Raw genomic sequence first — 68,615 nt, forward strand, 5'->3', positions numbered from 1 at the left:
TGTTGGATCGTCGTCGCTCAACCACGGGGGCAAAACATCTCTTTTGGCTCGCTTCAGGAGCCCCGCCAGTGGGGACTCCAGGTCCCAATTGAGATTCTGTATTTCAATGGGGACAACCACCACAGGCATTATCAAAGACACGAGGGCTCAGATACCTGATGCATTCTTCGGCAAGCGATCCTATAATTTGTCATCACCACATCACAACCAGATGTCACTGGTCTTCCTCTGCTCCTTCCATCACTGCTGGGTGAATTCTGGCATGTCCTGTTAAAACTTGAAAACAGGTGAATTTGGAAAAAAAATTGTATATCACAATTACAAATTGAAACCTACTCACCCATTTCTATTTTACCACTCCCCCTTTGACACATTCACCCAATGTGTCATTACGTATCAAAAGGAACCTGCAAAGCGTCCCCCCTCATCACCACTCTCATTGTAGCCAGGCCCGCGGAACCTCTAGCTACCATCTGGGCCCCGGGACCATCACCCCAAGTCCTTGAAACTTGACTGTCCACCACACACACTCGGCAACACAAACAAAAATCATCGCACTCCTGTCAGTGAGCTTATAGCCCGGCTGACAGCGGACATTTGTACACACAAAAACAGACATCAAGTATCAAAATAAAAACAGTCATAAAATGAATCCTGGCGCCCGCGGATCTTGTCCTGAAAACCACGTCATCAACAATTCATCATAAAAACCAAAAGGGCAAGGGTTAACATATTCTTGTAAATCCAACACAAACTTTCCACGAACGCAATCGACAACCTGCAAGAATGAAAACAAGTTACGCAAGCAACGCGCAATCCGCTCCTTGGCTGGTGGCTGATGCTGCAAAAAAAAATCAAGTCACACAGAAAAACAAAGCAGAGCGTGCTATTGTCGCAAACACGTTCAAGCGTCAAACAATTGGTCACTGTCCACCTAGTCAGTCACCCCGTCGGGTGAGCTCAAAGTCGTCACACGTCAAATCGTCCAAAGTCTTGCTGTTCGATACTAGTTCTGTCTTGTCTGACCATATCACTGAAATGGGCCTTCTCCATCACACCGTTTTGTTGTCGATGGTGCCCCTGATTGATCATTGAGCCATGGTTCCGGTCAGAACTCATCACTTACCAGTTCCAGACCCTCCAGTCTGTACCATCCCTTTAGGTGAGAGGAATTTTATCCTCAATTGCAAATACATCACCCCAACTTCAGACCTCTCTGGCCAATCATACTGCGCACAAACAGTCATAGATGATCACATGCGCACGCACCCATCCACACACTCGCAGACACACACATCCGTCTCTATCACTCAGCTCTCCTCCCACACTAAGCAAAGTTAGTATGTTAGTGTGCAGGCAAACATTGACTCCTAATAGTAACTCTTCACATTTGGACATACATGACCTATTGTAAAAATCTCCAATTCAATTTTCCATAAACTCGCCCATCAGATTCATCGCAAATTGTCATATATGTCTATCTGGGGGGGCCGACTGTGGGACCCGCGTGTCAGGGGAGCCTCCATAACCTCAGATTGCTCCTACAAACTCGATCTCTATTACTTATCCTAATTAAATTCAATAAAGATGGGTCCGACTATTCCCTCTGGATTTTTACGTGATCATTTGTCTCTCCCCCTTTTTCCTGTTGTCTAGCTCAAATATGTTTCTCAGTCTGCTTCTCTTTATTGCCCCTCTTGGCGAGTCTCACTCCCCCCTTTTTTCTCTTCCTAAAAATCCTGCCTGTCACACCATCCAGCATATCTCCCTGCTTCCTTAAATCGACACCTATTTCCACTCCTTTCATCCACTCCCTCACGCGGTCTGCCCCCCTCTGCAAAGCTGCAGCTCCACACAGGGAGCGCCAAGCCCTCTCCCTAGAATGGGCAGTTTTTAATGTAATTCAAGTCATTGCTGTCCAGATCTTCTATCCTCAATCTCCCTTGCTGTCAATCCCTGTTAAAATGCCAAAATGCCCCTCTTCCTCTTGACTGAATCCACTTTAGTCCAAATGTCCTATTCTAAAATGTATCTAACTCAACTTCTACTTCTTAAGCCTGACGAGCCAAAATATCAGATCTCGCTCTTGTTTCTTACCGTTTCAGCCTATTTGTTTTATCCAAATCTGTTCAATCTCTGACTATGATGCTTTTCTCTGTAGCTCTAGGCATTATTCAATTTTTTATCAAATCTCAGTTCTGTCAAACTCGGTGCACAATGAAGCTCCTGTCCACCTTGACCCAAGCTCCACCCAGTTTGGTAACGCCACAGCAAGGAGTGCGATTTGGCCGTCGGACACTTCCAACACCCCTGCGTCCCAGAGGCCACACAGAGTGTCTTCCATGCCTTGGTCCGCCTCTTTCGGCCAACGATATTGAGGCTGTTTGATAGGCTGCGTCTCATCTATTTGGAGATCAATAGGGGCCACCGAATGACAAAACCCGGCATCAAATGGACCCTGGGACCACAGTGTGTTTTCCGCCAATCGGTCTGTTGCAACAACGGCTTGACCATTGAGCCCAATTGTCTGGCCTCGTGTCCTGGGGCAAGAGCCAGCGAAATGTGTGGCACCCCTTTCTCTGTCATTTTGAACCACTGCATTTGTTCATATGTCAATTCAGTTGCCGCTGCGACTCCCTCTTTACCAGTCAAAATGGATGATGAAGTTAAATCCCACATGTGCCCTTCAATTTCTTCAAACAAATCATCACTTTTTCGGTCATAATATAGAGTGCAATGCAACGGATCAACAGGTGGGTGGTATGGCGCCAGTGAGCAGATCCAGGGCTTCCACAGTAGGTAGGTCGAGAACACACTGCCACCAGCAGGGGTCTCTGGCTCCAGCCTGGCCCAGTAGATGGTTGCAGTTTCTGCTTCTGCCGGTAGGGGCGCCATCAGCCACTGACCATGTTGTTGTAGCTGCTGTGAGCACTGGATGCTGACGCCATCTGGAAATTGAATAATCACTCCCTCTGGCCCACACAGAATTCTGGCTTGAACGGCTGACAGCAAGTCCCTTCCCATCAAATTGATCGGAGTGTCTGTGGAATGGATGTATTTGTGCCACAGTCTACACCCTGTCCGGGTGATCACAGTTTCAAGTGGTTTGGTAAAAGGCAGAGTACGTGGTTGTCCCGAGAAGCCGACTAAAGTTGTTGTTTTCTTTGACAGTGAGGATACAGGAAGGGCAGTGTTTAATGATGAATAAGTTGCTCCTGTGTCCACCAGCATCTTCACAGGTTTTCCTTCCACTGTCACATGAAGCATTGGCTCCGCTGGGCCACTGCTTTCCTGGCTCCCCGGGCAGCCCTATTCAAATTGTCCACACCAGAGATCATCATGTTGGTAGTACTGACCTCCGTGCGTTTGTGGCTGTTGCCAGGGCCGTCTACCGGATGGAGCTGTTCCTGCCTGTTGCATCGGCGCCCCGGGTTAGTATGGCGGGCCTCCGGCTGGGCGGGTGGCTCCGCGCGGTCGATACTGTGGGCATTCTTTTGCCCAGTGATCGGTTTCGCCGCAGATGAAACATGCGTTTGTTGAATGGGGCTTGTATGTCGCCCTCCCCGGGTAAGCAGGTGCACTCCCTCCCCGGCCTCTGTATCCGCCCCGGAACTGGCCCCTTCCGCGCCCCACCACCTGAAGAGCCTGTGACATTTGCATTTCCTTTTTCTGTGATTTAGACTGTTTAGCTTCACCATGCATTTTTGCCAACTGTAATTTCAACAACTGTTTAGATAATGCGTCTGTCTCGTTTTCAACTTTAGCTTGTGACTCAGTGAACATTCTGCAGTGATGCAAAAGATGACGTTTAAATCGTTCTTCGGCACAAACCAGAATGTCAGGATCTGACATTAGCTGCTTCTTCACATCTGGCGGAGGTCCACCCACCAGCGCCGTTCGGAAGAGCACCTCTTCCTCGTGCGTGAGAGCCTGATGGCGACCTGTGGCTTCAATCCAACTCTCCACACATGTTACATAATGTTGTGCAGGTGACATTTTCACATCTTAAGGAAACATAGTGGGGGCCAGATCGGTGGGTTGTGGGAAAGTCAATTTAATGTTTTCAAACAGGGGCGCTGCTACTTGTGGCAAGGGCACCTCCCTCCCCAGTCTCGCTGTGCCTGCTGCTTCCTCAATCGCCTGCAATTGCACTAGGGAGCATGCTCCTGCCAACATCTGGCGCATGTCACCGAGTGTACAGCTCTGCCCACTCATCAGAGCCAAAAATTTGTTCAGCCACACCTTGCCTCCTCTGTGAAGTGGGGGCATCTTTTCCATCATCGCGGTCACATCACGGAGCACCATGAGCTCGTAGTGCTGACCGCCCGATGTGGTCACCAGCGGACACATCAATTCATTTTTCTGTACCTCGGCCTGTGTCATCTGTCCCTGACCTATGTCTTGACCTCTCAAACGTTATTACCTGTGTCATGCTTGCTAAAAAATGTGCCTTAGAATATGGTGCTGTGAATTTCCAATCTCCCCGATCAAATTGGATCCCGCTTCTCAGCGCTTCTTTCTCATGCTCCTGTTAGCCTGCAATTGTCCAAATCAAAAATGTTATTTTCTTTCATCTGTCAAAAGGTTCTTTTGAACCTCTAAATCGCTCATGTTGCTAACCTAACCTAACCTTAAAGAAAGGACAAACAGATTACTCCCAATAGCTCCTCATTATTTACGAGTTAGCCCCCCTTTCTTGAACATTCTCTGATCCATGCCGTCTTCCTCCTCACACGCCTGCACCCACACAGGGTGTGCACATAAACGCACACACCGAGCGCGCACACAACCGCACGTACACACACACGCACGCATCCGCACGCACGCACGCACGCACACACAGACAAAGGGATTCGAATCCATCTCTCATGTAGCTTCTTTGCCACTTTCTATCGGTCAATACCACTCACAATTTGCGCTTCCACATCAGCATATACATTCCTTCAATCTCACTGCTTCAAACATTCACTGAGAAACTCACACTGTCCCTGCCCCGCCCGGGCCATAGCACCCCCCGTGCGAGGGGGGCGCGGCATCTATGTTGACCGGTTACAGGCTGGCCATTTCCTGCAACAATCATGATGCCGGCCCACAGCCCGCATGAGCATAGCACAGGCCCACGCGCACAGCCCAGACCCGCGACTACGCGCGAGCGCAGGCATGCTCATCAGTCTCAACCTCTCAAAGGGCAAGCCAACTTTGCTGTTGCGCCCTTCATCATGTTCACATTCGACATCTTTCAATGTCTTCTACACAACATTTGTTGTCTCTTATTCTCATCCTATCAAGCCACCGTTCTAGTAACTTTCTGTCACACGCCTTATTTTCTCTACTGCCACACCTTGCTCATCTTAGTTTCTCTAACCAACTTAAACACACCATTGTCCACTTCTCAATTTCCCTATTATCGCTCAAAAGCCTCCTAAACATTCTCCATGACTGATTTCTTCCATAGAACACACATCTCACTCACACACTCATATACACACCCACTCATGAGGATCCTCTGCACGCACACACACTCTCCCCCCAATTTGGTTCATTTTGGATATTTTAGCGGTCTGATCTCTCACAGGAGGAACTGTTACCACCGGATATTTTTTGAGGAGGCCTCACTTCCCCTCGGGGATCTCTTTATTAACCCCAGCTATTTGAATACGATCGTCACCGCACCCTTGTCCGCCACGACGAAGCACTAGGTCCCTGACCTATCCGTAGTACGCGTAAGTCCCTGACTTTACCGTACACGTTACACACGTAAGTTCCAAACTTATTCACCGTATGTATCTTAACTTCATGCACACCTTATTTGATCTGAACGACAGTCTCCTCTTAAATTTCCTCTTTCAATTTGCAGCATTTCGACTTATAGTAACAGGTATTCTGCTTACCTTATCGGTGATGAGCTCAGGGTTGAGGAGACGTCGTACCAGCTCAACGTTGTGCGCTTATTCCAAACGGTTCGCCGACCGGGAGACAGTGTCCCTGACACTGTCCGGTGTCTTGGCTAAAGACCACGAGTTGTCAATTACCCTTCTCTTGACATCACGTCCGCGGTCACCAAGAAATTGTTAGGTTACGGATTCTAGTTATTGATCTGACTCCAAATTGTGATCAACACTTAACACATAAATTGCTATGTCCTAATCCACACACTGGCGCACCTAACAATTTTGCGAGTTCGTTCTGTCAAAGAGAAGACCAGTAGATCAATTAGACCAAATTTACCAATTATTTATTCCTGACAAAGCGCACTAATACAGGCCTGGGTCCCGGGTCCCTCACACTAAAACTCGTGCGTTTTTGTGACCACCAAAAGACGACACATTCTTCCGGGTTGCCCAGTTTTAAAGAAACACAATATGAATATTAAAGCATGCAAAATATTGTGAGATGATTGGTCGATGGCCATCTCCTCCCCGTCCAGGTGTCGCTGAGGTCAGGCGGTTGGGTTTTCCCCTCGAAGCCCGGTCTCATAGACGTTCTGTTGTTCTCGTTCCTCACCGACCTTGAGGTGGTCTCCTCCGGTACTCCCTATCCGGGCCTATTCCACAACACTTCGAAGAAAACAAGTTCATGCAGTTTGCCTGCACATTCTTCACCCCCTACCAATCCACACGAGCACTCCAATACTAGATATTAATATGATTATAAGTTTAACACAACCTTAAAAAATATGTTTGCAAACTCCCGAAAGCACATTTCCCTTTACTAGTTACATTTAAGAATGAGTAATTAAATTACACATTTGATTACTTTTTGGGAAAGGTAACTCGTAACTTATTATATTTTGTAAGTAATTTGCCCATCACTGTTTACTGATGGTTCTCTCTCTGTCACACACACAAGCACGTACAACCTTAGTCTACAAATATGGCTGTACACTTTCCTTAGGTATAACATGGGGCAGGCGTTTAGTGAGGTAAGTTAGAAAATCTGTATGATTTTCGCTTGTATTGTGTTCTCCATCCATCCGTTTTTGATACTGCTTATCCCCACGGGGGTCACGGGCGTACTGGAGCCTATCCCACCTGTCATTGGGTAGTAGGCGGGGGACACCCTGAACTGGTTGCCAGCCAGTAGCAGGGCACACAGAGATGAACAACCATCCGCACTCGCACTGTGCTCAATCGGCCTACCGACCATGTTATTAGGAAACCCACACGAGCACGGGGAGAACATGCAAACTCCACACAGGGAGGGCCGGATGTGGAATCGAACCCGCACCCTCCGAACTGTGAGGCAGAAGTGCTAACCAGTGCACCACCGTGTATTGTATTCTATTATACCGCACTGGCCCGAATATAAGACAATGTTTTTAGACTGAAAAAGTGGGGGTCGTCTTACATTCGAGGTCTAGACATTATACCCATTCACAACGCAAGATGGCGCCAGATATCTTTAAAGCGAATGCTGAACTTAACTCCCCAGGCCAAAGCGAAACCCTGTCACAAAGAGGAACAGTTAAAATAGCTGTTAGAAAGGTTCCTATTTTGATGTTAAAATGTTGGAAAGTTACGTCACCGCGCCTTAAGTCTCGCGTGAGTTACCTCAGCTTATTGCGATTGTTGGAGCTTCCAACTTCACGGACCTTCTTTTTTTATGGTTGTTGGCATCCACAGTATTGCATTAATACCGCACATTACAGCATACGTCACGAGTTCTACTCGAACATAAAATTTATATAATAAATGAAATTACGTGATTATCTATCGATCGATCGGTCTATCTATATACCCACTGAAGTGAGTAACAATGTACTTTGCATTTGAAAACTAATGGCTCACTGGCCTGTTGTCACCCTGGTTATTGTCACATGATTGACAAGATATCTGCGGGGTTATAAAAGGTATTAAAAGGCAGTAAATTAAATGAGTGAGAAATAAGACCATTAAAATGTAGTACCGTGTTGGCCTGAATATAAGACGACCCTGATTATAAGACGACTCCCTCTTTTTCAAGACTCAAGTTTGAAAAACAGACTTTTTGAACATCAAATTGAATTTTTATACAGAAAATGATTACATCTGAAACAAATGATTATAACAATATATTTGAGAAAAATGCATGGGTTTTTGCCTCATTTAAATCATGCAAAAACTGTCTATCACATCTAAATATCTGAAAATTTAAATATGTAAACTAAAGTGCAATCACATGTAAATGAATGGCTTCTTGTTTTTAAAATGTAAATGAAACCAATCTACTGTGATAAAACAACAAAATTGCAATAACTGCATTAACCATCAAAGTGAAGTATAACTGTAACTGTAGTCTTGAAACAAATCTGAATAAGGAAAAACATTGCAATAAAATAATGCAAACAGCTACCGCTATTGTTAGAGAGCCTGACCCATAACTCGGATGGTTATGCTCTTTTCACCCCCGAGTGTCAGTCAGAACACAGGAGGAAAGACGTGGTTCAGTTTTGATTGCTTTACTGAATTATTGGCAAAAAAGTAACAGGCATTGTGGCTCATAGGGCAGGGGTCTCCAAACTTTTTGCAAGGAGGGCCAGATTTCATAAAGTGAAGGGGCCCGGGGGCCAATACTTTTTTCAGACATTTTTTAACTACAGAAATTTCATGCATACTGTTATGAAACAAATTTCATTGTCCCAATTGTCTTTATTTTTGAAATGACAAAATAACCAAATATAAGCCACTTAGGCAGATGTGAACAACTTTAAAAACACAAATTCTGCCTTTCATTCATATCTGAAGAGTCAGATAACATTGAACAAACTGTATGAAATAATTTAATTTACAAGAGTTTAAAATTACTTTTGCCTCATGAACATTTTAAACAGGATTTATGAGTAATGCAAAGTTGTCTGTTATTATTAAAACTTAAAACAAGTGAATTTTGCGCTTGTCATTTACAATATTTTTCAGAAAGTAATAGTTTGTGTCACATCTACAGGTTCATAACTTCAACAGTATTAACATGGCCACTTTGTAACATTTAATATTAAGTTATTTTTACTTTTGATTTACTTTTGACTCACAGTCCCACGTGATAAATCGCTGTTGTGATGCCAGTTCAGCTTGGAGCTGCTTCACTTTATCAGCGTGGTCACTCCCTGTTAGCTTGTCATATGTTTAATCTGATGGTGTCTCTTTAGGTTGAAATCCTTAAATAAGGCAACATCTTTACGAATTAGACGAGGAAGAAGTATTGTAATTCCCATTACTCTTGAAAGCGACGGCCCTCAATGTCAACTTTCCTCGTTTTCTTTGCAGTCGCCATGGCAGAAATGAGCGGAGAGGGCTGATTCTGCAACCTTTTGGTAAAGGAGGAATTACAGTTTCAAGTTTCATGATTTTTTTTTATTCAGTTTGACAGTGCAGGCGGGCCATGCATAATACATTATAAGACTGAAGCTGTGGGCCGTATGAAATATGACCGGGGGCCGGATTTGGCCCGCGGGCCGGACTTTGGTCATGCCTGTCATAGGGGCATACAGGCAAACTGGCAAAAGGTTATAGGTACATGTTTGGTCGTAAGGATGTGAGAGCAGGTGTGTGTGGTGTACATGGGTGAGTCTTTGGGAGTGTGAATGTGATTCTCGTGTGTGGGATTATTGTATGAAGCGTGTGAAGGGTGTGTGGGGTGTGTGTGTGCGTGCGTGCGTGCGTGTGTGCGTGTGTGCGTGTGTGGTTCTGCAACAGACAGAAATACAGCACGTAAGTCAACGCTCAACTTCTGACGTCACACAACACTAGTAGACGGCACACATTACATAACTAACTACGTGTAACGGTTCCGCTATACTAAATAACCATAAATGAAATACTCTATAATAGAACCAGAATACAAGCGGAGTTTCCTCCGCAGGGTGTCCGGGCTCTCCCTTAGAGATAAGGTGAGAAGCTCGGTCATCCGGGAGAGACTCGGTAGAGCCGCTGCTCCTCCACGTTGAGAGGAGCTAGATGGATGGATGGATGGATGGATGGATGGATGGATGGATGGATGGATGGATGGATGGATGGATGGATGGATGGATGGATGGAATACTCTCGGCAACACATTAAACACAAGTCATCGAGACAACAAAATACATTTGCTGCTGCGTAACGGCTACTCGTACGATGCTAGGCAAACTTAATGGAGCGCGCCGAAGCTATCAATCAAACGGCGCACACACGAAACAAACTGGGATCAGACAAATGGCACAACAGTAGACAGTAGTAACAATGAAATGTATATACTCACATTGTGTCAACGACGCACACGATCGCAACAACATACTCAGTCGATACCAGCAACGTTTATGTCACGACTCGTCCCCGATCATGTCCATATTGTCATAGTTTTGTCTGTGTGCTTGCCCCTCCCCTCCTGTGTGCCCATGATCAGTGTGATCATTCTCACCTGCCTCTCATTACCTGTCTCATTTTTAAGTCCTGTCTGCGTGTCACTCCCCTGTCGGATCATTGTTGTCTGATTGCTGTCATTGTCAATGTCACCCTGTCTTTTTGTTTCACGTCTCTGTTTAGTTTCTGTTGTTGGTTTTGTTAGTAAGTTACGTTAGTCTGCCGAAACTGTTAGTTTCCGTTCGTCAATAAACCCTGGTCCAAGCTGCACTTGGCCGCCCTGCTCCATTTCCATCCGTTCCGTGACAGAATGAGCCGACCATCATAGCGACCAGCGCTTGGACCTTCCACCATCACCTCCCGTCCGCGACGCCCGATCGACGTTCGTCGTGCGAGCAGGTTCCAGCGCCATGGGCTCCGCGGCCGCCATCGGACATTGCTCCAGCGACGCCGGACACGCGGCCGCCATCGGCGTTCCCCCCCGCGCCATCGGCGTTCCCCCCCGCGCCATCGGCTCCGCAGCCGCGATCGGACTTCACTGCCGCGACGCTGGACCCGCGGCCGCCATCAAGTGGGGGTCATCTGGACTGGTGCGCACAAGTGAATGGGTATAATGTCTAGACCCCAAATGTAAGACGACCCCCACTTTTTCTTATTTCAATGCAAAAAGCATCGTCTTATATTCGGGCCAATACGGTATATTATATCTATCTATCTATCTATCTATCTATCTATCTATCTATCTATCTATCTATCTATCTATCTGTGGAATAAGCAAGCACTTAATACAAATGGGTCTTAGAGGTGAATAGCAATTCAAAAATTTAATACCTCAACAGATGGCATTTACCATTTTTTGCATATGTGATAGACAGTTTTTACATGATATGAATGAGGCAAAATAACGTGCTTTTTCTCTCAAATATATTATGATCATTTGTTTCAGATGTAGTCTTATAATCAGGGTCGTCTTATATTCGGGCCAATACGGTACTACTTTTTAATGGTCTTATTTCTCACTCATTTAATTTACTGCCTTTTAATACCTTTTATAACCCCGCCGATATCTTGTCAATCATGTGACGATAACCAGGGTGACAACAGGCCAGTGAGCCATTAGTTTTCAAATGCAAAGTACATTGTTACTCACTTCAGTGGGTTAAAGTCTACAAAAGGTTGTCAATCAACATTTTTTGCAAAAAAATAACGAAGATCATTTGACCGCAATAGGATAATTTTTGTTAATTCAAGTTTAGATATCTAGACTTAATTGATTTTTTTTCATGCTTAACATTAACACAATTATTTCAAACTGCTCCCTAAACATCATCTTTGTGTATCTCTTTTTCATGGCCTTGCTAAACCAAATCTTCAGTTTCAATGACGACTTCTGATGACGTTGCAGAAAGGAAGACAGGAAGTCCAGATAGTGAGTAGAGTCACTGTTTAATGGAAGGAATGGGATGAAAAAGAACAAAGGATGAGCATCTAACTGGAGATAGACAAGATGGTAGACACATCTTTTGTTTTGTTGAAGAAGATGGCCGCCTCTTTATCTGCCTTCAGCAGTAGGGGAGCAGAGCCGGGAGACCCTTCGGTCGAGTTCTGCTGGCCTACTCGACAGCAGCAGCACGCCATGAAAACCCGGCCCAGTGCCTGTGGACTATACATAGAGTGTGATGTTCACACAATTGTGTGTGAATCTGCATAAAAATTCACATATAAGCAATTATTCATATTGTATTCTCGTTGTGTGTATAGATGTTCACACTGATGCGTGTAGACCAGTGGTGGCTGCTGGTCATTTAAATGGGTGGAAGCTCAGCTCCGCTCACACAGATCATCCAATTATCATGCAGAGACCAAGCATTAGGGCCAGCACAATGACCCATAGACCCCCAGAGCACCCGATGAGCCAGCATGTGATATTTTTGGTCATAACCACCCTGAGGCTAGACATCCTCCTGGTCTCAGAGGAGACAAACATTACCCTGTTGTAGCTGACAGAGCCATGAGAGGACAGACTGGACGAGGCCCACAAGAGAAATAGGACCAAGAATGAGGAACTGGTCCTTGACTGCTGCATGCAGAGCTGGGAGGCGAAGTGTATGCCCATCAAGGTTGGCTGCAGAGGCTTTGCAGGCCAATCACTCCACAAAACCTTGGGCATTACCAGGATGGAGAGGAAAAGAGCCATCAATATCATCACAGGGGAAGCAGAGAAAGCCTCCAGGTGGAGTAGCAAATAGCACCTGAACTCCGGCCGGGTCTGAGCAACCATGGCTGGGTCGCCTGGGTGAGGGTGTTTGATGTTGAAAGACCTGAAACACCCGAGAACCCCTGGTTACATCACTATGTGCACAGGAGCATTCCAGAGATGTATTCTCCCAATCACTTTGCTGGCTAAACCAGCGGCGACCAGAAACATACCCCCAGGGATGCCCGAAAGGGGGGAAGGATGACCATACCAACCTGACAGACCTAAGGTTGATGAAAAATGGCAATAATCGACAACAATTAATGTGGCAAAAATCAAATGGCAATAATGACAATCGACAACGAACATGAGGTGCAGATGCGGGAAGGTTTGCAAGAGCAGCTGAGGTATTATGATTCACCGGACCCGGATGAAATGTTTGGAGGGAGAGCCCGCACCACAACACACAGGTCCTCAAACTGGTGAGCTGGAGGAGGAGCCAGGCCCGGAAATACCCCACAGAGCCAGGAAGCTCCAAGAGTTGCAACCAATTCCCCAGAACAGGCCTCCGGAGAGGGTTCGAGTCAAATGGCCACAAATCTGCAAGACGGCAGTCTGGCAGCAGTTCGATGAGAATACAAAACTCCTTCGGTCTGCGAAGGGCGACACGGCTGTAAGGCTGCAAACGATGATGACAGACATTGTCAGTCTAGCTGTGGAAAGGTTCAGAGCAGTGGAAAAGAGGACAGAAAGAGCATCCTTTACCATGAACCAGAGCTGCAAAAATCCACCAGATCTGGCAGGAGCTCAAGTCTCTCAAGACGCTGTTCAAGGAGGCAAGCGAGGAGCAATATTCCCCGCCCCCCTTGGTAGAGCTGCGAACTATCCTGAGAATAAAGCTGCTTACTCTTTGCAGAGCTGAAAGAAAGGACCAGGAAGTGAGGGCGTTCATGGACGACCTGACTATTACCACCAAGTCAGTACCAGCGAGTAGGTGATCCTGCAAGGGCTGGGGGAGCTGTGTGAATAGGCAAAGATGAGGTGCAAGCCCAAAAAATCAAGGTCACTGGTGTTGAAGAGGGGCAAAGTCATGGACAGGTTCCACTTCAGCATCCCAACTGTATCTGAGAAACCAGTGAAGGCAAGGTATTTAACAGCAGAAGGATTCAGCATCGGTTCAGGAAACCTGTCAGGAGCTGGAGAGCTGGTTGAGTGCAGTGGACCGGTCTAGGGTTCCCAGTAAGTTCAAGGCTTTGATCTTCCATCATGCCTACAGTACTTTGACCTCTGCTCGTCGACGTCTCCATCAATCATGGAGGGCTTAGAGAGGAAAGTCAGCAGCTTCCAGGTGGCTGGGTTTGCCTAGGAGCCCTAGCAACATTGCTCTTCATGGACATAACACCAAGCTCCAACTGCCCCTGAGATTACTAGAAGAGGAGTTTAAGGTGACAAGTGATAGAGAAGTAATGATGCACAGCAGTGGTCCCCAAAATACGGCCCGCGGGCTGAATATGGCCCACCTCCACATTTGGTCCGGCCCTCGTAACAATACCAGAGACCATTTAGATTTTTTTTTTCGTACGTGTATTTGTATTTAATGATAAAGTTGGACTTTTGGAAATAAAATATTCCTTAGTTATGAACTTTTTTAATTATTAACCAGAAGCGAGAACTACAGGAAAATGATCTGACACATTTGTAGGTTTAATAAAATGCAAATAAATTAAAGACTTTTTTTTTTAACTTTCGAAAAGTACACATTATACCATTTTGTTTTGTTATGTTTCATTTCATTTCGTTTCGTTTTTGAATAATGTTATTTTGTTTCGTATCAGTTGGTAACATGAATTGGACCGGTGAGCATCGTGCTTTCATTGTGGAAACGTTTATCAAGAACGAATCTGTAACTGCAACACAACAAACGTTCCGTTTGCGCTTCAGACTTGGTAGACATGATCCCCGTACCTGCTCGAAACACGATCTTATTATGGGTTACTAACTTCAGAGCCAGTGGATCAGCATTGAAACGAAAATCAACCAGCCGACCTCGCACTGCCAGAACTCCAGAAAATGTGGCAGTGGTAAGTCCAAAATAACATGATTCGAAAACAAAATGAAAATGAAATGAAACGAAACAAAATGGCATTATATGTAATTTTTTGTTTCTTTGATTTATTTGCATTTTATTAAACCTACAAATGCGTCAGGTCATTTTGCCAGACCCTGTATTTTATACAATAAAAAAAAACGTTTTTGTTTCTTTAATATATTTGCATTTTATTAAACCTACAAATGTGTCAGATCATTTTGCCGGACCCTGTATTTTATACACGCATATAACGTGACATTCTGTTCCACCCTTCTGCGGTCTGTGCCCCTATCTGGCAACCCCCAGAAAAAAATCCTAAACCCACCCCTCTCAAAGAGAGAATGGAATAATAACAAAAAGATTAGGTAAGAGAAAAATTGATTCAGAATGCAGGGCATTCAATCTGCAGTGGACAAATGATTATTTTTTTGTTCAATGCAAAGAAAAGGCTGTCTGTCTCATGTCAAGAGGCGGTGGCGGTATTCAAAGAATACAATCTGTGTCGACACTATGAATCCCGTCCCAAAGACAAGTATGAAAGTATAAAAAGTATATGGAATATTCTAAATAGCGTAATTAGAAATAAATCTAGACATATTACCGTATTTTTTGGACTATAAATCGCGTTTTTTTTATAGTTTAGGTGGAGGGGCGATTTATACTCAAGAGTGACTTATATGTGAAATTATTCACAAATTTTTACTTGATCATTAACACATTACTTACTAGTATAGTTGATCACTTCTCATGTTATTTCACTTTAAACCGCATGAGGGCGCACTATGGCTGAGTTCCATTTATTGACTTCTAGAGTTAGGAGATTTAATGATTTGAAATGGTATCATCTGAAAACGGCCTTCAAAATAAAGCACCCTACCTCAAATCAAAGCACGGCTGAATAATATAAATAACATAGATAATTCTTAACAAATACTGTAAATATCTTTTTAGAACAGCTTTTATTATTATAAAAACATTAATAACAAGGTACAAGTGTACATACTGTAAATATGTTTTTAGAACTTTCTATTACTATAAAGATTTTTCTATAACAAGATATAACACTCTTAAATGTGTATTTAGACTTATTATTATAACATTTTTTTTTTAAAAAAGGTACAAGTGTATGCACTGCAATTGTGTGGGCACTCTCTGCCTTCTGCTGACAAGGAGCCAACATTCGTGCCATAATTCCTCAATTTAAAAGTTTTATTTTGAATCTTATTTTGATTTAATTTGGGGAAAAAAATCCGCGATGTAGTGAAAACGCGATAAACGAACCGCGATGTAGCAAGGGATTACTGTAATTTGAAATGCAACTGACGTCAGCGGCGCGGCGCACATGCAGCGTTGTTTACGTAAAGGACAAAGGATTTGATCACAGGATTTAATGACTTGGAGTAACAGAGATTGTTTGATAAAATTGTTTATAATGATATGGGCCTGTGGAATAATTTGAACTGCAACTGACGACGAGTCCGACGTCAGCGGTGCAGCGCACATGCGTTGTTTACATAAAAGACGAAGATTTTGATCAATGGTGCTGGATTCTGTCCACAATTTAGGGAGCGCGTTATCTGCGCCTCACGGCAAAAGCCATTGCCAATTACCTGTCATCCAATTTACTCACTGCGTGCTCGTTTGATTTCTTCAGATTTAGGAAAATGCTAAGACACTGAAGCAGAAATTAGACTTACACAAGTTGGTTGAGTTCAATCACAATTCTTGTTCAGACAGCTCTGTTTTCAGGAAAGTACAATACAGCGCTGGGCCCTTCAAGAGCGGAAAGTCTCCATTCAGAAAAGGCAACGTCCAAGGTTCTCTGGTTAGCTTATATCAGCTGCACATGCCAGTGTGGGCCGAATTTGATGGGTGATGAGTCTTTGGGGTGGGGCAAGTTCGCCATGGGAGTGGGTGCTGGTTATGGGCGATTCGGTGTGTGTGTGGGGGCTGTTGTCTTCCATCCCGTCTTTCGGCCTTGGCGATCATCTTTGGCCGAGTCCTTGGCTGGCTCCCTCTGGCGCCTGCTGGTTTTATCTCCACGTGACCTTCCTGTGAACATTCTTCTCCAATCTTGGACATACACTGTCGTACCTCATTCTTTCAATTTTGTCATTTTCTATGAAATTATGTTAGCTTTTGGCTGTGACATCATTAATCTATTGCTGTTCTTTTGATACATCATGTCTTTGCTTATTCTTAGTTTAATCATGCTTCCAACCGTATCTTTTCTTTGTTAGGCAAACTATTTCCCTCTGTGCAGAGCGTTCAGTAGTAATCAAAAACTGGCGTCTAGCATTAGTCAAAACATAAGATACAATCAAGTACTGAACGGTCAAGACGACTCTGGCCGTGTCCATGATTCAGAGAAAAAACATCAGGCATGCATTACACAGTTCCTTAAGGGTCATCAAGCTATTTAGGCAATATATCAAAAGTCATTTGTTATTTCAAAGTGCTCACAAATATATATCAGATCATAAAGTTATAAAAACTTTTCTCATCACCACTTATCAAAAATGTCTAGTTGTCTTCTTTATTGATTTGGTGTGTAGGTATAATTATATGCTTAAAATGTTTCTTTTATTCATTTAATATGTGAATATACTTGTCTGCTTATATACTTTATTCAATGAGGTTTGAGCATATCTGTTTTTGTAGCTAGGCAGGACTTTTTGAATTTTGACCCCAGTTCCTGCAATGGATTTAATGATTTGGAGTGACACAGATGGTTTGATAATATTGTTGTTTATATAATAGGAATTTGAGATACACTTTATATATCGTTATATGGGCCTGTAGAATAATTTGAACTACAACTGACAATGAGTCCGACGTCAGCGGCGTGGCGTACACGCAGCATTGATTGCATAAAGGACGATCGATGGATTTAATGATTTGGAGTAACACAGATTGTTTGATAATGTTGTTTATATAATAGTTATTTGATATATAATTTATATATCGTTATATGGGCCTGTGGAATAATTTGAACTGCAACTGACGACGAGTCCGACGTCAGCGGCGCGGCGCACACGCGGCATTGTTTACATAAAAGACGATCGATGGATTTAATGATTTGGAATGACAGATGTTTTGATAAAGGTGTTATTTATGTTATGGTTATATGGACTGTTAATCTTACGTCAGGCCAGTTCTCAACTCTTCGTTTGTGTTTATGTCACGTTAGCATACCGTATCATTAGCCTGTTGTTGCTCGTTCATGTCTGTTCTTGGTGTTGGATTTTGTCGAATGAATTTACCCTTTAATGCGACTTATACTCTGGTGCGACATTTTTTTTTCACTTTGTTGTGCATTTTATGGCTGATGCGACGTATATTCCAGAGCGACTTTTAGTCTGAAGAATACAGTAATTACCCACAGTATTTTATAGATAATGCCAAAACTTTAAATGATAACAATGAAGTAGCTAACAAATTTAATAACTTTTTTGTAAATATTGGACCAAAACTAACTTAGACAATCAAGAATAGATATTAACAAATTAATAGATAGAAATACAAATTCTATGTTTCTGAAGCCTGTTATAGAAAAAGAAATGATAGATATAGTACATTCCTGCAAAAACAAGGCATCCACTAATTTCGAAGATACTGACATGAAAACAGTAAAAATACTCATTCATGGTACAGTGAAACCTCGATTTTCGACCACAATACGTTCCAGAAGGCGGTTCGATACGTGAATCGTTCGAATTCCGAATCTATGTTTCCCATTACAAATGACGGAATAAAATTTAATCCGTTCCAAGACTTAAAAATTGCCTTTTTTAAGCATTTTTTCATTTGCCCATTTTTTCCGATCGCGCAACTGCAGCGCACCGCCGAAGGCGCAACCATAGCGCGCCGCCGACCGCGCAACCGCACCGCGCTGGTCGCATTATTGTGACAGAGCCATCGCTGAAATTTAGAAAATATTTTTAAAGTCCTGATGTACTTTCCAAAACTTAAGTGGAACTCAGTGCACGGAGAGCTTAATTTGGTCCAATCGCGCAACCGCAGCGCACCAGGCGTCTCACTGTCGCATTGCTTTAAGAGTGTCTTTGTGTTTTAGAATGGCTGTACTGCTCCCATTTGCTTTCTTTGGAGGCATGATTAGGGGTTAATACAATCCTCAAAGTAACGAATGTACAATCACAACGAATGGAGTCAGTTGGCATCCGGGCCGCGCGGTCGGGTTTTCTTGGGTCCTCTTGGCTCATCTCGCGAGGTTCAACCTCCGAATCTTTGTTCGACAACCGAAGCAAAAAATCTCTAATTTTTCATTTGAATTCCGATTTGTTCAAGAAACGGGACGTTCCGAGGTCTGACTGTATCTCCAAACCATTAACAGCTTGTCACTGCAAACTGATAAATTTCCCAACAATATGAAAATAGCAAAGGTCATTCCACTGTTCAATACTGGAGACAACACCTCTTCACTAATTACAGGCCCATCTCTATTCTCCCACAATTCTTAAAAATCGTAGAAAAAATTTTCATCAGCAGGCTGGATAATTTTATAGAAGAACATGGTTTACTTACAGACAATCCATATGGATTCCGAGGCAACCGATCTACATCACATGCTCTAATTGAATTAATGGAAGAAACAACTAACTCTATGGATAAAAAGAAATATGCAGTGGGGGTGTTTATCGATTTAAATAAAGCATTTGATACGATAAACCATGATATATTAATACATAAACTAGAACAATATAGTATCAGGAGTACAGCACTACATTGGATAATAAGTTATTTAAAAGACAGGAAGCAATTTGTAAAATTAGAAGATGTACAGTCAAGCTGGTTGGACATTGTTTGTGGTGCGCCACAGGGGTCAGTGTTGGGACCAAAATTGTTTATCATGTAGTACCGTAATTTCCGGTGTATAAGCCGCACCGGTCTATAAGTCGCACCAGCTAAAATTCGGGGATATTTTAGTTTTTTTCTTACATAAGCCGCACCGGACTATAAGCCGCAAGTGCACACAAGTTTTTTACAAATAAAGACAGTACACAGAAAACCTTTTTGAAGTTTGAATAGAATGCTTTAACATGTCTTTCTAAACATTGCTTGTGATGCAGCAGTAGTACCGCAGCAACACGGAAGTGTGCACGCGAGTTATTCACATAGAAATACTGGACACAGAAAGCTTTTTTAAAGTTTTAATAACATACCTTAACATTTCTTTCCAAACACTGCCTGTGATGCGGCAGTAATACCATAGCAACACGGAAGTAACACAGCACTAATAGGGTTTGATTAAATAAAACATACCGGTAAAAGTCACTGAGACGCGGTGGTAACACAGCAGCAACACGGTAGCACAGCACTAACAGGGCTGGTTGAAGTAAAAGTAAATAAAAGAGCTTCATCGTCTTCATCTTCCTCCTGTGCACTGAAACCGTCAAAGTCTTCCTCCTCAATTTCCGATTGGAATAGCGTTAGATATCCTTTGCCACACACTTTCTCAGTATCTCTTTCGTCGTCATTTTTATCCATTTCTTCTAGCATTTTCCATGATGAGGGTCTGTTCATGCTAATCTTATTCTTGCACAAAGCGCTAAATTACATTAAACTAGCGAGCAACACGTATAGCTCCAGAGTAGAGGGGACCACGAAATAAAGAAAAGGGTGCCGCAACACAATGTCATCAACATCGACTGCCTTTAGCTTAAAAGCGGCATCATATGCATTTCTTTTGTCCCCCATGACGGTTTGTGTATAAAAGCTTCCTTTCAGTAATGTCCGTCTTGATCGCGTTCTGCGTGATGCGCGAAATGTTGTAAACACAAACTAGCACGTCTTCTTCGGCGCATTATCTCTTCTTCGCCTGTCTCGCTCTTGCTTCCTGCTAGAGCGCCCCCTGGAGGCCGGAGGCCGTAAAAATCCATAAGTACGCCGCGCCGCTATTTAAGCCTCAGGGTTCAAAGTAACCTTCTGAATAAAATGCATTAAAAGTTCACATTGATTACAACTTGTTTTTGGTGAGCAAAATGTTAGAAGAATTGAATTTAAATGCTGATTGATTGGGTTTTAATACAATGCAGATGGTCCAAACAGCGCCACTGCTTTGTGTAATCTCTGAGTTACATGGCAGAGTAAGAGAAAGGGTTTACAGCACAGGTGTCAAACTCATGGCCCGGGGCCCAGATACGGCCCGCCACATCAATCTATGTGGCCCACGAAGACAAATTGTGCATCAAATTCGTGTGTCATTACTAGAATTGCAAATTGTCTTCACTTTTAACATCTTTTTTTAAAAACATTTGACCAGTTTTTACTCGTCTGATTTGAAAACGAATTATTTGTCAGTTTGTTTTGTAGCTTTTACTGTATATAATAGTGTTGAGAGTAAAAGTGATCAAGTCATCACAAAAATCACGAAAAAAATCGTATATAAGCCGCACCTGACTATAAGCCGCAAGGTTCAAAGTTTTGGAAAAAAGTCGCGGCTTATACACCGGAAATTACGGTACATCAGGGGTCCCCAACCCCCGGTCCGGGGGTTACTTGGCACCGGGCCACCAAGCCGCACAGGAGAAATAAAACAAAACATTAATGTATTTTTTATTAACGATCAATTCCTTCTGGTCAAGACGCTCGTCCCGGTCACATAACATGTTTTCCCAGTCGAGCCAGCAAAGCTAGCAAAAATGAGTACGAATTTATTTTGAAAAATACAAAGCATTTGGCAATTCTCTCCCAATTACATCCGTCGCTGTGTCTCTTGACACAAGACGCTCATCTCGGTCACGTGACATGTCACCTCAGTCGAGCCCGCGAGGCAAGCAAAATGAGCAAGAAAAAGAGAAGTTTGGAAAGATTCTTTGGAAAGGGAAAAAAACCCAATGAGGAGACTGAAGAAGAAGAGGCTACCACATCTAAAAAGGAAAGCTGCATTTAAAAAGAAAAGCTGCATTTAAATGAACATTTCTGGAGCCCTACTTAAAATATGGATTTGTCGCCACAGGTGGCGATAGGCTAGCTAACGAGGCAATAAAGCCGTCAAAACTGCTTCGGCACATGGAGACCAAACATCCTGCATTAAAAGACAAACCTTAACCACTTCAGGTGTCATTGTTTCCGATTACGCCTAGATGGGACCAACTCGTTTCTGAAAAACAAGCTCAGTGCGCCCAATAAACAACATAATGTTGAGTTTTATTTATACGTGGTTTATATTTGTTTTTATGCCACTCGCATCATTTTATTTAATCGTATTTAGATATTTATTATACATGTATTATTTATATTAATTTATTATTTATTTATATAAAGGCCAGTCCGCACAAATATTTTTGACGCGTAACCGGTCCGTGGCGCAAAAAAGGTTGGGGACCACTGATGTACATAAATGACATACAGGACTGTCTCACAAAATTTGAATATTGTGATAAAGTCCTTTATTTTCTGTAATGCAATTAAAAAAACAGGAATGTCATACATTCTGGATTCATTACAAATCAACTGAAATATTGCAAGCCTTTTATTATTTTAATATTGCTGATTATAGCATACAGCTTAAGAAAACTCAAATATCCTATCTCAAAATATTAGAATATTTCCTCAGACCAAGTAAAAAAAAAAGATTTATAACAGCAAAACAAAATCAAACATTTGAAATTGTCCATTAATGCACTCAGTACTTGGTTGGAAATCTTTTTGCATGGATTATTGCATCAATGCGGCGTGGCATGGAGGCAATCAGCCTGTGGCATTGCTGAGGTGTTATGGATGCCCAGGATGCTTCAATAGCGGCCTTTACCTCATTTGCATTGTTGGGTCTGGTGTCTTTCAGCTTCTTCTTCACAATATCCCATAAATTATCTATGGAGTTCAGGTCAGGGGAATTGGCAGGCCAATCGAGGACAGTAATGCCATGGTCACTACACCATTCACTGGTGATTTTGACACTGTGGGCAGGTGCCAGATCATGTTGGAAAATTAAATCATCATCTCCATAGAGCTTTTCAGCAGACGGAAGCATGTAGTGCTCTAAAATCTGCATTTACTCTGGACTTGATGAAACACAGTGGACCGACACCAGGAGTCGACATGGCTCCCCAAACCATCGCTGACTGTGGGAACTTCACACTGTATTTCAAGCAACTTGGATTTTGCTCCTCTCCAGCCTTTCTCCAGACTCTGGCGCCTTGACTTCCAAATGAAATACAAAACTTGCTTTCGTCCTGTTTGTGGACTTCAGCTCGGCGTTCAGCACCATCGCTCCTGACATCCTCCAACAGAAGCTCATCCAGCTCGCGGTGCCTGCCTCCACCTGTCAGTGGATCACCAGCTTCCTGACCAACAGGAGACAGCGTGTGAGGGTGGGGAGCATCACATCTGACACCCTGACCACCAACACTGGAGCCCCTCAGGGGTGCGTCCTCTCCCCACTGCTCTTCTCCCTCGACACCAACGATTTCTCTGCAAGTGACTCTTCTGTGAAGCTCCTGAAGTATGCAGACGACACCACTCTCATCGGACTGATCCAGAACGGTGATGAGACTGCGTACAGACAGGAGGTGGAGCGGCTGGTCCACTGGTGCAGCCAAAACCACCTGGACCTGAACCCGCTCAAGACCGTGGAGATGACAGTGGACTTCAGGCGAGGCCCTTCACCACTTTCACCCCTCACTATCCGCAGCAATACTATTCTCTCATCAGACACCTTCAAGTTCCTGGGAACCACAATCTCTCGGGACCTGAAATGGACCGGCCACATAGACTCTGTCCGGAAGAAGGCCCAGCAGAGGCTGTACTTCCTGAGACAGCTCAAGAAGTTCAACCTGCCGCGGGAGCTGCTGAAGACCTTCTACACTGCCATCATCCAGTCTGTCATCTGCACCTCCATCACTGTCTGGTTTGGATCGGCCTCCAAACAAGACAAGCACAGACTGCAACGGACGATAAGGACTGCAGAAAAGATAATTGGAATCAACCTCCCATCTACCCAAGACTTGTACCTGTCCAGGACCAGGAAACGTGCAAGTAACATCTCAACAGACCCTTCGCACCCAGGTTGCAGCCTTTTTGAACTACTCCCCTCCAGACGCCGTTATAGAGCTCTGTACACTAAAACCAGCAGACACAGAGACAGCTTCTTCCCCCAGGCTGTCGCTCTGATGAACTCACACCACTCTTAGAGTCTCAGAGTCATTACTGTGCAATAACATCCTGCTTTCCACACCTTTTTTGTCTACACTGTTTGTACTATGTGTCCTCTCTGCATCCATTGCAGCCTGGTCATCCTAGAAGAGGGACCCTCCCATCTGTGGTCTTTTCTCAAGGTTTCTCATTTCCCCTAGCTGGAGTTTTGAGCTTTTCCTTGCCCTTGTCATGTAACATGGGGGCAGAGATGGTGCAAATGGTAGAATATGGATTGTTCACAGGAATAAATTGGCAGAGCTGAAATTCCAAATTTGTCCAAAAGATGGCGCCAGACCAAAACGTGAGACCAAAAGAGGAGCCAATAAGCTAAACATGGTAAAATAGAAATAAAAAGAGTAGCACGGTGTCAGAGGGTGAGTCACGCATAGAAGCACAAATGTGATTTTTATTTTTGATTCTTTTGCTTGGCTAAAAATGTATTCTGTAACCGCTTTAAGCAATATTATTTGTCAATTCGATCAAGAGACCCGTCACTATGAGAATAGTGGCGTGACATAAATTGTTTGGAGAAGCACAAATGTGATTTTTATTTTTGATTCTTTTGCTTGGCTAAAAATGTATACTGTAACCGCTTTAAGCAATATTATTTGTCAATTCGATTAAGAGACCCGTCACTATGAGAATAGTGGCGTGACATAAATTGTTTAGAAAAGTAGGTCAAGGGTTTGGATTTTTATTTTAGAGTAAATTGAAGCGTAACTTTAAAAAGTTATTTTTATGTAGGAGAAAGAGAAGAAAAGGGGAAGTGAAAGGTTTTGCCACTAGCTGTGCATTTGGTGGAAAGTACTGCGTGGTCAGGGCGGAAACAGCTGCTGAAGGCCACAGATAACCAAGCGTGGGGAAACTGGCCAGTTCCCTCTATAGGCGTGAGAAAGCTGGCCAGTCCCTCTATAGGCGTGAGAAAGCTGGCCAGTCCCTTCTATAGGCGTGGGAAAACTGGGCAGTCTTACCCTATAGGGAAAGTACAGGAGAAAAGAAAGGGGAGGGGGGGGACCGAGCGGTCTATAAAAGATCCGGCAGAAACAGCTCAGGGCTCTTTCCCCCAAAAGAGCGCTTATACGTGAAGAGGCCCGGAGGAGTTTCAAGATTTTTTTCCAAAAGTCCCGAAGATCTTTGTGTGAGACGCAGGATCACTGGACTGAAATTAACTTGGATTTACTCCCAAAAATTGGACTGGAGATAGGTGAGAGGGATTTTTATATTTTATGTATTTAAGCGAGAGGGGGGAATAGTCATCGGGCCGCCGGTTCCCTCGTGGCCAGCCTGTTTCCCTAATTCGGATTTTAGAAGCAAGATCGAACTGATCACTCGACTTTGCTTCCACCAAAAATAGCACGTAGCTGGTATTTACCTCTTCCCTTTTTTATGAACTGTGTTTTGCAATCGAATTGTTCTGGGATTGAATGATTTTATTAACACGGGTATCAGTGAGTGAAATTGTTCAGTTTCTGGAGTAATTGAGATTTGTAATTCTATTCCATGTTTTTTTCCAATAAATGTGTTTTGTATATTACTTACTTCGTTGTGCGCGGATTTGTACTGAATATGCAACCGAAGGCTCAGGCCCGTTTCCCCTTTTTTGACGGGCCGCGTAAAAAGGAACTTTGAACAAATTAGAGACTTGAATAACTTCCGTAGTTATTTGAGCCACGAGTGAATTGCGATCCGTTCGAAAGTTATTTCGTCTGAATAAATTAAAGGAAGTGTTAAATCAGATTATTGGGTTGTGTAGAATGGAAAGTTATTTAACTATTTGAAAGGCTCAGGCCCGCTTCCCCTTTTTGACGGGCCGCGTAAAAAGTAACTCTGAGCAAGTTAGAGAATTAAAAAACTTTTGTAAATATTTAACGGAAGAGTTGATTTCATTAAAAGTGAATTCGGTTGAGAAATTACTTCCTCTAAATAACATAACGACGACGATTGAAACAAATCAGTGAAGTTGGCGGAGGATAAAAGTATTTCAACTGTCCGTCGGGCGCGGCCCAGTTCCCCTTTTTGTCGGGCCGCGTCAAAAGCTAAATGGGACACGATCAAAAAGTAGACTTGCCTTCCAAATTAATTATTGGGCAAATCTAAATAGAGCACGACATTTTTATTCGGTTTAAGAAAGTTGCTATTCTTTTTGAAGCAATTAAGTGGGGTGAAGAACTCCGAAGGTCAAGTGCTAGATCTACGTATAGGAAGTTAGAATTAATCATATAAAGTGCATTAATTTTCTTCTTAAATGCTATTATTGTCACACTTTTATTAATTCGATTCTTTTTCGAATGAAAAAGTTGGTCGGCTCGCTGCATGAGCGACCAAGTGGAACGGACCCATATCAACATTTACTTCGGCAAAAACTAGTGCTTGGGTGCGCTAAACAAACGAATCCCTGAGGTCTTAACAAAGATATCTAAAAAATATCCGTAACAAAATAAGAACTTCAAACACTAGCGGGGAGCCATCAATACGATGCGGTCACTTCGAAGTCTTGCCTCGAATTGAGTTACTCGGCTCGAGCTTCGGGTGACTTGAGAGGGATTGGCGTCGTACAGAAATTAGATTGATTCCGGTGGAGTTAATTTAACTCGGGTGGTTAGATTACGGACGAATCTCCGAACCCGGCTAAAACAAACCCGTTACCGGGAAGCCGGGGGCACCTTAATACAAGAGGTGCGTTTGACACCCTTTTGGGAGTTTAAGATCAGGGGATGTTTGAGAATATCTTTCGTTCTTCACATGTTCTGAGTGTTGTTGTTAGTCACCTAAATGTTGAACAGAGGCTGTGATTTACCGAAGTCAAATTCCTTGTTTGGCACGCTCAAACATGGCGAATAAAAAACTCTTGAATCTTGAAGCTTGAATCCTGAAAAGCGGACTTTGGACCACTCTGCAACTGTCCAGTACTTCTTTTTCCATAGCCCAAGTCAGACGCTTCAGAAGTGGCTTGACCATGGGAATACGGCTATTGTAGGCCATTTCCCGGACACGTCTGTGAACAGTGGCTTTTGATACCTAGAATCAAGCTTCAGTCCACTCTCTTTGAAGCTCCCCCAAATTCTGGAAGTGACTCTTCTTCTGTACAATAGTGTTAAGGCTGAGGTCATCTCTCTTGGTTGTGCAGCGTTTCCTGCCACATTTCCCCCTTCCAACAGACTTTTCGTGGATGTGCTTTAAAACTGCACTCTGTGAACAGCTTGCTCTTTGAGAAATTTCTTTTTGTGTCTTAACCTCCTGATGGAGGGTGTCAATGATGGTCCCCTGGACAGCAGTCAGATCAGCAGTCTTCCCCGTACTTGTGATTACGTTTACTGAACCAAGCTGAGTGTTTTTCAAGGCTCAGGAAACCCTTGCAGGTCTTTCGAGTTAATTAGACGATTCAAGTGATTAGTTTATTAGTTTTACTTTTTCATGATATTCTAATATTTTGAGATAGGATATTTGAGTTTTCTTAAGCTGTATGCCATAATCAGCAATATTAGAATAATAAAAGGCTTGCAATATTTCAGTTAATAGTAATGAATCCAGAATGTATGACATTTTTGTTTTTTAATTGCATTACAGAAAATAAAGAAGTTTATCACAATATTCTAATTTTCTGACACAGTCCTGTATTGAAAACTTCTCAATTAATCAAATTCATTCTGTTTGCTGATGACACAAGCATCCTCGGTACAAATGAGAATTTGCAGCAACTTTTGAACAATAGTATTAGATTCTTATTTTCAGACAAATGCTAGAAATTCTTTTTGTTGCCTGATGCTGACAGTTTCGACTGCGCATCAACTCGTCGGATGACGGCTCTGAGGAAGACTGGAGTGCGCAGGCGTAACTGTCAGCAGCAAGTAACAACGAAAAATTTCTAGCATTTGTCTGAAAATAAGGATATAATGTCTTCTAAGGATTCAGAAGACATTATGAAACTTATCGAAATAAGCTTTTGAACAATATCACATCAGAATTCATCAAAATAAAATCTTGGTTCAATACAAATAAGTTACCATTAAACTTAAGCAAAACAAAATTCATTATATTCAGTAATAGGAAGATTGACAGCAAAGCAGCAGTGCAGATAGAGGGTGTTCGCATTGAAAGAGTACATGAAATTAAATTTCTTGGTGTGATAATAAACGACAAAATCTGCTGGAGACCTCACATTAATATATCTGTACAAAAATCTCTAAAAGCATTTCAGTCTGTCAAACCTGCTGTTAGAGATTTGCTCACTCCAACTTATTTTGCAAGAACCACACGGGAGACAAGCAAGTCCTTTTTAGACACCTGCAGGTGGAGAGTTCACTCGTTCAAGGAATGAAGTCTGAACCCTCGTTCCTGCGAGGGGATATTTATTAAGAGAAACAGAGTGGGGGTTGAGAGTGGGGGTCAGAGTAGACAAATGGCCGAAGCCCCTGGCTGATCAAAGCACAGCAGGGGGTCCTTCACGATGTTGTGTGAACAAAACAACTTTGATTGCTTCCTCTGCAGCTAGTCAATCAGTTCAAAAGATCTTAGCACTTTGTTCTACTACTTTTGTTAAGACAGGACAAGCGAGTTTAATTATTACAGGTTACATTCCAACATAATCATAGGATCAAACTAACCTGAAAACCCTAACATCTCCCTCCTGATTTATCATATGATTATGCCACCCCAAACAACAAAGACAAGCAAGAAAACATATATACGTATAATGAAGAAAGCAGAATGGTAAAGATAAAAACAACAAACAATGATAGCAACACTATCCAGTGAAGATGAGGCATTACCTCAATACCCCAGATCAAACTTATTGTGTAAGCGAAAAACCTGCTGGCCAGATGTTATTAGCAGGAAAATTCTTACACGGCCCCGTTGCCACAGGCGACCAGAATGCTATCAATAATAAAAAAAATAAAAAGAAAAACACAGAACAGCATCTACGCAATCCACGTCTCATTATCATTATCACATCTGTCACGTCTAAGAAGTTGTATATGTGCTCGCGTTTTCGTCAGCTGATGATGTTGTAGTCTGTAGGTGAGGTCTGTCACACACACTGGCGCACACGCTCGTGTCCAGTTGGCGGGCAGCATCGGATAAACCTTGTGACCACAAAGCCACCAGCCATTCTGTATGAAGTATGTTCCGTTCGATGGTGTAGCCATGTTGGTTGGAGAGCCCTTACACCTTGAAAATGGCTCTCTCATCCTGGCACACAGCGGTGATGTCCAAAGCTCCCATCCAGTTCCCTCCTGGAGAGCAGTCGTCGTCAATGCATTTGTGGGTCCTGCAACCTTGGATGTGTAGTCAGCAAGACTTAGAATGGTCCCTCCTGTCGTGGCTGGCCCAGTTCCTTCTTTTGATGACTTTGATGTAGACCCAGTCTCCTGGATTGATGGGATTGTCGACCTGTGAGGAGGAAAGATCAAGCGGCAGTAAATTTGTCTTTGACACAGTTTGAGCGTCCTGATCATATAATCTGCCAAGGACTGCTCTTCATTTGTTGTTTGCAACTCTCGTAGTCAATTGTCGTGCCCATTTAACTGGCAAATAGGAGTGTTTGCGGGAAGAGTTTGAACACCTCCTAATGATTCCCTTTAACCAAAAACTATTTATGACAGGGGCGTTCCCATTTATTGCCTCCTGGTTTAAAAGAGATTGTCTTACCCATGCCTTCTTTCTCCTCACACGCTCGCACCCACACAGGGTGTGAACACACACACACACACACACACACACACACACACACACACACACACACACACACACACACACACAGAACACACAGACAAATAGATTGTAATCCATCTCTCATGTAGCTTCTTTTGATAGAATCTCCTATTGGTAACTGTATAGCAGACGTTTTATCATATAATCCCATACTCTGCTCTCTCGTTTCTACTTTTTCATGTCGGTGCAGTCGTAGGTGGCCCCTATTGCAGTCATCGACTTGTTAACTGTCGCCGTGTGACTCCTATGCATGATTGTGTGAATGTCAAAAATTGAACGTACCTAACTTTCTGACCATCAGACCTCCACTGTGGTACAAAAAACCTTACTGTTGTATTGAGTAGGTACATTGAGCAACCTAGCTCCCTCCTGACTGCCAAATGTCCTGTTCTAAAATTTATATAACTCGACCTCTACGTCTTAAGCTTGATGAGCCAAAATATCAGATCTTGCTCGTTTCCTACCGTTTTAGCCTATTTGTTTTATCCAAATCCGTTCAATCTCTGATTATAATGCTTTTCTCTGTAGCCCTACGTATTTTTCAAATTTTTATTTATTTATTTATCAAATCTCCTCAGTTCTGTCAAACTCAGTGCACAATGAATCTCCCTTCCACTTTGAACCAAGCTTCACCAAATTTGGTAACGCCGTAGCAAGGAGTGCGATTTGGTTGTCGGACGCGCCAAGTCCATATCTTTTTGCCGCACTTCACCCTCTCAAGTTGGTGTTCTTTTGTTGTTGCTTCAGAGCGACCCCATCCATCACTCTTGAATGAGTCCATTGTTCAAATGAGTCAATTTTCATCATTGTGAGTTCCTCCGCTTTTCACTGTCTTTTCTCGTCCCCGAGGATGTTGTCTGTCCTCCGGAGTGTACTTGCCCCTCTCCAAGCACAACAGTAGTCTTTTCTTGTCCTTCGCCAAAGGTCAAAGGTGCTTCAGAGCCAGGCACCATTTTGTAGTTGTTCACGGCTGCAGGCGAAGTCTCGGATTGGGTTTCAGGGACCCTGACACTGAGAATGACAGGCTGGGACATCAAACTTGTAAGACTATCTCCAAATGTAGCTGCTTCCATCAATTTGCTGGTAACGTTTGTTTACCAAACTTCAAATTCTTCTAATAACAGCGGTCTCGTTTTTATATCGTAAATCTTGCAACTCATCCTATTTTTTTTTTTTTTTTTTTTTTTTTTTTGCTACATTTTATCTATAGTTCCAATTTAATCGGACAGTATGTTGTCTTTCACTATCATTATTGAAAATCAACTCATCGAGGTCTGCGTTCCACATCAAACCCTGATCCGTATGTCTTGACCTCTCACATGTTATTGTCATGCTTGCTCAAAAATGTGACTTCGAGTATGGTGCTGTGAATTCTCAATCTCCCCAATGAAATTGGATCCCACCTCGTAGTTCTTATCGTTCTCATGTTCCTGTTAGCCTGCAATTTTCCAAATCAAAAATGTTTTCTTTTAACTGTCTTTCTTTTGAACCTCTAAATCTCTCGTGTTGCTAACCTATCTACACCAGAACAAAAATTTTTTACCACAGTATAACACCAAATGTATTCGAAAATTCATTGTCATAAAGTGTTGTATTCTTACTATCTTCCAATATCTGTCCTACTCACTCCCTCCTTTTGAGGCTTGGCAACGCCCATGCCTCACACCTTGACAAACTTTTTGGGATAATGCGTTCTGTACTACATATGATTCCATCATCATTTAATTTGACTTTCTTTCCAAAACGCTTCTCAATTTCTCAGTTCACACATCTTCTACATGTGTTACTGGTTCTCCAGTTTTTTTCTAGTTAATTATCAATCCAAAAGCTACGTGTTTCTTTCTAACATTCAACCTGCTCAAAATCACTCTTTCATCAAAGTCGCTCTACTAATTTTCTATAGTAGTCGCCAACGACTTCAACCATTCAACCTTTCATTCAGGCAATCATTCATCAATGCTCATCATATGCATCTCACACAGTCTCCAAAAAGGAGTCATACTATCACATTGGTCCCAATTCATCCAAGCTCACCACACAGCATTCATATATCATTTTCAACTCAGGTTTCCTGGTAGAACAATCCACCAGTCCAAAAAAAACTTAACTAAAACAAACAACTGGCAAATTAATCTGAATTTTTTCTTTGTTTTTAAATTTGAAGAACTCAATCTCTCAGATTTAGCTTGCATTTAGAAGTTTGTATAATTTTATAACACAACCAATCAATTATTCCTATTAAATGTAGCATTGCAAAATCTTAAATTCACAATTTAGCTTCTTCCAATTCCTGAAAGCATGTTCTGTCGTTTTTTTTTTTTTTCCTTCATCGAATTTCTCATGTGAGCTCGACACTTAACATGCACTAGTGTGGATTAGTTTCTGCTCGCAAACAGATTTCTCTCTTTTCCTCTCATTTTTATTTGTCAAAATTGTTTCTGTTCTGCGGTGTAAATTGAATAGACAACAGTCTAGCAAATTTCTTTATATTAAAAGTTTAGCCAATCTTCATCAATTTGGGACTTTAACTTTAACTTTAACACATACGCACACACATGCACAGCTCTCGCGTGCAGAAGGTAGGTCTCAGCAACAATGATTCGTCACAGGCTGGCCATTTCCTGTGGTCGATCATGAGCTGGTCCCTCCCATGCACACGAGGATAGCACATTCTAATTTTATTTATATATCTTCTAGAAGCAAGTTGCATTTCTTTACCACTTGATTTGCATATTTTAATTTAGTGTAACACAAATTGATCTCTAGTCATTTGTAATTTGCCACCTTATTATTATTATTATTATTATTATCATTAAACTCCTCTTGCCCCTCGCTTGAGCCGCGGCTTGAGCTGCGGCCTTGCACTCGCTCACAGGGGCCTTATTGTCTCCTGGTCTGACAAACACTTGTGACCTCATCAGTTTTCATCTTTCTTGCTTTTGTCTCTTGAATTCGTTCTCATCTCTTTGTGAAGATTTCAACCACACTCTAGCACTTCTACTACTTCTTCCACATTTCAAATTTCCTTGTATTCCATACATATTCTTTCACTTCAGCATGTATTGCATACAATTAAGAAATCTACTTGCCATGAACCTCTCATCTCAAAGAAGAGCAGAGCAAGAGATTTACTATTCTTATTTCCCATCTTAATTTTAGTAGTTTAAGGTTTTACGATTTTTTTCAATTTTTTTTTCTTTGAGGATCCTCAATGCAGGTTTAAATTGACCTTTAAACAAATTACTAGCCTGTATTAATGCCGTGGATCAATGCTAGAACTGCTATTTAGTCAATTTATCCTACCAGTCACACACTCAATCACACAAGTTATCCCTGCCTACGCGAAGTCCTCCTTTTTTAAAAAAAAGGAGCTGCTTCATCCAGTGAGGGGACTCTACAACACCGCCCACCTTCCCTGGGAACTAAAGACAACAGTCCTTGTCCCCAGCCCTGCCAACGCGAAGTCCTCCTTTTAAAAAAAAGGAGCTACTTCATCCAGTGAGGGGACTCTACAACACCCCCCACCTTCCCTGGGAACTAAAGACAAAAGTCCTTGTCCCCAGCCCTGCCAACGCGAAGTTGTACTCTTTAGAATAGTGGTCGTCAAATAATGAACCACGGAGGTACTGAGATTTTATAACAGTTTGAGAACCACTGCTCCAAAAGAGACACCTCATCCAGAGGGGGACTCTACAACACCCCCTCCTTCCACAAAATTTACTTTTTCCTGTGCACTTCTACCTTTTTACGCGCTTCACAAACAACAACACAATCACACAACTTCAGGCCTTTAACTTACTTGTCCCCTTGGTTCGTTGCACTGCCGGGTCCCGTCAATCCACCTCTGTCAGACGAAGGCAGACCTAAGATGCTGGCCCAGCGAAGAATTCTCTTCCCAGGACTTTCTTCTCCAGGTCCTCCTAATGGACGCTGGCTTGTCGACAATGCAGCACGTCCTCCTTCGTCAGCCAGATAGCGGGTATGAGGGATCCGGGTCACGGCACCAAAATGTTAGAGATTTGCTCACTCCAACTTATTTTGCAAGAACCACACGGGAGACAAGCAAGTCCTTTTTAGACACCTGCAGGTGGAGAGTTCACTCGTTCAAGGAATGAAGTCTGAACCCTCGTTCCTGCGAGGGGATATTTATTAAGAGAAACAGAGTGGGGGTTGAGAGTGGGGGTCAGAGTAGACAAATGGCCGAAGCCCCTGGCTGATCAAAGCACAGCAGGGGGTCCTTCACGATGTTGTGTGAACAAAACAACTTTGATTGCTTCCTCTGCAGCTAGTCAATCAGTTCAAAAGATCTTAGCACTTTGTTCTACTACTTTTGTTAAGACAGGACAAGCGAGTTTAATTATTACAGGTTACATTCCAACATAATCATAGGATCAAACTAACCTGAAAACCCTAACACCTGCACTTTTTATTAAAGTGACCGGCTTCCCATCAAAGGGTTCGATAAGCCAGGGTGAAGGGACTCGTCCGTCTCTGACCACCCGAGTTAAATTAATTCTAAAAGAATCAATATAATCTCTTTATGACGCCAAGCCCTCTCAAGTCAAACGACGCTCGTGCTGAGTAACTAAAATTTGAGGCACGTCGTCAGAATAACCGCGCCATAATGATGGCTCCCTTCCGTTCTTTGAGGCTTTTGTTATGTTACGGATATTTTTAAATGTCTTTGTTAAGATCTCAGGGATTCGTTGATTTACTAGAGCGCACTCGCCCTAGTTGTGCTGAAGTAACTATTTATATGGGCCTGCTCTACTTTGTTGCCGAAGTAGCGAGCCTACGTGTCATTATTCAATGAAGGATCGAATTAATGGAAGTATGACAATAATAGTATTTGAGAAGAAATTTGATACATTAATCATTAATTCTAAAACTATATATAAACTCCTAACTGTTGAAATGCTTCAACCAACTCGATTGTTTAAACGAATCATATTTCTTTTAAAACAAATATTTAAATGAATTATAATTATCCTTCAAATAATTTTTGAAGGCAATTTAATGTGTCAATTGTCCGAGTTAGACTGAGACGCGGCCCGACAAATACAGGACAGGCCCGCGACCAACGAACAATTAAATGGATTTGAATCCAACACTAATCCGACTCTACTTTAAACACCCTCGTTAATTTTATTTATCACGGTCCGATTTTATACCATAATAATTACCTGTAACTGAATCTAATTGTTAGATCAAAAACAAACCATCGATTGCATATACCATACAAATTACCGCACAACAAATTAAATGAAGAAATGCCACATGTATTGAAAAAGTATGAAATAGAATTACAAATCTTAATTCTTCCAACAACTTTAACAATTTCACCCGTGCAAATAAAATCATTCAGTCACGGAGTCCTTTTGATTATAAAACATAAATCAGTAAAGTAGGAAAAGGTAGCTACCAGTTGTATGCTAATTTTGGTAGAAATAAAGTCGAGTGATCAGTTCGCTTTTATTTCTAAAATTCAAATTTAGGAAATAGGTTGGCCTTGAGAGGACCAGCGCTCGCCCGACGGCTGTCTTCTCCCCGAGGTAACCACGGAAAAAGCTGTTCCCCTCACCTCGTTCCTTATGAAATGTCGTCAAGTCCAATTCTTTGAGTAAATCCAAGTTAATCCAAGCAAGCGATCTTGCGTCTCACACTAAGATTCCTGAGGCTGAAAAAAGTCTTGGAACTCTTGCGGGCTTCTTCACGTATTAATGCTCTTTGGGGGAGCCACCGCAGGCAACCACGGGCTTTTTTATAGGCCTCTCTGACCCCCCCCCCCCCCCCTCCCCCCTTTACTGGCATCTGTACTTTGCATAGCATAGGATTGCACAATCTCAATTGATCTCTGAGGATTGCGCAATCCCCTTTTATCTCTCAACTGTGAACCACTGCTGGTTCAGCGTCTCACCCTATTGCACAATCCGGGTCTTTCCCAGATTAACCTAAGCAAGACTGCTGCCCCTTGGCAGCTGTTTCCGCTTTTTAATTTTTCCCACAAACTATTTTCCACCAAAAATACAGCCAACACCCTGGTGAGCCTCCCCCTTCCTTTTTAAATCCTTCACAACACTTGTCATGAAAATAAAACTTCAATGTTACATGTCAATAAAACATAAAATCATGAATCCTTGCCTATACTGATTGAAACATCTCAAGACATTTGAATTAATCTTTTTTGAATATTTCTTACTGATTAACACATGTCAGAACATTTGAATTAACCTTTTGAATATTACTTACTGATTAACTTATGTCAAAACATTTGAATCAGCCTTTTTGAATATTTCTTACTGATTAACATATGTCAAAACATTTGAATCAACCTTTTGAATATTTCTTACTGATTAACATATGTCAAAACATTTGAATCAACCTTTTGAATATTTCTTAACACGCCACATATTCTAACGGTAGTGGGCACCTTGGTCCAATTATGTGATAATATTGCTTTAAGCTGTTACTAAATATATGTAGCCAAGCAAAGAAATAAAATAAAAAATCCAAACATTTGTCCTCCTATGTGTGACCCAAAACCGACCCCGTGCTATTCTGTTTATCCATATTTTTGCTAGTTCAGCTTGTTTTGCTCGACTGCCCCTTCTGGTCTCATGTAAAGATTTGGCACTATCTCTTGGAAAAATTTGGAATTTCAGCAATGCCAATTTACCCAATAACTCTTTATTCACATTTTGCACCATCTGCTGCTAAAATTTGGAATTTCAGCTATGCCAATTTATTCCTGGGAACAATCCAATACTCACTTTTTGCACCATCTGTATTCCCCATCCACCATGTTACTTGACAAGTCATAGCTAAAATACGACACTATTTAAACAGCAAATCACTCCTCACTCTGTTTTATTCCCTGGTTTCATCGGAATTAATTTATTGCATAGAGGTCTGGGGCAACACATTCCAATGTTCATGAGAGCCATTATTCAGCCTTCAAAAAAGAGCCATGAGATTTATCAATAAAGTCGGTTACATTGAACATACCAATCCATTATTCATAAAGTCAAAAGTAATCAAATTGCAAGGTACCATAGATTTAATGACAACACAATTCATGTATAAAGCCAGGAATAATTCATCGCCAAAACTACATATTTCATGGTTTCAAGGTTTCATGATATAAGAGGAGGTTACAAAATTGCCGGACCACAATCAAAAAACATTGCATAACAATTTACGGAGTGAAGCTATGGTACAGCCTTAGCACGGAAATGAAACAATGCCCAGCCATCAACCAATTTAAAAATAAATACACAGTATCGATGTGGGCCAAATACAGGGAAGAGGGGTAGCATGGGTATTGTAAAACAGTCCTACCTGTGTTATTATATAAATAAGGTATTGATTATAATGTATTGATGATTATATCATTGAATATTATTGATCATTTTGATTATTGCATATTAGTACATATGTTGCTATTGTTCTGATTATTGTGCATATTACATAAGTATAATAATGTGTGTGGCATATAATTATGGTATATTAGTACTGTCACGCACCGGTGTCGTCCAGCCACGCCCCCTTGTCACCGCGATCGCTGTCACCTGTCACGGGCTGATTGGAAGCGCTATATTAGCGCGACCAGCACAACAATTCATGTCAGCTTGTCTCGTGATGTCTGCGCGCACACCAGTCCCTTCCACAGCTGCTCTGCTTAGAGATCACCTGTCTGCCACGTCTAGTCCTCGCCAGTGCGAAGCTCAACCGACAGTTCCTTCACCTGGCTTGCCATCCAGCTAACCACCCCCCGACGAGCGCAGCCTCGCCCGATCGCCGCTTCAGCTCCCCAGCGTTCCCTTCTCCCTCCACAATAAAGACTGCTTCACTTGCATTTGGCTGTACTGTCCGATCCCTCACAAGTACATAGGTATAGAAATATGTATGGTACATGATTATTATATATTATTGCATAAGTATGGTAATGTGTATTGTATATAATTATGGTATATATATCTGTAAATATAAATATGAGAGTAGTCAAATCTAGTATTATATAAATGTGGTATTGATATGGCGAAATGTGTGGTATGATATAAATATGCTAGTATGTTGATAGTTGTGTAAATATGGTAGTTGTAAGATAAATTGTATCTATATGTTATCATGCGTTCCCTAATGAGTACTTATTAATAAGATTATTGCACAGAATGCTTGCTGTTTCGCCTTGCAGACGTCCACCAGTCAACAACAAGTCAAACGATGCTGTCTGGAGCTTCCTGACCTTCTACACCTCTGGGAATCCAAGAAAGTTGTTGATAGCTCAATCCATTTTGTTGATGTCTGCACAAGGCATTCTGTCCTTGCATTCTTTTCTCATGGCGTCTTGTCTGTGACTTCTTGTTTCACATAGCATTTTGTCCTTGCATTACTTTCATTTCTCATGACATCTTGTCTGTGACTTCTTGTTTCACATAGAATCTCGTTTCTTCTCTGAGACAAACCCCACGCCTTCTCCCCACCTATTAGGGGCTAGTCTCACATTGTGGGTAGGGCATTCCAAATAAAAAGAGCGAAGAGTGCAAACAGATTTTTAGTGTAGTCAGATTGCTGTAAATCTGGATGCACTCCTCGCGAGAAAAAACTCAATATTCTGCCTCACTTGTTTTGTTTGCTGATCCTTTTCTTTTATACAGATATTCAGTCAGAGAAAATACCTGACAGTAGTATATTGATTATTGTATATGGATATATAGTGTTATAAATATGGTAGTATATTGATTATTGAATATGGATATGTAGTGTTATAAATATGGTAGTATATTGATGATTGAATATGGATATGTAGTGTTATAAATATGGTAGTATATTGAGTATTGAATATGGATATATAGTGTTATAAATATGGTAATATGACTGAATACAGCTGATGTATGGCAAATTGAATATTGGAAATGTATATACAATATAATAATATATACAGTCAAACCTCAGTTTTCGACCACAATCCGTTCCAGAAGGCGGTTCGAGAAGCGAATCGTTCGAATTCCGAATCTATTTTGGAAAAAAAAAAATTCCGTTCCAAGACAAAAAAAAAACGCCTTTTTTAAGCATTTTTTCATTTGCGCATTTTTGTCCAATCGCGCAACTGCAGCGCACCGCCAAACGCGCAACCGTAGCGCGCCGCCGATCGCACAACTGCACCGCGCTGGTCGCATTATGGTGACAGAGCCGTCGCTGAATTTTTTAAAGTCCTGATGTACTTTCCAAAATTTAAGTGGACCTCAGTGCGAGGGAGCTTCATTTTGTCGCATCGCGCAACTGCAGCGCACTGCCGAACGCGTAACTGCATGCACCGCCGAATGCGCAACTGTAGCGCGCCGCCGACCGCGCAACTCGGGTCCTCTCGGCTCATCTCGCAAGGTTCGACCTCTGAATTTTGTTCGACAACCGAAGCAAAAAAATCTTGAATTTTTCCTTCGATTTCCGATTTGTTCGTGAACCGGGACATTCGAAAAGTTGGAAAAGTTCCTTAACTTCTTCCTACTCCTTTTCGAGCTGTCCTAATTGTTGTTGTTTAAGTTATTTACGACTTACTTGGGACATTTTGTTATTGTCCTGTTTTCTTTTTTCCTTTTACATTTTACTGATATCTTTTCCTGTTTTTAAGCTCGAAATAAAATTGATTCATTCAATTATGAGAGCGCAACATGCTGTTGGGCAAGCTTAGGCTCCCCACAGTCAAAGAGAGTATGTATATATGTGTAGGCCTGTCACGGCAATTACTATATCAACTTATTAGTTGATAAGAAAAATAGGACAAAATAGTTTTTGTCAGAATCCATTAATGGTCATTTGAATGCATTTTTGTTTACTACATACTACATCATCAATATTCACTCCTGATTTTTCCCTCTTCTCTGTCACCGTGTACCTCTGGGAGCCAGCACACAAGCAAGCGCACGTACACACACACGCGCACGCGCACACTCACACACACCACACACAGACACACCCAATGACTCACCCATATACACTACACCAGGGGTCACCAACACGGTGCCCGCGGGCATCAGGTAGCCCGTGAGGACCGCATGAGTCGCCCGCAGGACTGTTCTAAAATTAGCTCAAATAGCGGCGCTTGTCAGCGAGCTGCATCTATTTATTTTACAGTCAAACCTCGGTTTCCGAACGTCCCGGTTCTCGAACAAATCGGAATTCGAGATTGTTTTTTGCTTCGGTTGTTGAACAAAATTCGGAGGTCGAACCTCGCGAGATGAGCCGGGAGGACCCGAGAAAACCCGACCGCGCAGCCCGGATGCCGACTGACTCCGTAGTTATTGTATTTTCGTTACTTTGAGGATTGTATTAACCCCTAATCATGCCTCCAAAGAAACCAAGTGGGAGCAGTAAAGCCATCCTAAAACACAAAGACGCTCTTAAAGCAATGCGACAGGGAGCGCCCCACGCGCTACGGTTGCACGATCAGACCAAATTAAGCTCCCTGCGCACTGAGGTCCACTTAAATTTTGGAAAGTACATCAGGACTTTAAAAATATTTTCTAAATTTCAGCGACGGCTGTGTCACAATAATGCGACCAGCGCGGTGCAGTTGCGCGGTGGGTGGTGCACTGCAGTTGCGCAATCGGACAAAAATGCGCAAATGAAAAAAAATGTTTTTTAAGTCTTGGAACGGACTAACATTTTTTCTATGATTTGTAATGGCAAAAAAAGATTCGTAATCCGAGCGATTCGCTTCTCGAACCGCCTTCTAGAACGAATTGTGGTCGAAAACCGAGGTTTGACTGTATTTTTGCTATTCTTGTTAAAATCACACTTACATGTGAACTGGAAATGACAATAATAACACATAGCGAAAGCTAAATTGAGCAAATTGGCTATTTCAGAAGTGTGTGTGTGTGTCAAACTGGTAGCCCTTTGCCTTAATCAGTGCCCAGGAAGTAGCTCTCGGTTTAAGAAAGGTTGGTGACCCCTGCACTACACACACCTGCTCTCACATCCTTACGACAAAACGTGTGCCTATACCCTTTTGCCAGTTTGCCTGTATGCCCCTATGGGCCACAGTGCCTGTTACTTTTTTGCCAATAATTCAGTAAAGCAATCAAAACTGAACCACGTCTTCCCTCTTGTGTTCTGACCGACACCCGGGGGCGAAAAGAGCATAACCATCCGAGCAAACAGTCCTCAGGCTCCCCAACAATAGCGGTAGCAGTTTGCATTATTTTATTGCAATGTTGCATCTGTTTTGAACATGAGGACGAATGGTCCAGCTTTGTTGACACTCGTAACTGGCTTCTTCTTGAAGTATGGCGCTAAACAAAACTTGATTACGTAGTTGTCATTGCCGCTGTCAAGTGGCATGGTGGTACGAGATGGTGTAAAATTTGGTATTGAATTTGGCCCAGGCACATTGGCTATCCCAAAACATGTAGTTCCAAAATTACACCAGAAGATGGGGTTAAAGCTTGACATAGGGGTGACCTGATGGAAACTAACAAATCTAATACATTGTTAGCAATTGGGAGGACACGACCTGTTCAAACACGTAGCAACACACAATTTTGGAATATGAGTTCGCTATGACATAATTTTAAGATGTAACAGCTTGAGCAATATCAATATATTAGTTAAAGTTAGAAAAACTCATTATTATGGTTAAGTATGATTATGTGTTAAGATTGATCTTTACTAGACAAGATATATGTTATTAATGTTGCAATGTTTTATCCAACCTGTATTTAACATTGGTGTTCCATCCATACCTGAATGTATTAAGTTGAGAGGAGACATCAAGGGCTAATAGTGAAAGAACGAGCAAAACAGGAAACAGCAGCAGAGAACAGTCATGCACAATGCTCTCTGGTTTGATCAAAGTTGCCAAGGCAACCAGTGGTTCCCAGCTGACAGTCAGGTGAAGACTGTGATCCCACGCATGAGCCTGACCCAGAGGTCACCTCATCCGGTCGAGGATGCAGCTGCAGTCTATTTTTTGTACAAACTATAGGTGTAGGACCTATGGGAACCTATGGGGACCTATAGAGGCCTACAGGGAAAGCCCCGTCACATGCAGGGAGACCTATAGGGGAAGTCACGTGCAAGGGAAGCCTATAAAAATGTCGTGCTGACACAGAGCGAGGCTGCTCTTCCTGGTCAGGGTAATGGCCCTGTTGCTGCCCAGAATAAAGGACCCCGTTTAGACGAAGATGGATTTTTCATTCTTTTTGAGATTGGACCAAAATCTACTAAGATGAATTTCCAGAGTCTTCGAATTGGACTTTGTCAAATTTTAAGCTTCGAATTGAACTTCGTCAAATTTTAAGCTTCGAGGAAGGCAGAGGACACAGCCCCTTCGGGCAGAAAGGGGAAGACGCCAATGTAACGGCGTTGGCTAATCTCCTCGTCGGCAGACCTTTCCTGTTAGGGTTGATAGATTAGTTTGATCCTATACTTATGTATGTTGGAATGTAACCTGTAATAATTAACCAAACGTGTCCTGTCTTAACAAAGTAGCAGAACAAAGTGCTAAGATCCTTTGAAGTGATTGACCAGCTCCAGAGGACGCAATCAAAGTTGTTCTGTTTACACAACATCATAAAACACCCCCTGCTATGATTTGATCAGAGGCCAGGGGTTTCACCCCCATCCTGTCCACTCTCACCCCCACCCTGTTTCTCTCAATAAAAATACTCTTGCAAGAGGCCTGAGTCAGACCTCATTCGATCATCGCTGTATGCACAGTGACAAATGACTCTCCACTTGCAAGTGCTTAAAAGGACATGCTGTCTCCCGTGTGGTTCTTGCAAAATAAGTTAGTGAGCACCATGCTAACATTTCCTCTTTTTAAACAGAATTCAGATTTTGGAACAAAGGAGAGCCTTGTTCAACTCGACTTGTTCAACCAAATAGGATTTTAGACCGTTTGTCTCCTCTTTTGTTCTGAGATGGGTAAGTGGAATTATTGTTTTTTTTTCAACTTTTAATTCCTTTTCTTGCTTATTCATTAAATTTTTTCTTAATCCTTAATTCTGTTATCTATTATTTTGTATTAACTATGTTAACCATGCTTTTTATATGCAGTAATTAGAACTTTAAATTTCCTTTATTTCCCTATCATAGTCATTCTTTAAATCCGTTCAGTTCTTTTTAAAGTGAAGACAGCTTTAATCCTTAACATGAGGTATTGTCAGATGTGGTACGAAATAGTTATCTTAAGCTCAGCTAGGGCAAATGCGCGCTAGTGTAAATAACGAATCACTGAGGTCTTAACAAAGACATCTAAATATATCCGAATTTTAACAAAAGCCTCAAATCACAGAAGGGAGCCATCAGTATGGCACGGTTATTCTGACGACGTGTCTAAATTTTAAGTTACTCGGCACGAGCGTCGTTTGACTTCAAAGGGATTGGCGTCATAAAGAGATTATATTGATTCATTTAGAATTAAGTTAATAAAGGTGGTTAGAATTCGGACGAGTCCCTTCACCCCCGGCTTATTCAACCCTTTAATGGGAAGCCGGTCACTTTAATATAATAAGTGCAGATATGACACCGCACACAAAGCTTTTTGCTATTTCTGAGTCATTAAACATATTGCGGAAGCTCTCTCCTATGCCCTCATTGGCAATCTCTGAATGGTGTTTGGTCGCTGTGAGCCTTTGAATATAGCATCCTCCAACCAGATATCGAAAAATTTCCCCATGACTTCGTTTTGTGTCCGTTACCAAGGAATATTATGGAGGCACGAATTATTTTGTTCATGTTTTCACTGCGAACAACACACACTGATAGACTTCACGGACCTTCTTTTTTTATGGTTGTTGGCATCCACAGTATTGCATTAACACCGCACACTACAGCATACGTAACAAGTCCTACTCGAAATTACGTGATTATCTATCTATCTATCTATCTATCTATCTATCTATCTATCTATCTATCTATCTATCTATCTATCTATCTATCTATCTATCTATCTATCTATCTATCTATCTATCTAGCAGCCCGCGCAGCCACCCTTCTTCGTCCGTTCAGCTTTCATCACCGCCCCGCCCACCGAGCCGAGGGAATAGGGGTGAGCCCGCCTTCCCGTGGAGGAACACCGCCGACGGCTCATGCAAGGGCGGTACCTGTACTGTGGGGAGGGTGGCCATCGGGCAGTCAGATGTCCGTTAAAAGTCCAGAGCTCGCGCGGCGTCGGGGGTGTTTTTGTTTTTTCCCCTGCAGCACTCGCATCATCTTGACATGAGCTCGACTAACATCTGCTCTCCCGGTTCCCGTTCGAGTTCCAGCTCACTCACGCTACAAGCACGCATCCAGTTTGCGGCGGGCGACCACAACGTGGCAGCCTTGGTGGATTCCAGAGTGGAAGGTAATATCATGGACATCAGTTTGGAAAGTCAGAGGGAGATCAAGTACCTGCCCCTGAGCTCGTCAATCCCCGCTCATGCCATTGACGGTCGGCTGATTGGCGAGGTGACTTCCTTCACGGAGCCAGTCAGGTTACTTCTTTCGGGCAATCACCATGAGACGATTCAGTTTTTTCTCCTGACTCTCCCAGAGCAGCGGCTCATCTTGGGGCTTCCCTGACTTCGGCTGCACAACCCGATGCTGGACTGAGGGGTGGGAGGCGTTCGGCAGTGGAGCGAGCGATGCTACTGATTGTCTGCACCTTCCTAGCTCCATCCCACGTTCCACGTCTCTCGGGTGAGACCCGTGTTTGAGAGCCCCTTGGCGGCGGCAGCTGCTCCTCCGCCGCCTCAGCTCGTCGAGGGAGTGCCGGTTTACACCGTCCGCTCGTTGCTCCGGTTGAGGCGTTGTAGCCACGGGCTCCAGTACCTCGTCGATTGGGAGGTACGATGATTCGCACCGCTCCTGGGTGCCGAGTCGCTGGATCCTCGACCCCTCACTCGTCACGGAGTTCCACCGCCTCCATCCGGGCCCCCGGCGAGGGCGTCCGTGTCGGAGGGATATGGCCTGTGGGGAAGGTCCGTCGCTGCACCGCGCCCCGGTCTCACCGCCTCCTGCGCCCGCGTCAGCTGCTTCGGCGTCGGCTGCCGATTCGGATGCTTTGATGGAGTCCACCCCACCTGCCCGTTCGGTGTTGGGGTGGGCTGTTCCTGGGGTCGTCATGAGCCGTCCCTTGTGGGGGACGGGGGGGAGGGTTCTGTCACGCGCCGGTGTCATCCAGCCATGCCCCCTTATCACCAGGATCGCTGTCACACATTGGGAGCGCTATATTAGCGCGGCCAGCACGACAATGCTTGTCGGCTTGTCTTGTGATATCTCCGTGCACACCGGTCCTTGTAAGCTTGACTCTCCGTTTCTTTATGATTCTGTGCTGCTCCTTTCTGTCCAGTGCTACCTTGTCAGTCCGCAGTTACTCTCCTTGGAGATCACCCGTCCGCCACGTACAGTCCTCGCCAGCGCGAAGTCCAGCCGCCAGCTCCTTCCCCTGGCTTGCCATCCAGCTATCCACGCCCGACGACCGCAGCCTCCACCGTTCGACGCTTCAGCCCTCCAACGTTCCCCTCTCCCTCCACAATAAAGACTGCTTCACTTTGCATTTGGCTGTACTGTCCGATCTCGCACACTTCTTGCTATTTTTTTATGTGCACAAATCTTTACTAATAATTATTTTTTTCTTTCTTTTTTCAGGTATAACTTTCCATTTTAACATGATTCTACGATAGGCCAACAAATTGAGTTCCATTTAATATATCTGTTTGAATAAATCAGGCATCTGTTTTAAGTCTTATTTATTTATTCATTTATTTGTAAATGCTTTGTACTGATCAGGTGTAAAAAAAGGTTCAGAACCACTTCTTTAATTTGAAAACATTGCTGAAGTTATATGCACATGATTGACAGTTTTCGTAGACATACAGTACACAATTGTATTACATTTGCCACATACATACATATGTTCATGATTGACACCTGTCATTGACATGTTCTTTATTTCTTCACACTTGTTATAGACATGTTTATGTTTGATTGACACATTAACTATGAAGCTTGGGTGTGCTGTATCGTCATGATCTCACTGCTATCGTTTAACAGAACAGGCGAGAACTAGCTTTTTGAATGGCAGTTTTCACCTGAATGAGCAGCAGGGAGCAGCAGAAGGTGAATTGTGTGCGGGTCTGCACACGCTTGTGCTGTTGGTCCCACAGACGTCTTGCAATACGTTCATTAACTCTGCTGCGTTCATCCTAGACGCAGCAGCCGTGCCACTGGCTGTAGGACCCCCCCCCCCCTCTGCCACCATCCATCAGCTGAATCACCATGTTCCATCCGTCTTCTTGACTTGGTGAGGTCCAACTATGAACACGTGAAGACCTAAAAACAAGAAAGATCATTTGTAAAGTTAACTTTGGAACTATGTGGTGAATCCTGAACTCTCTGCTTGGACTCTTCAGATCTTCTACCATGGCATCACCTTTCACTTTGGTCCATGTTCTGTTTCTGTGGCAGATTTTTGCAGCCACCACAACTCTTAATGTGTCCACTGTCCCAGAGGTACTGGATGTAGATCTGGAGCAGCACCGGTGCTTGGCTCACGAGGCTGATGAGGAGGTCCAGCAATCCACCTTCGGACAGTCTTTTGAAAAAGACTTAGTGACATCGACCCAAGTCACCCAACTCATGAACATAACATACAGTGGATGCCACTCAAGACCACCCCCCTGGACTCTTTAATCCTTTCTACTCGCTGAGGCACAGCTCCTACATCACCTATTCCATTGTGCTGGCGGCTGGCTTGCTGCAGGTGGTGGGTGTGGTGGGCAACATGGCAGTCATGTGCATTGTGTTTAATAACTTCTACATGAGGTCAGCCTGGAACTATCTGCTGGCCAGCATTGCATTCTGGGACTTCCTGTTGCTGCTGATGTGCCTGTCTGTGGAACTCGTCAACTGGTTGTCATACCGCCGCATCCTCCCTAACATTACCTGCCGATTAGTGCCTTACGTAAAGGTAGGTGGGGCTTTGGAAGGTTTGGCCAACTCTGAAATTAAATCATCATGAAAACACGCAGGGTGCGTGTTGTCATGATTTATTTTTCTCGCATGATTCAGTGCTAATGAATTAATTCATTGCCAGATATTTTTAAAGCAGTGCTTTTTTAAGGCCTACAGTATATACAATGTTCTGTGACATTATAAGCACCATACCTACCAAAAGAAATAGTAGAATCTCCTATTGTCATCTAAAAAGGACTTCTAGCCTTGCCCATTCTTTTGTAAGCACCAATAGAACATTCAAGATTCAAGATTTTTTATTCGCCATGTTTGGGCGTGCCAAACAAGGAATTTGACTTCGGTACATCACAGCCTCTGTTCAACATTTAGGTGACTAACACCACTCAGGACATGTGAAAAATGACAAATATTCTCAAACATCCCCTGATCTTAAACTCCCAGGAGGGCAAGGAAAAACTCAAAACTCCAACTAGGGGAAATGAGAAACCTTGAGAAGAGACCACAGATGGGAGGGTCCCTCTTCCAGGATGACCAGGCTGCAATGGATGCAGAGAGGACACATAGTACAAACAGTGTAGACAATTCAAAAAAATTGTGGAGAGCAGGATGTTATTGCACAGCAATGACTCTGAGACTCTAAGAGTTGTATGAGTTCATCAGAGCAACAGCCTGCGGGAAGAAGCTGTCTCTGTGTCTGCTGGTTTTGGCGTACAGAGCTCTATAACGCCGTCCGGAGGGAAGTACGTAGTTCAAACAGACTGCAACCTGGGTGAGAAGGGTCTGTGGAGATGTTACTTGCACGTTTCCTGGTCCTGGACAGGTACAAGTCTTGGATAGATGACGGTCGGGTGGTTGAACTTGGAATAGGAAATGTCAATTCGAAAATGATCTTCACACTAAGTGATGCAAAACATGTCAAGATGTATGATGTTCTCTATGTTCCAAAGCTAGCTGGGAATGTGTTCTCAGTGGGAGCTGCTACCCAAAAATGAAATACAGTGCAGTTCAAGAAGTCTTATTGTACAAACGTGGAGAAAATGGCACTCTCCTTGGAGCCAGAACTAAAAGAGCTGATGGACTGCTGCTCCGCTGGGTGTTGAAAGAGCTGTACCTGTCAGTTACGGTGCAGCACTTGCAGCTAGTCTGTGGCACCAATCCCTGACACACAACTGCAAGCTGAAGGAAGTAAATGAGGAGTGGACTTCTCTCCAGACAGGTTCTTTTCTGTGACGGGTGTGTGGAAGGGAAGCTGGCCAAACGTCCATCAAGTTGATTGGACGAATACACTCCAAACGCAGAATACAGCTAATTCATACTGTAGTGATGTCTGTGGTCCCGTGCAGACTGAATCGATTTGTTGGAGCAAAATATTTTGTGACGTTCAGGGTGTATTCAGACCTGACTGTTTGGTCTGCTTTAAACAGACCAGGGTTCCATTGTACCGCTTGTCCAGACCTTTTGTTCAGGTGTGAATACACGTAAACGAATCCTGGTGCGGACTTAAGAAAAGGACCGAGACCCACATTTTCAAGTGGTCTTGGTTCCCTTCCAAACGAATTCTGGTGCAGTTTGCTTTTGGTGTGAATACAAACAGCGAAGATACGGACCAACAGCACAAATATGCAGAGCAGGAACGCAGCGCGTAGGACTCGCATGTTTTTTGCGGGTCTGTGCTCTGTGTGCCGCCCTGGTCATTGCTGTCCAATGGGAGCACAGATCGTCACAAGTGTGGATGTGTATACTGAATAGGAACTGCACCAAACGAAAAAAATTGAGTCTGCTTTTGGGCCGGACCAAACATGCGGACTAAAGGACTTTTCTGGTCTGAATACACCCTCATAGATGACTACTCGAGTTGCTGCAAAGTATACTCCATGAGACAGAAGAATGACGTGTTACAGAAATTCAATGAATTTGAGAAAACATTCTCAAAGACAGATCAATAAAGTATCTCTCTCTCTCTCTCTCTCTCTCTCTCTCTCTGTCTGTCTGTCCATCCCACCTGCCCGCATTGACTTACATGCTGTATTTCTGTCTATTGCAGAACCACACCACACACAAACACACACACACACACACACAAGCACACGCACACGCACACGCACACACACACACACACACACAGCGTGGTAGCCTGTCACTCCTGCTTACATGCTGGTGTTCAAATATCAAGTCTTCCAAGACCAAGTTTATTTTGTCTCAGTTTGGTCCCCAGTTTGGCCATTGATTTTTCTTTTTCTATAAGAAAGTCTGTAAAGTGCATGTGCCATTTATTTTCATAGTCACAGATAGAAAAAGACTGATACACACGCACCCGCATACACGCACGCACGCACAATCACACACACACATAAACACACAAAAAATTATTTTCAACTAAATTTGATTCAGGACATGACATCTCAACCTCGTATTTGGTTAATCAACACAATTCAGTCACAAATACAAATGTAATCACCACTTAAAGGTGGTAGATCTTCCTTTTTAAGCAGTCTTTTTTGGCATAAAACAATTGACGCTGGTTTGTGATGAACTTGTAACAAGGTTTGCAGCTCACAGATGCCGGCAACAGGATATTAGCCTATCTATCGTTCAGCACTATCCACTCTGTGGCGATCTTTGTGTGTGTGTCCTACGTTACTTTCGGTGCAATATGTGTTCTCGCTGCAGTGGTCCAAAATGTACATGCAGCACACTCGATTGTGATTGTAATTGAGTGATGAAAAACACCGATACGGCGGGCAACACCATCTTTGTTTACACTGAAACTGTAAAAAATATGCGCTGTTTGGTCAAAACATGAAGAAATAGGTCACATCAGCATCAATTATTCAGAGTTAAAACAAAATAGTTTTACTATGTGGTTGAATTACTCAAAACCTGCACATTGTTTTGTGTGGAAACTCTATATATTAACTGTAAAACTCTCTATATGAATATTTAAAGAGGTTGTCTTACCCAGATATTGGAACAAAATATCACGTTACAAAATATAGCTTGTGGCCTATATCATTTAGAGTGATAGTTTTTGGGAAAATAATTGTCTGGAATTTTTTTTTTTTGTGACAGGCCTCTATTTATGATATAAATGATATGTAGTGGTAGGTAGAATAAAAGGCATGTCACAATCGTGAGAAAAGACCGTCACTGTGAACGCTATGGAAAATCTTGAAGTCACAAAAGGAAAATATTCTGCCAAGATTATGCTTGATCTGTGTATGTTTTTTCAAAATGCTCATTTTCTCCACTTTTTCCTCAGGAACAGTCCATGTTTAAGATCAGGGGATGTCTGAGAATATTTGTCATTTTTCACACGTCCTGAGTGTTGTTAGTCACCTAACTGTTGAACAGAGGCTGTGATGTACCGAAGTCAAATTCCTTGTTTGGCACGCCCAAACATGGCGAATAAAAAATCTGTCCAGGACCAGGAAACGTGCAAGTAACATCTCCACAGACCCTCCTCACCCAGGTTGCAGTCTGTTTGAACTACTTCCCTCCGGACGGCGTTATAGAGCTCTGTACGCCAAAACCAGCAGACACAGAGACAGCTTCTTCCCCCAGGCTGTTGCTCTGATGAACTCATACAACTCTTAGAGTCTCAGAGTCATTGCTGTGCAATAACATCCTGCTCTCCACAACTTTTTTGAATTGTCTACACTGTTTGTACTATGTGTCCTCTCTGCATCCATTGCAGCCTGGTCATCCTGGAAGAGGGACCCTCCCATCTGTGGTCTCTTCTCAAGGTTTCTCATTTCCCCTAGTTGGAGTTTTGAGTTTTTCCTTGCCCTCCTGGGAGTTTAAGATCAGGGGATGTTTGAGAATATTTGTCATTTTTCACATGTCCTGAGTGGTGTTAGTCACCTAAATGTTGAACAGAGGTTGTGATGTACCGAAGTCAAATTCCTTGTTTGGCACGCTCAAACATGGTGAATAAAAACTCTTGAATCTCTTGAATCTTGAATCACCTAGTTTTACAGACTGTGCACTTGAAAACTGTTGGTATTCTTGAAGTATATATTTGTCACTTCATGTGCTTTGATGCTCCTGAATCAATCAAGGATTCACCTTGTTGCTATTTGTTAGTTGAGAGTACTTCCTAAGTGACAAAGGCAGCTTCATATGAATCTTCTTCTTCTTCTCATATCATGCTCTTAGCCTTGTGAGTTTTCTGCTTAGTTTTACATTTCCAATCTGGACAACCAAGCTTGATATGACCTTCTTTCCTGCATTTGTAACACGTTCACATGCTTAGTCTTTCTGCTCCCACTGTCTTGGAGTTGTCCTGCACATTTGCCTGAAATTGTGACCGTATTACAATTATTAGCGCAAATTTGCGATGTACTGCAGAGTTGCCACGGTGATCTGGGCAGCAGGGGTCACCATGGAAGACGTCGTACAACGGAAAAAGTGCTGACGTCTTACCGTTGGAAAACTCTATGGGAGGATGATAAGAAATGGGTTTTTAAGAAATGAGTTGACTTTTGTATGTTTTTTTTTTTTATTCAGAAGTAAAATTACGCGATACCTTTACTGTGACCGATAAGTCTCTCGTAAATTGTTGTGCATGCCATATAGTTCAAATAGTCCCTACATTAGTTTAAACTTTAACTTTGTCTCTAAACTCAAATCAAATAGGCATGGATAAAATTTTGCTTACTGGACTAACGAGGCTATAGCATTGCCCCGTAGATTACTGCAGGCAGTATACAGAATCCCAAAGGCCAGAGAGAGAGAGGACACAGGGTGTGCGACTTAACTGCACCAATTGTTATGGTCTCATGTATGACTGACTCATTTTGAACATATATTTAAAACAGGCATCTGTCTTTACTAAAGATTTCCTTGTTACTTGAGTTCATTGCGTGCTTGCGTGCTTACTTAGTAACCCCGCTCACTTGCATACCAGTTACCTGCTTACTGCTTACTGATCTACCCAGTCACTCACTCAAGCGCTCGCCCGCTCGCTCCCCCGCCCGCTCACCCGCCCGCTCGCTCGCTCACTCGCTCACTCACGCACTTGGTCACTGAATCTGTTACTCACCCATGCAGTTACGGGCTCACACACCAAATAACTTGATTTTTTTTCTTAAAAGTTGACACCACTTTGACTTTGATGTTTTTGTTTCTTAAAAGGTTGAGTTTAGAAAGCGTGAAGGTGCTTCGTCTTGGAGGTAATCTCATTTTAGTTTGTTTTTAAACCCTAACATCTAATTCATCAATCATCTATCGATTATCTGGAGTCGACTCGCGAGAGTAGCAGCTTCAGCAGGGAATCCTTCTGCCCAGCTTCCAGCTCTTGCGTAGATGTTCCCAGGCCAGGCAGGAGACATAGTCTCTCCAGCGTGTTTTGGGTTGTCCTGCCCTCTTGACCCTCCTGATCCAATTGGATGTTGCTGTTGGAATTGTGCTCCAACTGATCTGAGAGAGATGTGAGGTGGACCACTTGAGATGTAATGTAGCACTTTCCTCATTGACCAACAAGGTGTCAGGCTGGGTTCAAGGCAGAGGACTAAAAAAAAGGACTACTAAAAAGGACTTATTCCAACTGGTGGGAGACAGGAAACAACAACTCAAAGCGCCTCTTACCGAGGGAAACCAAGGGGCAAAAAGTACTGACAAAAGACGTCGCACTCAGGCGAGACAAAAAAGGGAGTATCTCTACTGGTACATAACCATGTGGCAAAAAGTACTAACAAAAGGCGTCACACTCAGGCTCATCTACTGGTTCCCTTCGCTCAAAGAATCGCTGATAGTCGGGACGGGGCAAGACGCACTGGCACAAGACAAGGGGAAGACACGGACTAAATACACACAAAAGGGCGGGGACACAGGTGCAGACAATTAGGCCAAATGACACAGGTGCACACAAACGGGATCAGGGAGTACAAGACAACAGAAGCACAGAGGAAGGAGCCACGAACTGAAACGAGAGAGTTGACTAAATAAAACAGGAAGTGAAACTATGATACAAGACAAGACAACAACAACCCGAAAAATAAGCATGACAGTATGACACAAGGATGGCTTTTGAGTGGGCACTAGTTTGACAAATTTATTGTTATGCCTCTTATTGCATTGGTCCATTGCTTCCTGGTGTCTACTTTGTGTTTGTGTTATTAATTTGTGTTTCAATTTAATGTTTTCACTATCCTTGTAGTTGTATCATCATTTTTATGTAAAGCGCTTTGTTGCAGCTACAATTAAAATTTGAAAAATGAAAATGTGCAGTTACATATTTTATAATTAACCATTAATTAATCTAATAATTATAATAATAATAATAATCTGCGTAGCGTGCGGCACTGTTGCGGTATTTTCTGGAATGTCTGCTGTACGCGCACTTGCTCCTTTTTTTTTTTTTTTGCTCCTCTTTATTTATTTGTTGTGTTATTTATTCATTATTTATTCAGCACGCTGTTGTTATACTTGTTTGCTTGTTTGTCTGTTGTGGGCCATGTCTTGTCACCGTGGGATAGGGGGGAACGAAATGTCGGTTTCTTTGTGTGTCTTTGGCATGTGGAGAAATTGACAATAAAGCTGACTTTGACTTTGACTTTGACTAATAATGTCATGTGCCTGCGTCACCTGACTTCCAGCCACGCCCCCAATCAAGCTAAGCACCAGCACCTGCCATGGCTCGTTGGGTCCGCTCTATTTAAACTCAGTGAATCAAACCAGTGGTTGTCAGTTCGTCTCCTTACCCTGCCCGTGATGCCACTGCGCACTGCGCACTGCGCCCGGCTCACTGCGCCCGGCTCACTGCGCTCTGCCCGAACGATTTCCGTTGTTGACTTTGCTCTTGTTCTGACCCGACTCGCTGCCTGCCCTGACTACTTGCCTGTCCTTGACCACTTTCTGATCGCCGCCTGCCTCGACCACCTGCCTGCCTCCAACTTTCCCCTGTTCAATAAAGGACCGTGCTGCATTTGGTCGCCCCGTCTCTGTTCCTAACAAATAATGCTTCCAAATTACAAAAGCAAAATGCAAAATCTGCAACCATAGTTGGTAGAGTAAACTTGTAATGAGGTTCTTTAATTATATAGTGTGGGATATAAGGTTCTTTAATTATGTAGTGTGGATATAATGTTAAATGTATTAATTTATAATGTGAGGTCACAGACTTTGAATGATGTTTGTATTGATAGATGCTTTACAAAATATAAATATTGGAAATTAATTGCTCTAATGCATATTTCAAGCAAAATGCCCAAATTAATAAATATTTATGTATGCAAATAATTTGCCTTCATATGAGAAGCTGTCAATGGGGAGGGAGAAACTGTAAACCTTTGATAGAGCGGATTTAGAACCAACTAAAAGGATTTCAGTTTTATCACTTAAGTTTGAGAAAATTGGAGGTGAACCAGTTTTGTAGTTCGAAGAGGCAATGAGTCAGGGAAGAGGGAGGGAGGGCGGAGTTGGGTTTGGTGGACAGATAGAACTGGGTGTCATCCGCGAAGCAGTGAAAGAGGACATTGAATTTACGGAAAATAAGACCAAGAGGGAGGAGGTAAGTGATGAAAAGGAGGGCACCCAGGACAGAGCCCTGGGGGACACCAGTGGAGACAGGGGAGGATTGGGTACGGAAGGATTTAAGTTGGATGAACTGAGTGCAGCCTGAGAGGTAGGAGTGAAACCAGTCGAGGGGGGTGCCAGAGATACCGATGGAGGGTAGTCTATTGAGGAGAATGGAATGAGATATAGTGTCAAAGGCCGCACTCAGGTCAAGGAGGATGAGGATTGAGAGTAAACCGGAATCAGCTGCAGTGAGGAGGTCATTGGTGATTTTTAGGAGGGCTGTTTTGGTGCTATGGCTAAAGGTTTTTCAAGAATTTTAGAGATGAAAGGTAAATTGGAAATGGGGTGGAGGTTATTGAAATTGTTGGGATCTGAATCAGCTTTTTTAGGAATTGGGGAGACAGCAGCAGTTTTGTAATGTAAGGGAACAGAGCCACTACTGAGAGAGGAGTGGATGATGGCAGTGATGAGAGAGAGCAGTGAGGAGAGTCAGGATATGACCAGGGCAGTAGGAAGTGGGTCTAACTGACATGTGGACGATTTGGATTTTGGAGATGAAATAACAGAAATAGCAGAGGGATCAGGGAGTTGAAATGAAGAGAGAGGCAGACTGTACAAGAGAAGTTCAGAGGAGTAGGGAGAAGGGGAAGAGGGGCTCAGTTGCTGGTGGACTTTGTCAATTTTTTGAGTAAAAAAGAAAAGAAGTGAGATGCAAGTGTCGGAGGAATACAGGTGGGGGGGTAGGAGATCTTGGGGTTGATGAATTTTGTTGAGGAGTGAAAAAAGACCCTTAGGGTTCCCACGGTTGGATGAAATAAGACTGGAAAAGTGGATTTGGCTGAAGCAATAGAGTCCTTGTACTGTAAAATGTCGTTATTGTACATGTCCAGGTGAACAGTGAGACCAGTCTTTTTATGGAGGCGTTCAAGTTGACGTCATTTCAACTTTAGGGAGCGGAGAGCAGGGGTGAATCAGGGGGCAGAATGGGTGAAAGAAACAGACCGGGTTCTGACTGGAGCGAGAGAGTTGAGAATGTTGGCAAGTGAGTTGTTGTAGTGGAGAACCAGTTCATCAGGAGAGGAAGACTATGGTAGAGAGGCAATGGTGGAGGAGAGAGTGTCAGTATTTATGTCCTTGATGTTATGGAATGAGATGAGACGAGGTGGCTTGGTTATGGAGAGGCGGAGTGTGACTTTAAAAGAGAGGAGGAAGTGGTCCGTGATGGGGAGATGATCAGTTGTACAGGTGGAGAGAGTGAGACCGTAGCAACAGATTAAATCCAGTGTGTGGCCTTTAATGTGGGTAGGAAGGTCAGTGAAGATGTGAAACCCGGAGCTCTCAAGGCAGGATGAGAAGTCACGGGTGAGGGGGAGAGCAGCATTGTCCATACGGATGTTGAAATCGCCCAGCAGAATCGTGTTAGGTGAGAGTGTGGAAAGATGGGCAAGAAAAGCAGCAGTGTCATTTAAAAACTCTGGGTGGGGCCTAGGTGGACGGTAAACAGTGGCGATAATGGTAGGAATGCGACCGGACAATTTGCATGCAATACATTCGAATGACCTGAATGGAGGGACAGAGAGAGCAGTGACTTTCCACTTCACACGGTGAATTATTGTGAGACCACCCCCACGACCAGAGCCATGGGGTTGCGAGATGTAAACAAATCCCGGAGGTGTAGCATCATTGATTTGACAAAAGTCATTGAGCTGCTGCCATGTCTCTGTCAGACAGAGAAAGTTGAGTTTGCGTTCGGTGATGGAGTCCTGGACAAGGTGGCCTTTGCTCGTGAGTGAGCGGATGTTGAGGAGCCCGAAGTTGATGGTGGAGTTGTCATTCTTGACAGTAGCGTTAGCCAACCTGGGTAGGCTACCTAACACACTGTGGTGCTATTGGAATGGGTTGAATAGGTTGAAAAATGTAGAAATTTGAGGTGAAAACCAAAATTTTGCGAAGTTTTGCGTAAATTTTAAACGTGAAAACGTGAAATTTTTTAACTTGGCAATTTGGGGAATTTTGCCCCCCTGCTTAAGCCAGTACATGTCCAGGCCCGTCTGAAATTTGACATTCCATATGACCTTCTCCTAATCCTCTTCTGGATCACCCAAATGCTCTCTAGCAAACTTCAGACGGGTCTGGACATGTACTGGGTTAAGCAGGGGGACACGTCTGGCACTCCAGGATTTGAGTCCCTGGCGGCGTAGTGTGTTACTGATGATAGTATTTGTTACTTTGGTCCCACTTCTCTGCAAGTCATTCACTAGGTACACGGGGTGAGATCTTGCATGGAGCCCCAGATCGAGGCCATGTTTGATCAAATACTTGTTTTCCACCATAATTTACAAATAAATCCTTTAAAAATCAAACAATGTGATTTTCTGGATTTTTTTATAATGTTGTCTCTCATAGTTGAAGTATACCTATGATGAAAATTACAGGCATCTCTCATCTTTCAAGTGGGACAACTTCGGGACAATCGGTGGCTGACCAAATACTTTTTTGCCCCACTGTAAATGACCAATCAAAACTCGCAAAGTCTGGCCACCGTCTCCTTTCTCTTCTGCCTTTTCTCTCCCTCTACATATGACGCAGCTCGGGCTCTAAGCTCTGACCCTTTAAAGGGGTCTGTCTTACAGTCCTCTGGCAGCCTTTTCTACACTAATCGATATATGAAAGTAGTCATAAGTACAGATGTCCATGTAAGTTTTGGTGCCAATTGATAGCTGTTTTTGGACATTTTAAGCGACAGTCTGTGCAATAATTTCCTATGGGGAAATTGTGATTGCTTCGTTCCATGACATCATCAACCAAGACATGGAGGGGAGGGGTGTGTGGTCCTATTCCTCAATAAAAGTGGGTGTTTTTAAAGGCATTTGTTGTTTCATTATTCCTCCAAGATTAATGGACAAAATAGAAAATGCTAACCTCTTCATTTTCCTGATAAAAAAAGATAGAAGTTTCACATCAAACCATTTTAACCAATTTCACTTCACATTCCACAGTGGTGATCAAATCACTTAAATTTGCCCAGAATAAAAAAAATAATCTGCAAATAGAACATTATAACCAGGGCTGTGGACTCGTTTTTTTGCACCGAGTCCGAGTCCGGCCTCTTGACCACCGAGTCCGAGTCCGGCTGTCCATTTTTTCTGTTAATTCATGTGACTGCTTGGTCTTTATTCAAGGCTAATTTAGATCAAAATCTACCAGAACGAACGCAACTGCTTTCACACTGGTTGGTTCGGCTTATATAGGATCCCTTGCTGAGAGTGTAGACATAAAAGTGAGGCGACGTTCCAATCGGACGTCAGATCGATAAAATTTTCCTTGCACTACCGGAGTTGTGCTAGTTCATAACGTAGATCACTCATGGCGTAGTCATAAATGTACGGTTGACAATTTAACCGATAGAAGTGGATACATTGGAACATAACCTACACTCTAATATATTATTTGACATGGTTTTAAATGCGTGGCTTTACAAAAATAGTCATTGAAGCCCACCCTTAACCCTGAGTGCCATTGGCATGAGGCAAAACGCTTGAAAACACACACTCTCGCCCAATTAAATAACCATTCTGAAACACAGGACATGTAAGATAATATTTTTTAATCATTAATTACACCATTATAGCTCAGACATTTATCTAAACACAAATAATTAGTGACGACCCCACAACTATCGAAACACATCAATGATATAAACTGGGTGACATAATCGTCCTTGACATTGGTACATAATGTAAACATTAGCCTAAGTGCAACTCAACGTGGCCGCATTGATCGTAAGCAGGGCTGTGGACAGTATTTCTACACGCATTCTCAGCAGCATGATGAAAATATTTATATTTAGTATTTTTTTTATTGTCGGACTCGGTGGACTCGGTCAAAATCAGCACCGAGTCCGAGTCCGGCAAAAATGACCGCGTCCGACCGCGTCCGAGTCCCTGAGTCCAAGTCCACAGCCCTGCTATAAACAGATTTAGACACCATACCTAGTTTATTCAACTTACATTGGCTCCCGGTCCATTTAAGATGTGACTTCAAGGTTCTTCTACTAACCTATAAATCACTGCATGGCTTAGCGCCTTCATATCTCGTCGACCTCGTCGTTCCCTATGTTCCGTCTCGTAACCTTCGTTCGCAAAACGCTAGTCTTTTAGTTACACCGAGGGCCAAGAAAATGTCTGCAGGTTCTAGAGCATTCTCTAGTCGGGCTCCAGAGCTTTGGAATGCCCTACCAATGGATATTAGAACTACTACTTCAGTCAAAACATTTAAGACACGTTTAGAGACACATTTCTATGAGATGGCCTATGAGCCTAAAAAAATGTATGCCATTAAAATAGGGTTGGATTAATCGCATTAACGCGTTAAACTGACACCACTAACATAAATTCAACCAATGAAATTTTCAGTTTTCGTTGATCATGGCGGACAGACGAATTGATCCATTCCAGAAGGCTAATTTCTTATTTTTATTCTTTGGCTTTTGACCCACCATAAGACTGACATTGTTCTTCTGGTGTCTACTGTTCATGTGCGAGTGTCATTAATTTGTGTTTTACTTTACTTTACACAGTGTTATATTACTGTATTGTTATTTTATGTTATATGCAAAGTGGTTCATTGTAGCTGCAGCTGTCTGAGGTGTGCGATATAGATATAATTCTGTTGGATTTTGTCCACAATTTAGGGAGCGCACGGCAAAAGCCATTGCCAATCACCTGTTATCCAATTGACTCACTGCGTGCTCGTTTGATTTCTTCAGATTTAGGAAAATGCTAAGACACTGAAGCACAAATTAGACTTACACAGGTTGGTTGAGTTCAATCACAATTCTTGTTCAGACAGCTCTGTTTTCAGGAAAGTACAATACAGCGCTGGGCCCTTCAAGAACGGAAAGTCTCCATTCAGAATTCTTTGGTTAGCTTATATCAGTTGCACATGCCGGTGTGGGCCGAGTTTAATGGGTGATGAGTCTTTGGGGTGGGGCAAGTTCGCCATGGGAGTGGGTGCTGGTTATGGGCGATTCGGTGTGTGTGGGGGCTGTTGTCTTCCATCCCGTCTTTCGGCCTTGGCGATCATCTTTGGCCGAGTCCTTGGCTGGCTCCCTCTAGCACCTGCTGGTTTTATCTCCACGTGACCTTCCTGTGAACATTCTTCTCCAATCTTGTACTGTACTGTCGTACCTCATTCTTTCAATTTTGTCATTTTCTACGAAATTATGTTGGCTTTTGGCTGTGACGTCATTAATCTATTGCTGTTCTTTTGATACTTCATGTCTTTGCTTATTCTTAGTTTAATCATGCTTCCAACCGTATCTTTTCTTTGTTAGGCAAAATATTTCCCTCTGTGCAGAACGTTCAGTAGTACCGTAATTTCCGGACTATAAGTCGCGTTTTTTTTCATAGTTTGGGTGGGGGTGCGACTTATACTCAGGAGTGACTTATATGGTTTTTTTCACAAATTTTTACTTGATCATTAAGACATCACTTACTTACAAGTATAGTTGACCGCTTCCCATGTTATTTTTAGTATAGTTGATCACTTCACATACTTTTATAACTTTATCCTGAACATATTCAAAACATAAAAAATAGAGAAAACATCAAATAAAGCTATTAACACTTTAAAGCTCCATATCCAAGTCCACTGTCTGCTGTATGTACACTTGCTCCATTTTTGCTCCTCTTATATTTATTATTATTATTTATTATTATTTGTTTATCATTTATTCAACACTCTTATTTATTCATTGTTTGTGCCTTCTTGGGTTTTTTTTTGTGTTGCTTGTATGCATATGTGCACTATCTCACCGAGGGATAGTGGGAACGTAATTTCAATCTTTTTGTGTGTTTTGGTATATGAAAAAAAAAATCGACAATAAAGCAGACTTTGACTTTGATAAAACAACCAAATAAACAAAATCGATGGATTTAATGGATTTAAAGTGCACGGATGGTTTGATAATATTGGCTTATATTATAATTATTTGAAATATAGTTTATCTATCATTATATGAGCCTGTGGAATATTTTGAAGTGCAAGCGCCCTCAGCCGCGCGCACCCATTGTTGACAAAGAACGATCGATGGATTTAATGAATTGGAGTGACACCGATTGTTAGAGATTTGCTCACTCCAACTTATTTTGCAAGAACCACACGGGAGACAAGTAAGTCCTTTTAGACACCTGCAGGTGGAGAGTCCATTCGTCGCTGTGCGTGCAGCGATGTTCGAATGGAGGTCTGAACTCTCCTTCCTGCAAGAGGATATTTATTAAGAGAAACAGAGTGGGGGTATGAGTGGGCTGAATAGAAAGCCCTTGTCCTCTAGTCTAAACATCTCAGGGGGTGTTTTACGACCTTGTGATAAGGAGGACAAAGGTAAGGTCTTTATTACCTGTTGCATTCCAACATAATCCTATGATAAAGATAACGTGGAAAACCCTAACACCGATCGTTCTATAAACATGTTATTCATGTTATAGTTGTCCTTAATCACTCTATATGTTACGTCAGGCCCGTTCTCAGCTCTTTGATTGTGTTTGTCACGTTAGCATACCTATCGTTTAGCCTGTTGTTGCTATTTAATGAATTGGAGTGACACCGATGGTTTTATAAACATGTTATTCATGTAATAGTTGTCATTAATCACTCTATATGTTACGTCAGGCCCGTTCTCAGCTCTTTGTTTGTGTTTGTCACGTTAGCATACCTATCGTTTAGCCTGTTGTTGCTATTTAATGAATTGGAGTGACACCGATGATTTTATAAACATGCTATTCATGTACTAGTTGTCCTTAATCACTCTATATGTTACGTTAGGCCCGTTCTCAGCTCTTTGTTTGTGTTTGTCACGTTAGCATACCTATCGTTTAGCCTCTTGTTGCTATTGTTTAGCCTGTTGTTGCTAGTTCATGACTGTTTTTGGTGTGGGATTTGGTCGAATAAATTGCCCCCCAAAATGCGCCTTATACTCCGGAGCGACTTATATATGGTTTTTTTTTCACTTTTTGGGGCATTTTATGGCTGGTGCGACTTATACTCCGGAGCGACTTATAGTCCGGAAAATACGGTAATCAAAAACTGGCGTCTAGCATTAGTCAAAACATAAGATACAATCAAGTACTGAACGGTCAAGACGACTCTGGCTGTGTCCATGATTTAGAGAAAAAACATCAGGCATGCATTACACAGTTCCTTAAGAGTCATTAAGCTATTTAGGCAATATATCAAAAGTCATTTGTTATTTCAAAGTGCTCAGAAATATATATCAGATCATAAAGTTATAAAAAACTTTCTCATCACCACTTATCAAAAATGTTTAGTTATGTCTTCTTTATTGATTTGGTGTGTAGGTATAATTATATGCTTAAAATCTTTCTTTTATTTATTTAATATGTGAATATACTTGTCTGCTTATGTACTTTATTCAATGAGGTTAGAGCATATCTGTTTTTGTAGCTCGGCAGGACTTTTTGTATTTTGACCCCATTCCTTCACTATTGTATTGTATTGATGGCAGCAGAAACTAAATCCTGGGATATTTTCCAAGCCTAACCTTCACAGGTATCCAACCAATGCATCCTTGGATTAAGCTATGTGAGAAGAACAACATCTGAGTATTCCCTATGTTCTTGGTATATTTGTGCTATCAACTGGAACAATACTTGGTACTGTGACTGATGACAGTTCACAGGTCACAAGGACACAAGAAAGTACTAGAACGCAAACTGCAAAATGCCTAGTATTGTTGCCTTGACACCAGGGTCAGCCCAGCCTATAAACAGACTGAAGCTGCTAAGACTGCTTAGGACCTGCTGGCCACCCTACTTGGCGGTGGAACGGCGGTAGACTGGTTCACACGTCTGCCTCATAGTTCAGAGGTGTAGGTTCGATGCCGGCTCTGGCCTTCCTGTGTGGAGTCTGCATGTTCTCCTCATGCCCATGTTGGTTTTCTCCGGATACAGTTCAAGGTGTCCTCTGTCTACTGTCCGAAGTCAGCTGGGATAGGCTCCAGCATGCCCACAATCCTCGTCAGGATAAGCGGTTCAGATAATGCATGGATGGTTTAAGTTACGTTTTTCCACTGTTGTGCTAGCAATTGTAACAGTTTATTGTGAGACTGTGAAATTGTTCTATACGTATATGATCTGTATGTGCTCTAAGTACTGACACACAGCTGAGATGAGACGTTTGGATAATTTTCTGCTGTGCAACAAAATTTGACAATGTGTGAAATATGGGTGTAAGAGAAAAATATGCACCCCTTTGGCACTATTTTGTTAGGGAACTCAAACTTGACACCTATTCTTAGTCAATGCAAAAAGCAGTTATGCGCATTTGTTATTCTTGTGCCAGTGCGATCCTGAATGTTTCCAAAACACCATTTCATATGATTGGCAGATATGCATACTGTATGTCCATTTACAGCCCCATATAAGTACTGAAGCTTTGCACGCACGCACGCACGCACGCACGCACGCACGCACGCACGCACGCACGCACTCACTCACTCACTCACTCACTCACTCACTCACTCACTCACTCACTCACTCACTCACTCACTCACACCTTATATGGAATGGAAGATGAATGGAAAAAGTTGGAGCATGAAGGGTCCATATTTCTGTCAAATCCTGCCTAAATCTGTTCATCCTATCTAGGTTTGATGTAGAGCACATTTTTAGCTTCAATTGACTTATCTTTCAACTGTCAACACCCCTGGATTGTGGCAAGTTCTGAAACAAGTAGGCAAAAGATAATAACAATAATAATAATACATTTAATTTAGAAGCGCCTTTCAAGTCACTCAAGGTCACTTTACAAGAGTTAAAAAGTTAAAAACAAGTTAAAAACAAATTAAAACAATAGCATACAGTAAAGAAGATTGTGAAAACATGTTAAAAACAACAACAGTAAGGCAACGAGAGATGAAATGCTGTCCTGAATAGGTGGGTCTTGAAGTGGATTTAATTGTGTGAGGGAGTCAATATTGCGGATGTATATATATATGTATACCGGAATATTGTGTGTTCTAAAGTTTGGAAGCAGAGCAGCTGAAAGCTCTGCTCTCTATGGTGGTGAGCCGAGCATAGGGGACAATGAGGTGGATGGAAGATGAGGACCTGAGGGAGCGGGTGGAGTTGGCTGTGTGGAGGAGTTGAGACAAGTAGGGATGGGCAAGGTCATGGATAGCTTTGAAGGTATGGAGGACTTTGAAAATAATGCGGTATTGAATTGGAAGCCAATGCAAGTTCTGTAGGACGGGGGTGATGTGATGGAAGGAAATGATTCGAGCAGCTGAATTCTGGACCAGTTGGAGCTTATGGATACATTTCTGGGGGAGACCAAAGAGGAGAGAGTTACAATAATCAAGACGGGAGGTAACGAGGCTATGAACAAGAATAGAGGTGGAGTGGGGGGTGAGAGAGGGGCGGAAGCGATTGATATTGCGGAGATAAAAGTAAGCATTGCGAGTCGTGGTGTAGATATGGGAAGAGAAGGAGAGTGTGCCATCGAGGATGACACCTAGACTCTTAACCTGGGGAGAGGGGGAAACTAAGGAGCTGTCAATGGGGAGGGAGAAACTGTAAACCTTTGATAGAGTGGATTTAGAACCAACTAAAAGGATTTCAGTTTTATCACTTAAGTTTGAGAAAATTGGAGGTGAACCAGTTTTGTAGTTCGAAGAGGCAATGAGTCAGGGAAGAGGGAGGGTGGGTGGAGTTGGGTTTGGTGGACAGATAGAGCTGGGTGTCATCCGCGAAGCAGTGAAAGAGGACATTGAATTTACAGAAAATAAGACCTAGAGGGAGGAGGTAAGTGATGAAAAGGAGGGCACCCAGGACAGAGCCCTGGGGGACACCAGTGGAGACAGGGGAGGATTGGGTACGGAAGGATTTAAGTTGGATGAACTGAGTGCAGCCTGAGAGGTAGGAGTGAAACCAGTCGAGGGGGGTGCCAGAGATACCGACGGAGGATAGTCTATTGAGGAGAATGGAATGAGATATAGTGTCAAAGGCCGCACTCAGGTCAAGGAGGATGAGGATTGAGAGTAAACCGGAATCAGCTGCAGTGAGGAGGTCATTGGTGATTTTTAGGAGGGCTGTTTTGGTGCTATGGCTAAAGGTTTTTCAAGAATTTTAGAGATGAAAGGTAAATTGGAAATGGGGTGGAGGTTATTGAAATTGTTGGGATCTGAATCAGCTTTTTTAGGAATCAAAGTCAAAGTCAGCTTTATTGTCAATTTCTCCACATGCCAAAGACACACAAAGAAACCGAAATTTCGTTCCCCCCTATCCCACGATGACAAGACATGGCTCACAACAGACAAACAAGTAAACAAGTATAACAAAAGCAGCCCTGGGGGGCCCCCGTGCTCAGCATGATGCTGGTGGAGATTTTGTCGCCAACACGCACCACCTGAGGCCTCTGACAGAGGAAGTCCAGTAGCCAGTTGCAGAGGGAGGTACTGAAGCCCAGCTCGTCGAGTTTGCAGATGAGTCGCTGCGGCACAATGGTGTTGAAGGCAGAGCTGAAGTCCACAAACAGCAACCTCACATATGAGTCATTTCTCTCCAGGTGGGTGAGGGCCGAGTGGAGGGCAGAGCAGATGGCATCCTCAGAGGACCGCTTGGCACGGTACGCAAACTGGAAAGGGTCAATGGTGGGGGGGAGAACGGACTTGATGTGCTCCATGACAAGCCGCTCAAAGCACTTCATGATGATGGGCGTCAGTGCCACGGGGCGGTAATCATTGAAGCAGGACGGTGCAGGTTTCTTCGGCACAGGAACGATGGTGGCAGCCTTGAAACACGAGGGGACGACAGCCTGCTGCAGGGAAATGTTAAAGATGTCCTGAAGACACCCGACAGCTCCCCAGCGAGTCCTTCAGCGCTCGACCCGGGATGTTGTCAGGGCCCGCCGCCTTACGGGTGTCAATAGCGGCAAGCGCCCTCCTCACACCGTCGGCAGAGAGGCGCAGGGGCTGCTCGTGTGGGGGGGGGGGGAGTGGTCTTCAGCGGGCAAGTGCTGTTCTGGGCGTCGAAGCGAGCAAAGAAGCGGTTCAGATCGTTCAGCAGACGGACGTCGCCCTCACAGCTCCTCGGCGCGGGCTTGTAGTCCGTGATGGTCTGAATGCCCTGCCAAAGGCTACGTGCGTCCTTGCTGTCCTTGAAGTGGGTGGAGACCTTGCACGAGAACGCCTTCTTCGCTTCTTTGATGCCTCGGGACAGGTCGGCCCTCGCTGTCCTCAAGCCAGCCTCATCCCCCGCTCTGAAAGCCTTGTCCCTGGCCTTCAACAGTCCGAGGACAGCCCCCGTCAGCCACGGCTTCCAGTTCGCGCGAGTGACGACGGATTTTGAGCAAGTCACATCATCGATGCACTTCGTGATGTAAGAGGTAACAGAGTCAGTATACTCCTCTATGTCCGTCCAATCGTTGTATGTGGCCGCCTGCCTAAACAAGTCCCAGTCAGTGGTGTCGAAGCAGTCACGAAGTGTATCGGAGGCACCCTCAGGCCACACCCGAACCCGCCTCCGAACCGGCCTGGATGCCTTTACCAATTGTCTGTATGCGGGCAAAAGCATGGGGGGGACAGCAGCATTTTTGTAATGTAAGGGAACAGCGCCACTACTGAGAGAGGAGTGGATGATGGCAGTGATGAGAGAGAGCAGTGAGGAGAGTCAGGATATGACCAGGGCAGTAGGAAGTGGGTCTAACTGACATGTGGACGATTTGGATTTTGGAGATGAAATAACAGAAATAGCAGAGGGATCAGGGAGTTGAAATGAAGAGAGAGGCAGACTGTACAAGAGAGGTTCAGAGGAGTAGGGAGAAGGGGAAGAGGGGCTCAGTTGCTGGTGGATTTTGTCAATTTTTTGAGTAAAAAAGAAAAGAAGTGAGATGCAAGTGTCGGAGGAATACAGGTGGGGGGGTGGGAGATCTTGGGGTTGATGAATTTTGTTGAGGAGTGAAAAAAGAGCCTTAGGGTTCCCACGGTTGGATAAAATAAGACTGGAAAAGTGGATTTGGCTGAAGCAATAGAGTCCTTGTACTGTAAAATGTCGTTATTGTACATGTCCAGGTGAACAGTGAGACCAGTCTTTTTATGGAGGCGTTCAAGTTGACGTCATTTCAACTTCATGGAGCGGAGAGCAGGGGTGAATCAGGGGGCAGAATGGGTGAAAGAAACAGACCGGGTTCTGACTGGAGCGAGAGAGTTGAGAATGTTGACAAGTGAGTTGTTGTAGTGGAGAACCAGTTCATCAGGAGAGGAAGACTCCGGCTATGGTAGAGAGGCAATGGTGGAGGAGAGAGTGTCAGTATTTATGTCCTTGATGTTATGGAATGAGATGAGACGAGGTGGCTTGGTTATGGAGAGGCGGAGTGTGACTTTAAAAGAGAGGAGGAAGTGGTCCGTGATGGGGAGATGATCAGTTGTACAGGTGGAGAGAGTGAGACAGTAGCAACAGATTAAATCCAGTGTGTGGCCTTTAATGTGGGTAGGAAGGTTAGTGAAGATGTGAAACCCGGAGCTCTCAAGGCAGGATGAGAAGTCACGGGTGAGGGGGAGAGCAGCATTGTCCATACGGATGTTGAAATCGCCCAGCAGAATCGTGTTAGGTGAGAGTGTGGAAAGATGGGCAAGAAAAGTAGCAGTGTCATTTAAAAACTCTGGGTGGGGCCTAGGTGGACGGTAAACAGTGGCGATAATGGTAGGAATGCGACCGGACAATTTGCATGCAATACATTCGAATGACCTGAATGGAGGGACAGAGAGAGCAGTGACTTTCCACTTCACACGGTGAATTATTGTGAGACCACCCCCGCGACCAGAGCCATGGGGTTGCGAGATGTAAACAAATCCCGGAGGTGTAGCATCATTGATTTGACAAAAGTCATTGAGCTGCTGCCATGTCTCTGTCAGACAGAGAAAGTCGAGTTTGCGTTCGGTGATGGAGTCCTGGACGAGGTGGCCTTTGCTCGTGAGTGAGCGGATGTTGAGGAGCCCGAAGTTGATGGTGGAGTTGTCATTCTTGACAGTAGCGTTAGCCGACCTGGGTAGGCTAGCTAACACACTGTGGTCAACCCAGCGGGCGTCAGCTCGTCTTGAAGGACGACGGGTGGTGGACAAGAAGGATTTTATTGGCTTGGAGTTGTCGGTTTGAAAGTTACGGTGAGAGCCACAAAGGCACAGCACTGCAGACAGAGGCTCAGACAGGTGGAAGCGTAGCCGGAGGAGCTCAGCAGCCGAGTACCGGAGAAGCCCAGACATAAATCCGTGGAGCATCGACAGCGTAATCCAAACAAGTGCAGACCAGAAAATCCACATAGAGGACACCATTTAACCAGAAGCCAGATGAGTTTAGCACAGTAAACACGGTAAAAACGAAGAAAACAGCCGGTGAGTAGTGGCAGCAAGACGCGCCAGCGTGCACTCAGACCGGAAGCCAATTATTCTTCCATTCATAAGCTCATGAGGCAATAAAGCCAAAAGATGAACAGTTTAATATTGGAATGGGTTGAATAGGTTGAAAAGTGTAGAAATTTGAGGTGAAAACCAAAATTTTGCAAAGTTTTGCGTAAATTTTAAACGTGAAAACGTGAATTTTTTTAACTTGGCAATTTTGCCCCCCTGCTTAAGCCAGTACATGTCCAGGCCCCGTCTGAAATTTGACATTCCATATGACCTTCTCCCAATCCTCTTCTGGATCATCCAAATGCTCTCTAGCAAACTTAAGACTGGTCTGGACATGTTAAGCAGCGGGACACGTCTGGCACTCCAGGATTTGAGTCCCTGGCGGCGTAGTGTGTCACTGATGGTAGTATTTGTTACTTTGGTCCCAGCTCTCTGCAAGTCATTCACTAGGTACACGGGGTGAGATCTTGGCCCCAGATCGAGGCCATGTTTGATCAAATACTTGTTTCCCACCATAATTTACAAAAAAATCCTTTAAAAATCAAACAATGTGATTTTCTGGATTTTTTTTATAATGTTGTCTCATAGTTGTATAGGTGAGAGTGTGGAAAGATGGGCAAGAAAAGCAGCAGTGTCATTTAAAAACTCTGGGTGGGGCCTAGGTGGACGGTAAACAGTGGCGATAATGGTAGGAATGCGACCGGACAATTTGCATGCAATACATTCGAATGACCTGAATGGAGGGACAGAGAGAGCAGTGACTTTCCACTTCACACGGTGAATTATTGTGAGACCACCCCCACGACCAGAGCCATGGGGTTGCGAGATGTAAACAAATCCCGGAGGTGTAGCATCATTGATTTGACAAAAGTCATTGAGCTGCTGCCATGTCTCTGTCAGACAGAGAAAGTTGAGTTTGCGTTCGGTGATGGAGTCCTGGACAAGGTGGCCTTTGCTCGTGAGTGAGCGGATGTTGAGGAGCCCGAAGTTGATGGTGGAGTTGTCATTCTTGACAGTAGCGTTAGCCAACCTGGGTAGGCTACCTAACACACTGTGGTGCTATTGGAATGGGTTGAATAGGTTGAAAAATGTAGAAATTTGAGGTGAAAACCAAAATTTTGCGAAGTTTTGCGTAAATTTTAAACGTGAAAACGTGAAATTTTTTAACTTGGCAATTTGGGGAATTTTGCCCCCCTGCTTAAGCCAGTACATGTCCAGGCCCGTCTGAAATTTGACATT

General features: G+C 43.2%; 1 long non-coding RNA gene and 1 pseudogene across 6 annotated transcripts; one reads left to right on the forward strand and one right to left on the reverse strand.

Annotated features, from left to right (window-relative positions):
• Positions 1–11,745: 11,745 nt before the first annotated feature.
• LOC148401249 (uncharacterized) lies at positions 11,746–35,245 on the reverse strand. 6 transcript variants are annotated; one of them, XR_015863485.1, is made up of 7 exons: positions 35,055–35,245; positions 13,498–13,637; positions 12,881–13,431; positions 12,747–12,797; positions 12,569–12,637; positions 12,307–12,477; positions 11,746–11,979 (listed from the first exon to the last, which is right to left on the reverse strand). It is a non-coding gene; the product is annotated as an uncharacterized LOC148401249 (long non-coding RNA). The 6 variants fall into 6 exon arrangements; XR_015863483.1 differs by having other exon boundaries at positions 12,881–13,192; positions 13,279–13,637; XR_015863486.1 differs by having other exon boundaries at positions 12,972–13,637.
• A 10,638-nt stretch (positions 35,246–45,883) lies between these two features.
• LOC148401250 (G protein-coupled receptor 37-like 1) lies at positions 45,884–46,512 on the forward strand (annotated as a pseudogene).
• The last annotated feature ends 22,103 nt before the right edge of the window (positions 46,513–68,615 follow it).

This window comes from Syngnathus floridae, chromosome 2, assembly GCF_059516105.1.
Source record: "Syngnathus floridae isolate MCC-2025c chromosome 2, RoL_Sflo_1.0, whole genome shotgun sequence".
In the NCBI taxonomy this organism is placed as follows: Eukaryota; Metazoa; Chordata; class Actinopteri; order Syngnathiformes; family Syngnathidae; genus Syngnathus; species Syngnathus floridae.